Consider the following 72,089-nt stretch of genomic DNA (forward strand, 5'->3'; position numbering starts at 1 on the left):
AATCCCAAATATCTAATTTAGTCACAAGTTCTTAATGAGACATGAAAACCACTCTATGGGATACTCGAGGGACCCAGCATGTTACCAGTACTTTGACAGTTCAAAGACGATGACATTTTAATATGGATTACACCTTGTGCTCTGTGTCTTGCTTACTCCATCATTTATCGTAATAGTAGAAAATCCTCCTTGGCTCTGTTCTTTCCCCGTTTCTGGACCCAATCTATCCCTGGAAAATAAAAAAATACCCCATAATCAATACTTTTCTGTTTGTACAGGCCTTTCTGAATTATTCATGCTCCTCCCTGGTACCATGTGGAGTTTTGGATTGTATGGTAGAGCTGTTACATTTCAGGAAACTTTTAGGGAATGAGAAGAGAGTTAGGTGCTCCAGATTAGAAGAGCTAACAAAAGGACTGTCTGCATCAAAGAGATGGACACCCTTCAAGGAGCAAATGTGTATATTTCAGTGAGGTGTAATGGTGGAGGTAGAAAAAGACCAATGTGGATGAGCGGAGAGGTACACAGTGCAGTTAAGGATAAGCAGAAGGCATTTGTTAAATATAAAATAACAGGACTACAGTCCACTCTCATCATTGTAGGAGTAAACAGACATTATTTAAGAGAATAACTCGGGAAGCCAAAAGAGTGTATTAATTTATAGGATATGGCCAAAAATATTAAACATACCAGGTCTTTTACATTTGATGGAACTCTTCAGCTACATACAGTCACGTGAAAAAGTAAGTACACCCCATGTAAAGTTTTGACTTTTTCAACATACAGCTATTTGATCTTCATTTCAACAATATTGATAGATAAAGGTGATATAATATAACAAATATCATGAAACATTTACATTTTGTAGTCCATTGTATAATTTAAATAAACATAAATGCAAATTTCACATGTGGAAAATGTAAGTACACCCCGACATTTATCACTACTTCAAATACCTAAAATTAGAATCAGGTGCACCAGCTCAGGTGCAAATGATGAGAACATCGTTAGAGAGGATCTTGGAGGAACCTGTCTTATTTAAACCTCAGACATTTAGTTTGGTTTACTCTTTGTTGTTGAAGTGTGCGGCGTCACCATGCCGAGATCAAAAGAGCTCTCTGAGGCCTTCAGAAAGAAGGTTATAGATGCCTACATGTCTGGGAAGGGATTTAAAAAGATCTCCAAACAATTTGAAATCAATCATTCGACTGTCCGGAAGATCATCTACAAGTGGAGAAGATTCCAAACAACTGCCAACTTGTTCAGGCCAGGCCGCCCCAGCAAGTTCAGCCCGAGAGCAGACCGCAAGATGCTGAAAGAAGTCTCTAAGAACCCCAGAATGTCATCACGGGACCGTTGATGACTGTTGATGTCAAAGTGCACGAGTCTACCATTAGAAAGAGACTGCACAAATTTGATCTACATGGGAGGTGTGCCAGGAAGAAACCTTTGCTGTGGAGAAAGAACATCAGGGCAAGACTAAAGTTTGCCAATGAACACCTAGGCAAAGACCAGCACTTCTGGAACAATGTGCTCTGGTCAGATGAGTCAAAGGTAGAGCTATTTGGCCACAGTACCAGAAGACATGTTTGGCGAAAACCAAAGACAGCATTTGACCACAAGAACCTGATACCAACTGTAAAGCATGGTGGTGGAAATATTATGGTTTGGGGCAGCTTTGCTGCATCAGGGCCTGGGCAGCTCACCATCATAGAATCCACTATGAATTCTTCATTGTACCAGAGGGTGCTTGAGGATAATGTGAGGCCATCTGTCGGAAAGTTGAAGCTCAACCGAAGGTGGACCTTGCAACATGACAATGACCCTAAACATACCAGTAAATCCACCAAGGAATGGCTGAAAAGAAAGAAATGGAGGGTTCTGGAATGGCCAAGTCAAAGCCCGGATCTAAATCCCATCGAGATGTTGTGGGGGGATTTGAAACGAGCTGTGCATGCAAGAAACCCCTCAAACATCACACAGCTGAAAGAATTCTGCATGGAGGAGTGGGCAAAAATTTCTCCCAGTCGATGTCAGAGACTGGTAGACAGTTATAAGAAACGCCTACTTGAGGTTGTTTCTGCCAAAGGGGGCAATACCACCTATTAGAGCCAAGGGTGTACTTACTTTTTCCACATGCGAAATTTGCATTTATGTTTATTTAAATTATACAATGGACTACAAAATGTAAATGTTTCATGATATTTGTTATATAATATCACCTTTATCTATCAATATTGTTGAAATGAAGATCAAATAGCTGTATGTTGAAATGTGTTGAAAAAGTCAAAACTTTACATGGGGTGTACTTACTTTTTCACGTGACTGTACATTGAGGTTGTGATATTAAATTAATATGTACACGGTTACTCGGTTAGGAGCATCAGGATGAGCGAGTCTCTAATTCTGTCGTGGCCCTGACTTTGTGAAGCCGGGGGTATACCATCCTGGATGTGCGGGATCTCTGTTATCCCCAAAGTAGCAAGGTATCCCCAAACTTATGTGTAAACACTCTTACTATGCAACTAGAAAATGAAATTTGATGCGAATGCATCGATGGATGTGCCTCCACCAACCTTAGATATCAACCCACTCTTATGGTGGATCTCAAATAAAGGTCACATGAAAATTAAAGGTCACATGAAAAATTAAAGGTCTCATGAAAATTAAAGGTCATTGAGAGAAGCTGCAATTGGAGAGAAAAGTAAAACAGACAAAACATCAGATGCTTCTAACTCAAGTTATGATGTGCAAAATTATTGTGGAAAGGGTGCATCACCTTTGACATGTTGAACCCAAAATTGAATGTTCATCTTGAATCGCCAGGTGGACAACCCGAAAACCATAATGCCTCCGGCATCTGAGGCCGCTGAAATTAAATAATATAAATCGCTGGACAATCGTTTGACAGAGCTACCTTTGATGTAGCGAAGGTACATCGTTACTACGGTGCTTCCCGTGTTTACATGAAGTACAACATTGACGGTGCTGCACGAACACACCCACCTTGATCCGTAAAGGTCTCCTGTTTGAGATTGAGGGCTTCAAATTATTGTTGGGAGAGGAAAAGCAGCACGTCCAAGGTAGAATGACCGGATCTGAAACTGAACTGACGATCTGAGATGAAGTCGTTAGAGAAAGGAAGGTGATGACGGATTCCATGACCCTGCTTGTAATTGGAAACAATAACCTGATAGACCTGTAGTAGTTAAGAAGATCCGTCTTTTTGTAGCATGTTTGTGTGTTGTAGTGATGTTCGCTAACTTGCAGGTAGACACAAACTGACCCAGAGACAATGATCACGTGATAAGAACAGACACAAACTGACCCAGAGACAATGATCACGTGATAGGAACATAACAAGGATGACCAAGATCAACAGAGGTGATTTTAACACAAATGACACTGATGTCGCCTCCGCCTGTTGTAGAATCGGAGTCGGTTTTGAAATAAACCTCTTCACCTCCTCAAGGGGGGAAAAAATGTACATTAAAACGTGTGGCACGTGCGGGACATGGTGCGTTTACATGTAGCAGGTACGTTGTGGGTACATGGTGCATTTACATAGAGCATGTATATTGCATAGTGTGGGTACATGGTGCGTTTATACAGACTTGGCATTTAATATGGAATTTTTTTTTTTTCTTGACTTGGGTTTACTTTCTTAACTCAGGATATCAATCTGGTGAGTTTCTTTTACACTTTGGTGATTTGTTAAAAGAACCATGTCACTGATTGTCTGTCGCAGCAAGAAGTCAACAACAGGATTATATCACAGGTGGCGTGGCAAAATGTACGGACAGGTGCATTTGATGAATGGCTTCACAGTCGGGTTTACAAGGGTTGTTGCGTTCTGTATTAGTGGAAAACAACTGCTGCACGTCTCCAAATGTTATTGCCGCTTCCTCTGGAGATGGTCCGTCAACTCGACAATGCTGTTTGTCATGGAGTGGTGGCTTTACGAAATTACGGCATGAAACAGCGTGCTATTGCTCGGCAGTATGGCATCACTTAAGGTCAGGTGTCAAAGATCCTGAAACGAAATGCTCAGACGGGTGTCCCTACTCCAATACCGAGGCCAGGACGCCCCCGCGGAACCACAAGGAGGGATGATCACCAGCTGCACCGGTTAGTCCACAATGGCCGTACCAAGTCAGCTAATCAGCTTAGGGCTGAGTGGCAGCAACTGACAAATGTGCCTGTATCCAGAAGGCTAGTCAACCAACGACTGGTTCAAGCAGGCTATCGTGCCAGGCGTCCCCTGAGAAAGCCACGCCTGACCAGCCAACACCGCCAGCGCCGATTGCAGTGGGCCAGAAAGCACCGTCAATGGCAGCCAGGACACTGGAATCACGTGAAACAAATATGACGGCCGAACCACGTGACCGATGACGTCATCTTTTTTTTTTTTCTCCACCTTTTTATCCCTACTTGACGCTCAACAAATTTCATCTTGATCAGATGAAGTTTTGTACTTGTCGAATTATGACATCATAATGGAGGAACCTATGACATCATCATTAACATATGTTATTCCACATGGAGCATTTGAGTCCGTTTGATTGTTTGTCTGTCTATTTGTTTGTCCGCACAGAATAAATGATTTTCTCTGCAACCGTCGGTCCGATTGACCGGAAATTTTCACCATAGGTGCATCTCCTCCTGTATAATTTTTTAATAATAATGACGTCATAGGTCACATGGTAGGGCGCCATCTTGGAAAAACCGAAAAGTTTGCACCTCTATATCTCTGAAAGTGCTGCATAGAAAAAATTGAGACATGGCTCATTGTAAAGACCTCTCCATGGGGAATCAAATATGTTAATGATGATGTCATAGGTGCCTCCATTATTACGTCATAATTAGACAATTACAAAACTTCATCCGATCAAGATGAAATTTCTTGACCGTCATCTAGGGATAAATTGGGGGAGAAAAAAACAATTATGATGATATCGGTCACGTGGTTCTGCTACCATCTTGTAAAAACCGAAAAAGATTGCACCTCTATATCTCCGAAAATGCTGCATAGAAAAAATTGAGACATGGCTCATTGTAAAGAACTCTCTATGTGGAATAACATATGTTAATGATGATGCCGTAGGTGCCTCCATTATGACGTTATAATTTTACAAGTACAAAACTTCATCCGATCAAGATGAAATTTCTTGAGCATCAGCTAGGGAAAAATTGGTGGAGAAAAAAAAATATGACGTCATCAGTCACGTGGTTCAGTCGCCATTTTTGTTTTACTACAAAAGCCTTCAAAGCTACTGAAAACACGTCCTAGCGAGGGTCTGCAATCTGATTTCTCTTTCTTGTTTCAATTGAATTATATACTTGGACACTGTAGAACACAAATCGCCCTTTTTGGCACTTTCATTTGCAGTACCAGTAACGTACTTGGACAAAATATTACAACATTTTACATCATCTCGACCAATCAAATTTTCTGCTTACAGACCCCGCCCATGTCCTTTATTCTCAAAAATGTGGGGGGGGGGGGGGGGGGGGAGGTGGGGAGTGAGGAATTATTATTATTCAAGCTACCAAGTTGCAAACCATGATTCATTCCTTTATCGCTCATGAAGGGCAAAGCATTCTGGGTAAAAGGACAGATATTACACTTGGACAGGTCCATGGACAAAGGTTCGAGGAACGGGGCAAAGTTTGTTGCAAAAGTGAAGTATTTAAAACCACTTTAAGTGAACCACTTTTTTTTAACCAAAAGCACTTTAATTTAAAACCGAAGGATGCTCGGTATAAGTATATGATGTTGACGTATGGAGTTCATCTTGTAAATATTTTAAGTGTTTATGCGTTTGTTTTTGCGTTATTCTTTCAAGGCCCAACCGGAGCACCGAGAGGCCCCAAATTTTGGGTGTACGTTCTTCAGAACCAGGACAAGGTGTTAAGCTGCCACATGCTGGCTTTGATGTTCGTTTAGAAGCTATACAAGGCCACTATAAAGTGTGTATTGGAATGTGGGGTCAGGCAGTGCTGCCTCGAGCCCACAGGTAAAAGGTAGCCACCACGAGGTCAATGACCTCCACAACTTTAGGGCAGCGCAAGGTAGCCCCTACTAGTGACATTACAAGCGGTACATCAAGATATGCAAAAGTACGTGGTTGTATTGTCAAATACCTTTTTAATGGTCGTATACAGTACCCTCCTCACAATACTAATACATGAAACTTGTGTTCCTTCATGAACGTTTGTGGTGATTATGACATTTCCGAGATCAAAGCAGGCCCACCAGACTGAAACGGCGTAATGCCAGCAAGGCGCACTGCATCTCAAACAACCATGGTGCTTGAGGTGGAGGAGGAAGAATCACAAGAAGAACGACATGTCAATGAATGTACATTTTATTTTAGAATTCTTCACAACAGTGGGCAAGGCAAAAAAAGACGAGTCAGGACAGAGCTGTTGGTTGGCACGCACACACGGTGCCTCCCGACACAAGAGGAAGAATCGTATGGAGCGCATGACGTCTCTGGAAGCATCAACATCACGGATATGATATCAGTGCCAAAGTTATGAGATCCACAAAATACCTTTTCCCTTTACCTACAACTTCATGACAGAATAGGAATGTTTCATACATGCAAACTATCCACAGATCTTTGGTGTATTTTGCTATAATATTGTTATGTATTAAGGAAGGGTACAAGGTCGAACAAGTATTGTTTGGTGTCTAATTAGGAGAAGAAAAAAAAGAAAAATATATATAGTCATTCATTAATCTACGGTGAAACGGTTCCTGGTCGTCATCTGGGTGTGAGCGGAAGCAGTGGTTGACCTCAATGACCCCTCCCCAGCCCCCCCCCCCCCCCACCACCCCGATGACCTCCAGGATTCCTGGGTATCAGTTGTGGGGCACCGTCCATCCCTTTGATACAATCAAATCGGCCTCCAGTCGGCTCAAATATGCACACAATTTTGAAAACACAGTGCACCAGTACAAAACGAAGCAAATTTCCAAAATGTCTTCGGGGTACAGTTTGTTCAGTGGAATAATTTCATTGGCCAAACCCCTTGAAGTCGAAGCAACATTCTCAGCTTGATTAGATATTTTGAACGATTGTTAAAGGCAACAAAACAGCTTATTTCCCACCAACAACGATTGGACCCCTTGGCTGATTGAAGGAAATAGTCATGGAATAGATTGTGGTTGTAAAGCCTACCTCATTCATCCTTAATATAATCATCGGGTGGGATTCCCAGCTCTTCATCCGTCCACTTGGATGGATCCGGGCACACAAAGTGACCCTGTTCACACAATGCACAGCACGAATGAGTTAGTACAAACACAAGGGGAAAAAAAATGTTTTGTTTCAGGTTATCACCAGCTTAAAAAAAATAAATAATAATAATAATAAAACCCAGAGGGGACAGTGGGTCACCAGCTTAAAAAATAAATAAATAAATAAATAAAAACAGAGGGGACGGCGGGTCACCAGCTTTAAAAAAAAAAAAAAAAAAAAAAATAGGGGGGGCGGCGGGTCACCAGCTTAAAAAAAACAAAATAAAAAACAGAGGGGGTGGGGGGTCACCAGCTTTAAAAAAAAACAAAAAAACGGGACGGCGGGTCACCAGCTTAAAAATATATATATATTTTTAAACCAGAGGGGACGGCGGGTGGTCAGTTCATCGCCGTAAACGTAACAGTGTGTGTGAGCTGTATTGATGGGTATGGGGGTTGGGGGAGCGAGAGTCCCGATATACGAGGAGTAGCGACAACTTGCAATTTGAAGCCATTTTGTTTCCATCAAGTGTGGCGCACCGAACCTGCGCCCATTGTGTGTGAAGCGTAACGTGTCCGTTTTCTAATCAAGCTCTCTTTCTCTGCGCCCAAAAGGAAGATTATATCAATTAATGCTTTCTTTTCGTTCTTCCAACGCGTCGGAATAATCATGCAATCAGACAGGAATGATTTAACCTCAAAGCGTATCGCAGAAACCGTGGCGAAATGAAGTGTAATGGCAGAGCAAAGGTTCACACTCATGAGTGCCTAATTTGAGCGAGTGAGTAGACGAGACACATCGGTAGTGACAGAATGCACAAATTTGAAAGCAGTGGGAGAGGGAAAGTGAAAGAGAGAAATGGAGGAAAACCATGTACGCCAGATGCGCAATCCGTCAAGCGAGTAGAGAATTAGAAAAGATAACAATTGTGAGTGAAAAAAAGAGAGAGCTTGCGAAGATCGACTGCGTGTCCTGTCTGTGGGAGATCCTTGGCTGCTTGACAAGGGTGATACAGGGTGGTTTGTCATTGTTGTTGTTTGTCTGTAAGCAGGATATCAAGAACTTGTCGACGGATTCGGACGAAACTCTGTGTACAGGTTGGGTTTGTGACAAGGACGAACTCATCAGATTCTGGTGAAAATCTGCATCCGGATACTCACATGTTTTCAAGTGATTCTTCACCATTGAGACATAGAGCAAAAAACGACATATAACATCATATTATAATAGAGCAAACGTATATGGTTATGTCGTTATGTTTATATACGACGAAAACGTCTTCTTCTTCTTCTTCTTCAATTAAAATTAACACCCTCTTAATTAACCCTCTTAATTACGCTTAGACTGCTGAGACTCCTCAGACCTTTGATGACCCTTTAATTCCCCGAAGACCCAAGACACCCCGAAGACCCAAGACACCCCGAAGACCCAAGACACCCCGAAGACCCAAAAAACCCCGAAGAGCCAAAACACCCCGAAGACCCAAAACACCCCGAAGACCCAAAAGACCCTTAAATACCCTAAAGAACCAAAAATACCCCAAATACTCTTAAAGACTCAGAAGAAACAAAAGATCCTTAATACTCAAAAGCCCCTGAAGACGCCAAAGATCCAAAAGACCCAAAATACCCTTAAAGGCCCAAAGGATCCAAAAGACCATGAAGACCTAAATGGCCCTGAAGACCCAAAACACAATGAAGACCCAAAACACAATGAAGATCCAAAAGACACCGAAATGGTCAAATAACCCTATCCCTCCGAAACGACGTGTGGTGAGGCGCCACGTCATGCTCGTGATATTTTTAAAAAATTATGGATGACTTGTGAATAAACTTGGTGGATGAGTTGGTCAGGTGACAAGAACAAGCCGATTCGATTTTGGTTCAGGTCCGGATCCAGATCGCGCCCATCAGTGGATGGAAAACCTAAACTGTTCAGCCTGGCGGAGGTATGCTCTCTACCGAGTGCCGTTCTAGTTTATTTTGTATTCTCATCAAATCTCTCATCTTCCATGTTTTCCATTTTCCCACCGTTGATTAATTAATAAGCTATATTTATCTTTTCTCGTTTTCTCCCACTCTTCTGATTCCTCAATGACATTATCTATCTATAATTCCAGTAATCTCTGTTTGTTTGTACGTTTGTACGTTTGTTTGTTTGTCTGTGACCGCTGTTTCTCGACAACTACCGGTCCGATATACTTGAAACTTGCCAGGTATATTGCTGGGGACCCGAGGATGTGCCTTTTCAAGGTTTGAAATTAATCGGACAAGTACTTACCGAGCTATGGCGATTTAGCCGTTCGCCGTTCGCTTTGGCTTTGCGAATGGACCAAACCATTCATGTAAATAGAGGGGGGGGGGGGGTGTTCTGTGGTCGTTCGCTTTGGCTTTGCGAATGGACCAAACCATTCATGTAAATAGAGGGGGGGGTTCTGTGGTCGTTCGCTTTGGCTTTGCGAATGGACCAAACCATTCATGTAAATAGAGGGGGGGGTTCTGTGGTCGTTGCGAATGGACCAAACCATTCATGTAAATAGAGGGAGGGGGGTTCTGTGGTCGTTACTGCCACGTGGTTTCAAAGTTTTTTTTTGTTGTTGTTGTTTGCACGCATGTTTTTTTGCACCCACGTACGGGCACGCCCGAGGATGTTTACACACACACACCCCTACACAAATTTTTTTTTTTTTTTTTTTTTGGCAAGGAACGGGCACCCAAGTACGGGCACGTCCTAGCTTATATATAGTACGGGCATGCCCTAGTTCGGAACAAAGACATCAACAACTTCAATACAATATACTGCTTTACTACAAAATGATGCCGAAAGCAAATGGATCCTGACTTATTACTTGCACAATCGAAGATTTTTCAAGTATATTGGTCGGCTGTGTTTGTGGTTCTGTCTGTCTGTCTGTTTGTCAACGGCCTACAGGTCACAATTTTCAACCGATCTTCACGAAACTTCACAAAGTGGTAGAGTTGGTCAAAAGCAAGAAGCCTATTGTTTGTGGGGGCAATAGGTCAAAAGGTCAACATAGGCCAAAGGTCACCAAATTGCTAAATTTCTAAAATCCTCAATTTTCATCCGATTGACTTGAAATTTGAAGACCACTTGCATATCTGGTCACTGAATTCAACCACCAAGCATTTTTGAGGTCAACATAGGCCAAATGGTCAACATAGACCAAATTTCTAAAATCCTCAATTTTCATCCAATCGACTTGAAATTTGAAGAGGACTTGCATATCTGGTCATTGAATTCAACCACAAATTATATTTTAGGTGAACATAGGCCAAAAGGTCAACATAGGCCAAAAGGTCAACATAGGCCAAATTTCTAAAATCCTCAATTTTCATCCAATTGACTTGAAATTTGAAGATAACTTGCATATTCCTCACTCACCACATTCAAAACATCACTCAAGACCCACCTGTTCAGCACTGCATTCAACATTCAACCCACAGCATTTAACCCCTGACTATCACTTCTCCTTCTCCCTGGTGTTGGGCTAGCGGCTAGGGTGCCGGCTTAGGATCCTAGGATCCTGGGTTCGAATCCCGGTCAATCGCTGAATTAACGCCAGGGGGGTTGACTCAGCCTGTCATCCTTCCGAGGTCGGCAAATTGAGTACCAGTTCACTGGTAATTCCCTGCTTGTCGTTAAAGGCGGCAAAAAGGGTTGGCGTCAGGAAGGGCATCCGGCCGTAAAACATTGCTTCAAAAAGGGGACCGAAAAACAACAACAACCACAGTTCCCGAAAAAGGCCAACCCCCGCTTGCGGGGAAAAATGGCCTCTAAAGGTGTTTTTTTTTTTGTTTTTTTATCACTTCTCCTTCTCCCTCCTTTTGCTTTAAATATTTCCCTATTGATTCTTGTCTTTTTGCAATTGTTGTTTTCATGTTTTGTTATGCATTATGTTTTGCACTCTGTCAAAGCGCCTTTGGGCTTCATGAAAAGCGCTATACAAAATAAATGAATTATTATTATTATTATTATTATTATATCTGGTCACTGAATTCAACCACCAAGAATTCTTGAGGTCAACATAGGTGAAAAGGTCAACATAGGCCAAATTTCTAAAATCCTCAATTTTCATCCAATTGACTTGAAATTTGAAGAGGACTTGCATATCTGGTCACTGAATTCAACCACCAAGTATATTTAAGGTCAACACAGGCCAAAAGGTCAACATAGGCCAAATTTCTAAAATCACCAATTTTCATTTGATTGACTTGAACTTCTGAGGATTTATATATATGGTCACTGAATTCAACCACCATCTATTTTTGAGGTCAACAGAGGCCAAAAGGTCAACATACGCCAAATTTTTAACATCCTCAATTTTCATCCGATTGACTTGAAAATTGAACAACATTTGCACATTGAGTCACTAAATAGGGAAACTAATTATTTTTGAGGTCAAAAGATCAAAGGTCAACTCAAGGTCAACCTTCCAAAATCATCATTTTTCATCTGAAAAATCGTCACTTTTCATCCTGTTGACCCGAGCTTTGATCAAGATTGTAAATTTTTATCTTCATGAAATGGACAATTTGCTGTATCGTTGGAAAGCCTGGTGTTGGCTTAGCGGTTAGGTTGCCGGCTGGGGATCTTGGGATCCTGAGTTCGAATCCCGGTCGATCGCTGAATTAACGCCAGGGGGGTTGACTCAGCCTGTCATCCTTCCGAGGTCGGCAAATTGAGTACCAGCTTGCTGGGATGAATGATCCCGGTGTGTACCCCGATTTAGAATAGGTACACCGTATCCCTGTGCATCGTAAGAGGCGACTCAGGGTTGGCGTCAGGAAGGGCATCCGGCCATAAAAACATTGCCTCAAACAGGGAACCATGATTGTCATGGGGCCCGCAAGGCTAACCCCCGCTTTAGCGGGGAAAAATGGCCTTAAAACGATCATTCATTGTTGGAAAACTTTTTTTGGGTGGGGGGTGGGGGGGGGGCGGTGGATTTTGCAAGTATCGTGCTACGCATGACGTCTTCTTGTTGTGCTATTAACCATGTCATGGACCATGACATGTTATTATCTGATGGTAACAACAACACTTGGACTAATTCTAATAAATAAATAAATAAATAAATAAATAAATAAAACTTGCGTTGCACACACTCATGACTTATTTACTAATAAGCTACTTTTCCAGGATGTTCTTGACATGTCAAATTGTTTCGAGATGTTTCCATGATGATTTATATCTGTTTACGAGTTAAACCCAACTACCAATTACAATATGATTACAACACCACACAAATGTACACACACAGAACCACAACTTACCTGGCACAGAAACCACCCCAACGTCAGTTTCCATTTCAGAGGAATAACTTTTTTTCCCAATTTTGTTTCCTTCCGGCATCTGCAGAGAATCTATACATTTAGAAAGTCTTCTCTGATCGATTGGGGCATCCATGGCACAACGTTCTGCCATTTGAAATATAATGATGACCTCTCAACTATTGTGTGCTCATTCAATGAAAAGAAAATGTTGACCATTACCCACAGGACCAGAAATTTCCAAGACGTGCCATGTCGCTACTCCTAGTATGTAGAGAATCTAAGGGGAGGTCTCCCCCCCCCCCCCCCCCCCGACCATCTTTATCTTGCCTGCCCTCGAGTTCTTCTAACAAAGCATAACTGAATAAAGCCCAAGGTAACGATCTGTACATGTTTCCCATCAGGTGGCTAACCAATACGTCCGTTTACATTTAGCCGAGCTGCAAGGACGGCACAGTGCACACTGACATGTAAGCATCATTTCCACTTACATATAGTTCCTCTGGAGTGTGCCACAAATGCCAGAATATCCAGAACCACATGAAGCTCGACAGGAACATGCCGAGCCTGTTTGCCTTGTGATCCGGGTCAGGTGCTTGCCGATAACGGAGAACCATTTGCCCGGCACTGCATTAAAAAAACAAAAACAAACAAAAAACACAAAGTCCATGAGTCAGAAGCAAAACAAGACTGATAAACTGTGTGTGTGTGTGTGTGTGAATAAGAGAGAATTGTGAGGCGCGCGCACACACACACACACACACACACACACACACACACACACACACACACACACACACACACACACACACACACACACACACACACACACACACACACACACACACACACACACACACACACACACACACGTTGAATCAGAGTGAAAACGTGACACAGATGAGTTCACCAATACCAGATGTATTATATAATTATATGCGAGTGTCAAGTTTGTGATCTGGCCCTTTTGTGTAAATTATGTGATCCCGCCCCTTTGTGTAAAGTATGTGATCCCGCCCCTTTGTGTAAAGTATGTGATCCCGCCCCTTTGTGTAAAGTATGTGATCCCGCCCCTTTGTGTAAAGTATGTGATCCGGCCCCTTTGTGTAAAGTATGTGATCCCGCCCCTTTGTGTAAAGTATGTGATCCTGCCCCTTTGTGTAAAGTATGTGATCCCGCCAATTTGTGTAAAGTTTGTGATCCAGTAACTTTGCGTAACGGTTGTGAGCCATTCACTTTGTGTAAAGTTTATGATCCCACCCCTGTGTAAAGTTTATGATCCCACCCCTGTGTAAAGTTTATGATCCCACCCCTGTGTAAAGTTTATGATCCCACCCCTGTGTAAAGTTTATGAGCCCACCCCTGTGTAAAGTTTATGATCCCATCCCTGTGTAAGGTTTATCATCCCACCCCTGTGTAAAGTTTATGATCCCACCCCTGTGTAAAGTTTATGATGCTACCCCTGCGTAAAGTAAAATATGCTCCCACCCCTGTGTAACGTTTATGATCCCACCCCTGTGTAAAGTTTACGATCCCACCCCTGTGTAAAGTTTATGATCCCACCCCTGTGTAAAGTTTACGATCCCACCCCTGTGTAAAGTTTATGATCCCACCCCTGTGTAAAGTTTACGATCCCACCCCTGTGTAAAGTTTACGATCCCACCCCTGTGTAAAGTTTATGATCCCACCCCTGTGTAAAGTTTATCCCACCCATGTGTAAAGTTTACGATCCGACCCATGTGTAAAGTTTACGATCCGACCCCTGTGTAAAGTTTACGATCCGACCCATGTGTAAAGTTTACGATCCGACCCCTGTGTAAAGTTTACGATCCGACCCCTGTGTAAAGTTTACGATCCGACCCATGTGTAAAGTTTACGATCCGACCCCTGTGTAAAGTTTACGATCCGACCCATGTGTAAAGTTTACGATCCGACCCCTGTGTAAAGTTTATCCCACCCATGTGTAAAGTTTACGATCCGACCCATGTGTAAAGTTTACGATCCGACCCATGTGTAAAGTTTACGATCCGACCCCTGTGTAAAGTTTACGATCCGACCCATGTGTAAAGTTTACGATCCCACCAATGTGTAAAGTTCGTGAACCCACCGGATAACGCAAAGGAAAACGTCACTTGGCCCATCACGGAGCTGCACTGCACATTATCCTCCCCCTTTCCCCCGCCCCTATCCCCATACCGAGCGACAATATAATGATGGGAATGAAACGAGACTGCACACTTCATTGGCATTTGGCAAGCACGACACCAACTGAGCACCCGGTCTACGAAGAACCTACGACCTGCATAAATCGCGCAAACCACAACAATATAAACTAAAAGAGCAGATTGAAGGTCAAACTTGGCAATCTCGCTAACCAGACGTAACAGCAATTTATCTCGTTTGCTACAGAAATGCAAACGAAACGTCACTTATTAAATAAAAATACAAAATATTAAAGCAACAAAACGCCAACGGGAGGCTTCAGGAAGCCGACGACACTCTCGAGCTGCTGCCGTTGCAAATCCAGGCAAAAGCGCCTCGCCCGGGCCTACCTCGACGGAGCAAAATAATGAAGTTAATTCCGAAAAAAACCTCCTGCGTGTCACCAACACGTACTTTCGTGCGGGGACTCGCTGCGAGGTGGTGGTGGCCAGTACCCGCGATAGGTAAATGTGACGGGCACACAAGCCAAGGACGCCTGAAATCACCATGACGGCCTGAAAGGATCCTCGACTTGTTGTTATGGTTATGGATAAGGAGGGGAAGCCAAAGGCAAGCAACGATATTGAAACTATACACCGCTTAATATTTCAATGTGACATCACGACGACCACTTTTTATATCAAACGAGAAGAGACCGCGGCACAAAATTCCGTAGAAAACCCTCCCTTTTGAAGCGCTGCTCGCATGCTTCCGGAAGTTTAAATATTAGTAATATTGTAAATCTAAGACATGGGGATTGTGAATATGACAGGTTCGTGTTTAGCTTCAACTACATGAACTTCAAAATGCCGGTGAGTGGTCAGTGTGTGTGTGTGTGTGTGTGTTTGTCCGCTCACATACTTGCCTACAGGTTACAATTTTAAACCGAGCTTCACCAAATGTTAATAGGCCATGGGGCATACCATTAAAATCCACTTTTTCGTGCAACAGGAATGGGGATTACTTGATTTATTCATGAAAATCAGCAAAATATTCGTTCCATTCGATATAATAATGTCCCCAATAAATATACCTGCACATTAAAATACAGTACAAATACAGAAAGAATTTCGATTAAAAAAATCAGGTTTAAAATTCGCGGACAAGGTTGTTCACGTGATAAATTCAGCGAATGAGCGCTCCAGATACGTCAGGTGCCGCGTGCCGTAATTGGCCAATCACGCAGCTCATACTAAGCTCCGTTCGGTAGCTGACAAACCAAGATGGCGACGCCCATTGCTTCGGCAGTGACAGGAAAACCTGTTCAATTTTCGTCCAAATTTTGCGTGATGCATGTTGTCCATAAAACTAAAAGCCATTTCATTCAATTCAATGATAAAAACTGGGCCCGCTTTGTTGAATTTGCGAGTAAATGGTTGCTCTATGACTGTAAAGAACGCGATTTACTGGCCGACTGTGCGGTAAAGCTGGGGCTTGATTTTGCCGATACACAATCCTGCATTGAAGCCAAACCAGAAAATCCCAACATTGGCTACCATTATGATTGTTCACGTCGCTTTTGTGACATCAGTAAAGTGAACAGGCTGAAGGAGAAAAAGACCGAAACATCTACATCTCATGGTAAGTTAATATGATTATGTAGTAATTTTTTTAGTAAGCTTTAAGTTTAGCCAAAAGTTTCAATTGTTCTGCAAACATAGACATGATCATGATGATAGAATCTGATCGTGATGATAGAATTCACATTACATTGCCATATATCATGATCAAATAAATCATCATGCTTGATTCAAGCAAGTTAGTAACAAGTTCCGGAAGATTTGGAGTTGGCCTTAGAAGAGTAGTATCTTCAAATTCAATTGACAAATGTACAGCAGACTCAGCAAGTCATGCATGATGAAATGTACATTTTATGATTTTGTTTATCTATTTCAAGACTACAATTTATAATACAAATCGTACTATTGCAAGCATGCTCTTTTACTTTAGTAATAGTATCATGATATGTGGGGATATTGTGGTTTATGTCATCAGGCTCATGTCACACCTCATTACAGTTTTTAGGATCCACAAAGAATTAAGAAATAATTTTGTACATGTAGACTACACATTTTTACTAAATTGTACGGTAGGTACTTCTTACTGTCCTGTAAATGATGGTAATAAAAAGTATGTTTACCTTGTCGGAGAAGTTGTTAAAAAAACCATGATTTGATATTTGTTACTAAAAAAGACAGATGTTTGCAAAATTTTAAACTCTATAATTATAAACAATAAACACATGTTGAGTTTATTTTTATTTTGTATTTTTGTTTTGTTGTTTTTTTGCGCGGTGGTCATGGTCATTAATATTTTTACTAGCAAAGCGTGTACAAATGTATAACAAGGGATGCACCAATAGATTCTTGGGGGGGGGGGGGGACATGGAAGTTTTTTGAAGAAAAAAAACGTCACCTACTATTGAGGCAAAAAAGAAAATTTACTCACTGATCTGAGTAGAAAAACAACAACTGAATATCAATGAAATACATTAGATATGAAAAAACACTTTGCCGTCTTGGTGGCGGAAAAAAAACCCCACTGTTTTTAACAGTTCCCGAGAAATCCTTGAAGACGTCGGAGCTATCGACAATTAAAAAAAATAACATGTGGACTTTGTTCTAAACAGTTTCTCAAAAAATCCTGGAAGACGGCGGAGCTATCGACAATTTTTTGTGCACAGTGTGCATGTATACTTTTAAGGTGCAAATGTTTACTTGCACAGTTACTTTGAGTGTGACCGCTATTTTGTCAATGCATGGATGATGCTGCCGGCTTTATTTGGGGCAAATACCAACGTGAGATGGCACAAGTTTTTATTGTTGCATCAAATTGCACGTTCCATCCCATGATATCCTAAAGGCCAAACAAAAATATAATTGTTGTATTATTATTTTTTTAAAATATATTGTCAGAAAAAATTGGGTATACAAGTAACTGGAAGAAAAAAAATGAAAACAATTGTGTATATTTATGTTTAGACAATAATTCAATGGTTGGTAGGTAGGAAGAAAATAAATACATGTTTCATATTTGTTGAAAAAAAGTTAAATTCTAATCACTCAAAATATGTTTCTTCCTTCTGTTTAATGCAGATGCCGGGACAGACATGAACGAACTTGACGATGGTCCAGTTGTAGTTAGTGAAAGCAGTGGAGAGCCCAGCAGAAAGAGAATGTTGCGTTCCTCAGATGCAAACAGCAGCCAAAGAGATTGGAGCAGGCGACATATGTTTCCTGAAGAGTGCATTTTCTGCCATAGCAACCAATACAAGCGCAGTCACATCTCAGGAAAGAGGTCAATGGTAAGGCTAGTAAAATGTGAACTCATCAGTGGAGGTCAACTTCTAAAGGCTGCAAAAGCAAAAGAGGATGTACAAATGCTGCATCAAATAGAAGGGGAGGACTTGGTTGCCAGGGAGCTTCAGTACCATCATGGCTGCTACAAGAACTACACAAGATTTTTGAGTAAACCTGGCAAGCCATTGACCCCAGTTCAAAATGGCTATATTGATGCTTTTGACAAATTCAGCCAAAACACCATCAGAAAACGTCTAATTATAGGCAAAGAAATTCTTACATTGAGTAAACTCAATAAGATATTTATCCGCGCCATTAAAGATGTCAGCGGCATCGATGCACCATATCGAACATGGCATCTGAAGACGCGACTACAGAAAAGCTTTCCACAGTTAGTCTTCATCAAAGCCAAAAGTAGAAACATGAGTGACATTGTGTTTAGTGAGTGTCTATCAGCAGAAGATTTGGCCGAGGACTTGGTAGACGATACAGCAGGGAGTTTAACAGATGACAGCACAGATAATGAAGAGGAGAGTATACCAACTGTTTCAGAATCCAAAGTACCACCCACAAATGACGACTTACGCATGCTGTATAGCGCTGCACTTATCATAAAGGCTGCTGTCTCCAATAAGCCATCTTCACCACCACCATGGCCACCTACTTCTGACGACCTAACAGAAGATAAAGTAAAGGCAGAGGTTCCTTTTCAACTGTTCAACTTCCTTGCTTGGCTGATAGGTGTATCCAGTGAGCCGGATGGTGCAGACTTTGTAGAAGTTCCAGATGACAAACAAAGAAGGCTGCTATCAATTTCGCAAGATATAATTTTCTTGGCCTCAAAAGGAAAACGACCCATGCCAAAGCATTATGCAGTAGCATAAAAGGAGGTCTAGAAACAATATCACAATCAATTTTTTTAATTTTACTCCTCAAACTATCCAGAAATAAAAGAAAATGCAGTAACGTATAGTTGATGAATATATATTTACTTGCATTTTCATCAAGTGCGCGTTAAAAATTAATGAGCACCCCTGGTGTCTGGGGACATGGTGTTTCTTGTTCAGGAGCACATCCCCAACCCATCTATAGCAATTTTAAGTAATCCCCTGCGTTGTTGCACGAAATTGTCAAATTGAGCACATTTTAGCCCTATGCCCCATGGCCTATAAGAGTTCGTGGTCCGACAAAATCCTATATATTTTTGAGGCAAAAAGGTCAAAAGGTCAACTTAGAACAAAGGTCAACCACTTTTTCCAAATTTCTAAAATCCTAAATTTTTATCCGATTGACTTGAAATTTGAATCAGATTAACATATCAGCCAACTGAATTCAACCACCAACTATTTTTGAGATCAACAGGCCAAAAGGTCTACATAGGCCAAAAGGTCAGCAACTGTTTCAAATTTCTAACATCCTCAATTTTCACCCGATTGACTTGAAATTTGAATCAGATTAACATATCGGCTATTGACTGAATTCAACCACCAACTATTTTTGAGATCAACATAGGCCAAAAGGTCAACAACCTTTTTTCATATCTCTAAAATCCTCAATTTTCATCCGATTGACCTGAAATTTGAATAAGATTTTCATATCAGCCAACTGAATTCAACCACCAACTATTTTTGAGATCAACAGACCAAAAGGTCGACATAGGCCAAAAGGTCAACAACCTTTTCAAATTTCTAAAATCCTCAATTTTCACCCGATTGACTTGAAATTTGAATATAATTTTCAGATCGGTTAACTGAATTCAACCAACAACTATTTTTGAGGTCAACATAGGCCAAAGGTCAACCACTTTTTTCGAATTTCTAAAATCCTCAATTTTCATCCGATTGATTTGAAATTTGAATCAGATTAACATATCAGCTAACTGAATTCACCCACCAACTAGTTTTGAGGTCAACATAGGCCAAAAGGTCAACATAGGCCAAATTTCTAAAATTGACAATTTTCATCCGATTAACTTAATTTGAAGAATATTTGCATATTGGGTCACATAATTCAACCACCAATTATTTGTGAGGTCAAAAGGATTCTCTATTGAGTGCCATTCTACTTTGTTATTTTTTTGCCAAATATCGCTCTATGAGTGATTTTTCATTTGTATGTTTGTCTGTTTGCACACAATAAATGATTTTCTTTGCAACCGTTGGTCCGATTGACAGGAAACTTTCACCATAGGTGCACCGCCTCCTGCAGAACCTTTACTGATAATTATGTCATAGGCCACGTGATACGGGCCCCATCTTGGAAAAACCGAAAAACTTTGCACATCCATATCCCCGAAAGTGCTGAATAGAAAAAATCGAGACATGGCTCATTGTAAAGAACTCGACATCGGGAATAACATGTGTTAATGATGTCATAGGTGCCTCAAGTATGACATCATAATTCGACAAGTACAAAACTTCATCCCATCAAGATGAAACTTCTTGAGCATTATCGAGGGATAAATTGGTGGAGAAAAAAAATGACGTCATCGGTCACGTGGTTCCAACAACCTTATTTGTTTCAACACAAAAGCTCGAAAAACCACTAAAAACACATCCTGGCCCACTGCCTTTTCCTCTTGGATCAGTTTGTTAAATGTCCTGGTGTAGTGACTGTGGAGAGCATCGTTGTTTTAGCCAGAAATTTGGAATTCCATCTGGGCCTGGCCTTTTGAAGTTTGGCATTTTAATGCCTCCTCCCCCGGAGGCATTATGCCCGTCCGTATGGGCTAAACCTCGTTTTTCTCAGCAACCGATGTCCGATTGAGACTAAACTTTCAGGGTAGAAATGACACCCACGTATAACTTTTTTTAATGATAGCTGTGACGTCATAAGTCATGTGGTATGGCAGCCATCTTGGATTAAACGCAAATAATTTTAAAAAAAATTCTCAGAAACCACTGAATGAAAAATTTGAAACTTGGCACATTGTCAAGTATGCCCAAAGGGGAACAAAAGCATGATCACGATGACATCGGTGAAGTGGTATACCAGCCATGTTTAAATTGAATGCCTTATCCTAAAAATCTGAAATTGCATGCCCACAATCGACGATCCATTTGTATTGAAATATTAATTTTATGACATCATAGGTTACAGAGTTTGGCAGCCATATTGGACTTAATCTAAAACCTTAAAAAAGTATCTTCTCCCAAACCACCAAAGCGGTCGACTCGAAACTTTACCTGTCGACTAGGGATGGCGATTAAAAGCAGATCACAAAAATGTCATCGGTCACATGGTGTTGCAGCCATATTGGATTGAAGGAAATATTAAATAATTATATCACAGAAACCGCTTTCCCTATTGATGCGAAACTTTACAAATGTCATCTAACACTATTGCTGCATATAGTTTTTAAATTATGACGTTGTTGGTCACGTGGTTTGGCAGCCATCTTGGATGGAAAAAACACACCATATCCGATTAACACAAAACTTCACAAACATGATCCCCAACCCATACATATGCATAGTGTACATTTTTGATGTCCATATGTCATGTAGTTTTGCAGCCATATTAGCCTGAAAGCCGATATTAATAAAAAGAAGACCTTCACTGGAACCGCTTCATCAAACCCGAATTCCAATGTTCCAGAGGAGCATTTCCGCAGTAGACCGGCGACGACATGAACTCAAACTCTTTAAAGTACAGCAAAGAGATAAGGAAAACACCTTCAGCCAGAGAACAGTCACACCTTGGGACAGACTCTCAAGAGAAGTAGTCGTGAGCACCACCATCCTCGGAACAGTCTCCTAGGAAAAGTAGTAGTCGTCATGCGCACTACCATAAACCGATTTAAATCCAACTCGGAAAGGTGCTGTAAGAATGGGGCTTTGAGGTATCCAATTTAGGGTATGGATAGGAAAGCAGTTTGCAGACTAAAGTTTCCTGAATCAACTTTGCAATTGGAACCTCAACGAGTTAGGCCATTAGGTTCGTCAAGTGTGCACAACCTTGCCAATATCCATGTATCCCCCTCGATCTGCAATGTCTCTACGACTACGATTCTAGGTACAGTACAAGGAAACCATCTAATTCAAGTTTAAACATCTCTACTGTTTTGGCTACCTCACAGCCCCTCCTCATCTAATGGCGATGTCTAAAGAAGGACATAGCTGCAGGAGAGCTCCAAAGTTTCAAGATGCTTTTGGCAGCTGGGAGTTAGGTGGAAGCTGAGGCAGACACTCTCTCATCTCTCATCCCTCATATTGACTGAGTGAACGACTGAGTGGGCCAGTGAAAGCGGGCCCACATCCCAATCTACGACATCCCCAAGTCTGTGAAACGGACGTGCCTCGATGAAGAGCGATGGCACCCTTGAACCGCTCTGGTCTCTTGGGCCAATCCTTCCTCCTTCACTCAGAGACCTTCAAATACTCTCCTGAGTGTGAAGATGACAAAGAGAATGATGATGGACTCAATAATTATGACTTGCTGGGTTACCTGAATGAGTCATTTCCTTTGATTTTAACAAATGTATGAACATTTCCATCAAACTGCCTTTAATCTCAAAAATGTTGCTTACAAACGTTTTCTCATGTCAAAATTGTATAGAAAAGTGGGTTTATTTGCCTACGATGTCGACTTCAAAAGTTATGGAAATCCTTAGCTTTAGCCATTCAAACGACAAAATCCATGATAGCCGCCATACAACCCCCATGGTGCAGTCTGTTTCTATGGAAACATCTGAAATTGGTTAGCAGACATCTTAGGAATATAATTTAAATTGACGATCGGTTTCGAATTGTGACCTGTAGGTGAGTGACAAACAAACAAATAAACAAACGGAGACAGACTATCAAACGCAACCGTCCAATATACTTGAAAAACCTTCGATTTTGCAAGTAATTAAGCTATTGAAAGATAATTTGTTAATCTATAATCAAACCAAAAATAACAAGCGTTACGCCTAGGTCCCCCATCGTTGAAGTGATGCAAGTTGACAAAGTGGAAGACGCAAGGCGGCCATCTTGGATTTTGACGTGGCGACCCAATTTTCAATAGCGTTCTCCCTTATGTGTAGATACACCCACACACCAAATTAGAAGTTGCTACTTCGCTTATTTTTCATGATATTCCACTCACAGGGTTCAGACATACATGGAGGCGGCCATCTTGGATTTTGACGCAGCGACCCAATTTTCAATAGCGTTCTTCCTTATGCGTAGATGCACCCACACACCAGATTAGACGTTAGTAGTTCGTTTATATTTCAAGATATTTTGCTCACAAGGTTCAGACATGTATATGGTGGCGGCCATCTTGGATTTTGACGTGGTGACCTAATTTTCAATAGCGTTCTTCCTTATGCCTAGATACACCCACACACCAGATTAGAAGTTGGTACTTCGCTTATTTTTCAAGATATTCCGCTCACAAGGTTCAGACATACATGGTGGTGGCCATCTTGGATTTTGACGTGGGTTGCACCCACACACCTAATTAGAATTCGGTCCTTCACTTACGCACGCACGCACGGACAGAGGGGAAAACCATAGTCCCCCTTTCACTACGCGGTGCGACGGGGGACAAAAACCAGTCAATGGTGGTTTGTATGAACAAAACTTTTCATTTGTTTTGCAGGGGGAAGGGTGGGAGCAAAAGGGGTGAAAGGTTTCCTCAAGTTGTGCACAACAGTGATAGTTCACACAAGGAGTAGTTTTGTTTGGAAAAAATAATCTTTCTATAATTCACCAAATGTCCGTCCGTTTGAAGGTACCGTAAAAACTCCTGAACCGATCGCAAAGACATTTTGGGTGGATAATCCTGAGATCGCCAGGAGTAAAATAGGCTATTTAGTTTTCCTAATTTCAGCTTTGGTCTCCAGCATTCTCAGATTTGGACTCCCGCATAACATTCGCGTTCGCATAACGTTCATTGTGACGATGTTTTCATTGTGACGATGTTGTTTTCCCGGGTGCCGCACCAATGGCTGCACAGATCGAATTCGGTGACCTCGGACAAAGGCCTTTTATAAGGACACGGGTTCAAATCTTGCTTGGGGGAATTCTAACCCATTTCAACTGAAGGAAACACGTATCGGGAGTACATACGACATAGCGATTGTGAACACGATTATCGATCACGATTCACGATCACAGTGTATCGATCAGTGGGATATTTGGTGAATTATAGTAAGATAGTTTAGATTTTGATGATTTTCGTGTGATATGATTTAATGGATGTTTATATGAATCGTTTAAAATAAAAAAAAGCCTTCAATTTCTGATACTAGAAACGGTACCCACCCTACGGGCGGGGCTTTAATTGGGAGGCCCAAATAAAAAGACGAAATATCAGAAATTGAAGGCTTTTTTTTCTCTTTTAAACGATTTATATAAACATCCGTTAAATCTCGATCGGTGCAGCCGTTTATATCAGCAGGATGTGGCAGTGTGGGAGTCCACGTTTCTGATCCTCCTTCATGCCGAAGTAGCCCACCACTTCTCCAAGCATTCCGCTCTTCAGATCCGCCATGACAGATTTAAGCTTGATACTGAAGACGCGTGCAGTTAGTACTCCCGATGTCGTATGTACTCCCGATGTCGTATGTACTCCCGATATGTGTTTCCTTCATTGTAAAAATTTCCAAATCAACAGTTAAAAGGATTTTGAGCCGATAGCTGTTACGGCCTTGGCAAGATCGATGGAGACAGCGATCTGTTAGCGTATTCACTGCCCAAATAGCTATGTGGAATTCTCTCATGTAGAGATTAAACTCACATTATTTGAACTTTGGCAGGTCATTATTGGCGCTGAGGAAGCGCCTTTAGCGATTGACTTCCAGCCAGTGTAACGCTCATTCCTGTCACAGGAATTCTGAGATCATATAAGTGGGCGTGGCAGTTCCTGATTGGTTCGTGTTGGGGAACGCCTCGCTGCCGACGTGACGTAAATTCGCGCACGCGCACTGGTGATTGGCGCTGAGGAAGCGCCTTTAGCGATTGACTTCCAGCCAGTGTAACGCTAATTCCTGTCACAGGAATTCTGAGATCATATAAGTGGGCGTGGCAGTTCCTGATTGGTTCGTGTTGGGGAACGCCTTCTCGCTGCCGACGTGACGTAAATTCGCGCACGCGCACTGGTGAAGCTTACTCGATCTTACTTGATCCCATATTACATGTACTTTCATTGCATACAAATTATACTTCCTCCTAGAAATTCCATGCCCGAACCTCAGCGCAATCCAAGAGGATTCACTTGTTTACTTTTAGTGATGTTTATATACGAATCAAAAAGAAGATGATTGGTTTTGGGTCGTCCTTTCCACATATCTCGTGGGATTGTAAGTTGGAGAGACGGCCGTGATGGCGGGGAGGGGGGTTTGAATTCTCTCAAGCAGGGATTCAACCCGTGTCCTTATAAAAGGTCTTTGTCCGAGGTTACCGAGTCCGATCGGTGCAGCCGCGCAGCCGTTTGTGTGGCACCCGGGAAAACAACATCGTCACAATGAACGTTATGCGAACGCGAATGTTATACGGGAGTCCAAACCTGAGAATGCTGGAGACGAAAGCTGAAATTGGGAAAACTAAATAGCCTATTTTACTCCTGGAGATCCCAGGATTATCCACCCAAAATATCGTTGCGATCGGTTCAGCAGTTTTTACGGTACCTTCGAACGGACGGCCAGACAGACGGACGGACGTTCATTTGGTGAATTATAGTAATATTTTATCTTTTCATTTGGGCCTCCCAATTGAAGCCCCGCCCGTAGGGCAGGTACCGTTGCTAGTGTAATCAATTCAGGAAAAAATATTTTTCATCAATATGCAAATATCCACAATGCACAACGGCTCAAATGATACAACAGCAGCCAAAATAAAATAAAAACAAGACTTTTCTACAAAAACAAAACTAATAAGGGCGATTCAGATTTTTCCACCCGATACCAAAATTAAAACAATCAAACAAGCAAAAGGAATTGCCAATTTTCCTTCAATTACCACATTATCGGCAACATGAACAAGAACAGAAATCGATGCGAGTACGGAAGAGCAATGCACACACCGCAGTTCCACTTGGTACAAACTTTCTTCACGTTATTCAGAAATTTACAAAACAATGTCGTCATGGATCCAAACCGAGGAAAGGCAAAACAGGATCACCAGGTAGCGCCGTGACCTTTGTGCTGCTCTTTGGGACGGGGGCACGCACCAGATCCTGCAGAGCAAAAGTTTGTCATTGGTTGTTATCTCAACATACGGGTTTCAGAACGGAGCCCTCCCAGGTCTCAAACCGCACGCACCACTACATATACATATACATATATATATATATATACTGTCACCGATCACAACTAGGCCAGGAGGTGGAGGCCCACCGAGGCACGTGTCATGGCCCGTGTTTTCCTTTTCGAGATGGATTAGCACAGAATACGGCACAAACAGCCATGCCTGCGAGCTCATCTCGGCCTCTAAGGTATAGCAAAGATGTTGTCATGTGACTGCTGTACCATTCCACGATGTGGAGCTGGAAGAGGAAGAACCATTTTCTATTGTGTGCTCTTTCAACGTGAATAATCAGATCCTGCAGAGAACACACAGAACAGACGTGTACATGTGTGTTAAACAAAGTTATTAAAGCGTGTTCATGTACTGATCAAAGTCACACAAGCTTTGTTTGCTGAAGAGGCGACGTGCGGAGCACGGGGTCCAGGTCCGCTCACAAATTCTCAGCAATTACTCTCTGAGATCAATAAGCAAACCATGACAACGGTACGTCACAGAATGACTCTAGTCTCAGGTACTCAAAACGTGACGACTCGTGTCTAACGATACATTATGTCACGTTCTGTGTTTAAGTTACTTTCATTATTGACAACAAGTGAGATTGGCAAGACAACCGACGACTCCAAGCCATGGATGAGGCCACATTCACATTCTTCACAAAAACATTTAAATCAGATGAGAAACGACCGGTGGGCAGACAGAATGGCCTAGAGACGTGCACAAACCTTAAAGGTGTCTATACTGGGTTTTAATCTCAACCCAGGTATAAACTGTCATCCCTGGATTTCACAGCACAGCAATTCAAAGTGTGTGCCATCCCTCAGATGGACATTAAACTGGCGTCCCGTCCCGTCTGCCAGCATTCGTTTGTGGAATGTTAACTATCCCATTGTGTGCTTTACGAAGAACAGGCCGAGCTATTTCCGGGATAATGGCCAAATTCAAATTCACACAACCTACAAAGGAGGCCACTGCATCAGTGGGACAGCTGCATTGGTTGAAAGTGGAAAACAGTCATCATTTGCAAACGAAAAATTACTTACTATTTTTCACAATTTCTGATGCCAACTTCACCTTGAACACCTGCAGGAAGCAGAGGGGGGAGAGGTGGGAGGTGGCAATCATACTCGGTACAGTTCCGAAGAACTTGCGAACAAAGACAGCCAATTTCAATCTGTTTCTTGTTCTCCATTTGTATCTGAACAAACAAAAAAAATTACACACATGAGTGATGGAATGACTGCAATGCTCGGACCAATGGGGTAATCAAATCCACCACCGATAAAATTGGCAAATCATAAATCTCATCTGGAAACGAAGCTAGCCCGAGTGCTTTGCGCAAATGTGAGGGAAATACTTCACGTGGAATAAAAGACCAGAGGAAATGTGATCTTCTGCCACTTAGGCCTGCACTGGGAGCAATGTTCACGAAAGATAGCACCCCAAACATTTTGTACAAACAGGTACAGATTCCAACAATCCCATCGCTTGTGCAAAAAAACAAAACCCAATTTGAAATACACCTCAACAGGCATCACCCGAGAGCGTCCTGGATAAATAGCATTATAGTTACGGGATAGGGAAATCCTTCATGGCCACATCCAAAAATTGAAACCGAGCATCACATCTGATCCGTTAGTAATTTGCCATCCCGAGCAGCCAAACCAAAGGAGAGTAGAGAACCATCTTATAACAGAGCTCCACAGTTTCTTTGCACAATGCGAGTGCACAGTTTCCAAAAGTACATTCAACACACACGAGCCTCATCTGTTAAACATCAACAACAAAAAAGAAAAAGCAGCTCAAACAAATGCTGTCTTTTATGGCCGTTTAAGCCATATATACTGTCACAGATCACAACTAGGCCAGGAGGTGGAAGCCAACCAAGCCCCGTGTTGTGGGCCCGCGTTTCACTCTTCGAGATGGATTAGCACAGAATACGGCACAAACAGCCATGTCTGCGAGCTCATCTCGGCCATGGCGGCACAGAAAATACATTGTCATGTGACTACTGTACCATTCCATAATGTGTAAATGAAGAATCATTTTCTATCGTGTGACTTTTCAACTTGAAAAATCAGATCCTGCAGAGAACACACAGAACAGACATGTACATGTGTGTTAAACAAAGTTATTAAAGCGTGTTTATGTACAGATCAAAGTCACACAAGCTTTGTTTGCTGAAGAGGCGACGAGCAGAGCACGGGGTCCAGGTCCGCTCACAAATTCTCAGCAATTACTTTCCGAGATCAATAAGCAAACCATGACAACGGTACGTCACAGAATGACTCTAGTCTCGGGTATTCAAAACGTGACGATTCATTTCTGTAACAATACATTTTGTGTCAAGTATTACTTTCCTTGTTGAAAAGACATGGGATGATCACGACAGATGCAAGTACCAATAACCCAAAGGAGGCCGCATTCAAATTATTCAAAAAGTCGTTAAAATCAGAAATAAACCGCTGGTTTTATTTATTAAAATTTGACACCTCTCACCTTGTACACCTTCAGTAAAAGCAAGGGGTGAGTTGGAGAAATCAATGCAGCACAAACCATGCCGAGTCTCAAAATGTCCTTCCACAGATTGGATCAAACAGGCTTTATGCCTTCTTCCTTTTCTTCCTACATAAACAGAAGGAAAAGGAAGGTTACATCCAGTACAGCAATTTATCATCCTGATCACCCAAACCAAGAAAGTGAAGAGAATCATTTTACAACAGAACCCAACACTTGATATACAACATCGAAGTGCAAGTTTCCAAATTTAACACCCACAACACGACCCATACCCACAACACCAACACCAAGAGCCGCAACACCAGCACCAACACCCGCACCAACACCAACACCCACAACACACACCGAGCTTTCTCAAATCAAAAACTTATCATAATATTGAAGACCTGTATCCATATTCCTTAATTCATTAATGTTATTATTTATTGAAACTTTGTTTTAACAGAATACAGTCATGTGAAAAAGTAAGTACACCCCATGTAAAGTTTTGACTTTTTCAACATATTTCAACATACAGCTATTTGATCTTCATTTCAACAATATTGATAGATAAAGGTGATATAATATAACAAATATCATGAAACATTTACATTTTGTAGTCCATTGTATAATTTAAATAAACAAATGCAAATTCCGCATGTGGAAAAAGTAAGTACACCCATACATTTATCACGACTTCAAATACCTAAAATTAGAATCAGGTGCACCAGCTCAGGTGCAAATGATTAAAACATCGTTAGAGAAGATCTTGGAGGAACCTGTCTTATTTAAACCTCAGACATTTCGTTTGGTTTGCTCTTTGTTGTTGAAGTGTGCGGCGTCACCATGCCTAGATCAAAAGAGCTCTCTGAGGCCTTCAGAAAGAAGGTTATAGATGCCTACGAGACTGGGAAGGGATTTAAAAAGATCTCCAAACAATTTGAAATCAATCATTCGACTGTCCGGAAGATCATCTACAAGTGGAGAAGATTCCAAACAACTGTCAACTTGTTCAGGCCAGGCCGCCCCAGCAAGTTCAGCCCGAGAGCAGACCGCAAGATGCTGAAAGAAGTCTCTAAGAACCCCAGAATGTCATCATGGGACCTACAGGTAGCTCTTGCCACTGTTGATGTCAAAGTGCACGAATCTACCATTAGAAAGAGGCTGCACAAATTTGATCGACATGGGAGGTGTTCCAGGAGGAAACCTTTGCTGTCCAGAAAGCACATCAGGGCAAGACTAAAGTTTGCCAATGAACACCTCGGCAAAGACCAGCACTTCTGGAACAATGTGCTCTGGACAGATGAGTCAAAGGTAGAGCTATTTGGCCACAGCACCAGAAGACATGTTTGGCGAAAACCAAAGACAGCATTTGACCACAAGAACCTGATACCAACTGTAAAGCATGGTGGTGGAAATATTATGGTTTGGGGCAGCTTTGCTGCATCAGGGCCTGGGCAGTTCACCATCATAGAATCCACTATGAATTCTTCATTGTACCAGAGGGTGCTTGAGGATAATGTGAGGCCATCTGTCGGAAAGTTGAAGCTCAACCGAAGGTGGACCTTGCAACATGACAATGACCCTAAACATACCAGTAAATCCACCAAGGAATGTCTGAAAAGAAAGAAATGGTGGGTTCTGGAATGGCCAAGTCAAAGCCCGGATCTAAATCCCATCGAGATGTTGTGGGGGGATTTGAAACGAGCTGTGCATGCAAGAAACCCCTCAAACATCGCACAGCTGAAAGAAATCTGCATGGAGGAGTGGGCAAAAATTTATCCCAGTCGATGTCAGAGACTGGTAGACAGTTATAAGAAACGCCCACTTGAGGTTGTTTCTGCCAAAGGGGGCAATACCACCTGTTGGAGACAAGGGTGTACTTACTTTTTCCAAATGCGAAATTTGCATTTATGTTTATTTAAATTTTAAATTATACAATGGACTACAAAATGTAAATGTTTCATGATATTTGTTATATTATATCACCTTTATCTCTCAATATTGTTGAAATGAAGATCAAATAGCTGTATGTTGAAATATGTTGAAAAAGTCTAAACTTTACATGGGGTGTACTTACTTTTTCACGTGACTGTAAATGAATTATGAATACATTTGAGAGAAAGATCAAGTTTCTGTGAGCATTCTGACTAAGCTCTGGAGTTCATCACAATACTGTTGTGATGAACAATACAAATACTGTTGGGAGAAGATCAACTCGAACATAATCCATAAACTAATTAAATCAATCCCAAATGGAGTCGAGACCATTCAAGGCAAAAGGGGGTCACAATGATCATAATTATTGATAATAATAATAATAATGCATTTATTTTATATAGCGCTTTTCAGGAAGCCCAAAGACGCTTGCATGAAGACGCTTGATGATACTTGATGATACATGAAGACGCTTGATGACGCTTGATGATGATAAAGACGCTTGATGATACATGAAGCCATAATTGATATTCCCAATCATAAGTGTTGTAAAATCCTTCAGAGTTCATGGAAATCCTTTTAAAGTGCTTCTGGTTTCATATTACAATTATTTATTTTATCATCAGGTCTGAAGTAATAAATTTCCTCCGAGTGGACTCGAATTTTGCACGCGTGCGCAAACACACCTCAAAACCAGAGACACAAATGCAAACTCAATGACAGAGAAAAACAACCAAAACAAATGCCATTTTATGGCCATTTAAGCCATATATACTGTCACAGATCACAACTAGGCCAGAAGGCTTAGGCCAACCGAGGCACGTGTCGTGGGCCCGTGTTTCGCTCTCCGAGATGTATTAGCACAGAATACGGCACAAACAACCATGCCTGCGAGCTCATCTCGGCCTCTAAAGTATAGCAAAGATGTTGTCATGTGACTGCCATACCATTCCACGATGTGGAGCTGGAAGAGGAAGAACCATGTTCTATTGTGTGCTCTTTCAACTTGAATAATCAGATCCTGCATAGAACACACAGAACAGACGTGTACATGTGTTAAACAAAGTTATTAAAGCGTGTTCATGTACTGATCAAAGTCACACAAGCTTTGTTTGCTGAAGAGGCGACGAGCGGAGCACGGGGTCCAGGTCCGTTCACAAATTCTCAGCAATTGCTCTCCGAGATCAATAAGCAAACCATGACAACGGTACGTCACAGAATGACTAGTCTCAGGTACTCAAAACGTGATGACTCATTTCTGTAATTACACATTCTGTATGAAGTGTTACCGTATTTTTCAGTGTGCAAGGCCATATTTTTATTTTCCTAGGAAGTCCAGGCCTCGACATGGAATCAGAATCGATTAAATGCAAACATGAAAACGATTTACAAAGTGCAATATTTTCTGAAATAAATTGTATAATTGTTTATTTTAAAAGTTCATTGATGAAGCTCTTTCATGGATTAAAATGTGCTTGTCCTACAATGTGTCTGGTGTTCATGTTCATTCATGAGTAGTGAACTACCTCACACCTAGCTCGTCTTCACGCTGTTGAAACCAAAGCGTTCAGAATCATTGGAATCTCCCGTGATGAAGCTAACTCCAAGGGCCTTCCACTCACTCACCGCAGGCGCAGGCAGGTTGGTGGTCTTTCCGTCTTCTACCGACTCCTCTCCAGCCTTGCCCCCCCCCCCCCCCCCCAGCTCTCTCTGGGCTCTGTCCCCCAAAAATTCCTGCAGGACGCACAAGATCTGCCTGCAAACCTCTTATTATATGGTTAAACTGCCAAAATCAAGACTCTCTGCTCACCTTCACTCCTTCATTCCTCTTTTCTCCCACCTCTGGAACAAACTCCCTCACTCTCTTCAATCCCACTCCACCCTCCAGGTCTTTAAAACAGATTTTCACCACCATCTCTTATCTTCCCACATCCAAAACCTTGATCTTTTCTACCCCTGCTAATTTCACCCCAAATCCACTTTTTTGAAATATCAACTTCTCTCCTGGAAGTCCTTGGTGTCCTTGTGTTTTATACTTCTCCCCCCCCCCCCCCCTTCCCACGCCTCCTCCCCCCAAGCCCTCTCCCTCCCACACATCTCCCGATGTCCCTGCTCTCAAATGTTGTGTTTGTGTGCTTCCCCTTCTCTCCCCATCTTGTCTACCGCTCCATCTTTTAATATATTTTGTTTATCTGTTTGATTTGTTTGTGAAATAAATGTTAGCTCTTCACGAGCCTCGATTCTGTATACAAAAAAAATGAAAAAATAAAAAACTATGACGAAATGTAATGTGCTTTGTACGAGCCAGGGCTGATATGTCAAATGATTTCCATGAACTCTGAAGGATTTCACAACACTCATCACAATTGGGAATATCAATTATGTCTTCATGTATCATCATGAAGACATAATGTCATGATAGCCCGAAACAGAAGGAGGAGCCAGGGCTGACATCGATTCTGCAGCTTGTTTTATATTCTGTACCTCAACATGATAAACATGTTTAAAAACCGTTAACATCCCTAATTTATCCAAAAGGTCGTCCCACAAAGTCATTCAAATAATATGCACAAAACAGCTCAATAATATTCGTGACCCCAGAAGTACCGTAGCAAGTGATGCGTTGAGTGTCAGGAATGAATCAACACTTTGATTGGTATGAACGACAGTTTTGCTGACGACCGTAGTCGATATAGCCCCGTCTTATACTTCCCATCAACTTGTCCATGAAGGGAAAACACGAAAAATGGGGAATTTGGTCGATTTGAATGATGCTCCACATCGATTTGTACACCGAAAAATACGGAACTTTCCTTGTTGACAGGACGTGGGATTAGCACGACAGCTGCAGATATCAATGAGCCTAAGGAAGCGCCGCATTCATATAATTCAAAAACCAGATAAATGACAAACTACTGGTTTGATTTGACATTTGTGATACCCTCTCACCTTTTACACCTGCAGGAAGCAAGTGGTGAGTAGGAGAAATCAATACAGCACAGGCGAAGTCTCAATCCTGCCCATCCACAGATTGGATCAAACAGGCTTTATGGCTTCTTCCTTTTCTTCCTACACAAACAGAAGGAAAAGGAAGGTTACATCCAGAACAGGAATTTATCATCCTGATCACCGAAACCAAGAAAGTGAAGAGATTCATTTTACAACAGAACGCAGCACTTGATATGCAAAATCGAAGTGCGAGTTTCCAAATTTAACCCCCGCAACACCAACACAAACACACAAAGCTTTCTCAAATCACAAACTTATCATAATATTAAAGACGTGTATCCATATCCTTAAATTCATTATTGTTATTACCTCCACCACCAAAGGTAGATAGAGGTTATGTTTTCACCCCTGTCTGTCTGTGAACAAAATATCTCAAAAGGTTGTGGACGGATTCGGACGAAATTTGGCAGAGAGGTAGCAAATGTGACAAGGACGAAATGATCAGATTTTGGTGAAGATTCGGATCCGGCTACTATAATTTTTAAAGTGATTCTTCACCATTGGGAGATAGGGCCAAAACGATATATTGCAGGATATCTCAAAAAATTGTGGACGGATTTGGATGAAACTTGGTGGACCCCTTCGGGTGTCTGACAAGAATCGATTCGATTTTGGTGAAGATCCGAATATGGATTCGGATATGAGAATTATTGAATTTTTTAAGTGATTCTTCACCATTGTGAGATAGGGCCAAAAACTATACATTGCGGGATATCTCAAAAAGTTATGGATGGATTTGTAAGAAACTTGTTGGACAGCTTGGGTGTCTGACAAGGAAGAATTGATTCGATTTTGGTGAAGATCTGAATATGGATTCGGATATGAGAATTATTTAATCTTTAAGTGATTCTTCACCATCGAGTGATATGGCCAACCAAGCGGCGGTATGCTCTCTTTCCTGAGTGCCATTCTAGTTATTTATTGAAACTCTGTTTTAACAAAATTAATGAATTATGAATACATTTGGATAAAGATTAAGTTTCTGTGAGCATTCTGACGACGCTCTGAAGTTCATTACAACACTGTTGGGAGAAGATCGACTCGAACATAATCCATAAAATAATTAAATCAATCCCAAATGGAGTCGAGACCATTCGAGGCAAAAGGGGGTCACAATGATCATAATTATTGATACATGAAGCCATAATTGATATTCCCAATCATAAGTGTTGTAAAATCCTTCAGAGTTCATGGAAATCCTTTTAAAGTGCTTCTGGTTTCATATTACAATTATTTATTTTATCATCAGGTCTGAATTAATAAATTTCCTCCGAGTAGACTCGAATTTTGCACGCGTGCGCACACACACCTCAAAACCCGAGACACAAATGCAAACTCAATGACAGAGAAAAACAAACAAAACAAATGCCATGTTTTATGGCCATTTAAGCCATATATACTGTCACAGATCACAACTAGGCCAGAAGGCTTAGGCCAACCGAGGCACGTGTCGTGGGCCCGTGTTTCGCTCTCTGGGATGTATTAGCACAGAATACGGCACAAACAGCCATGTCTGCGAGCTCATCTCGGCCTCGAAGGTATAGCAAAGATGTTGTCATGTGACTGCCGTACCATTCCACGATGTGGAGCTGGAAGAGGAAGAACCATGTTCTATTGTGTGCTCTTTCAACTTGAATAATCAGATCCTGGATAGAACACACAGAACAGACGTGTACATGTGTGTTAAACAAAGTTATTAAAGCGTGTTTATGTACTGATCAAAGTCACACAAGCTTTGTTTGCTGAAGAGGCGACGAGCGGAGCACGGGGTCCAGGTCCGCTCACAAATTCTCAGCAATTACTTTCCGAGATCAATAAGCAAACCATGACAACGGTACGTCACAGAATGACTCTAGTCTCGGGTATTCAAAACGTGACGATTCATTTCTGTAACAATACATTTTGTGTCAAGTATTACTTTCCTTGTTGAAAAGACATGGGATGATCACGACAGATGCAAGTACCAATAACCCAAAGGAGGCCGCATTCAAATTATTCAAAAAGTCGTTAAAATCAGAAATAAACCGCTGGTTTTATTTATTAAAATTTGACACCTCTCACCTTGTACACCTTCAGTAAAAGCAAGGGGTGAGTTGGAGAAATCAATGCAGCACAAACCATGCCGAGTCTCAAAATGTCCTTCCACAGATTGGATCAAACAGGCTTTATGCCTTCTTCCTTTTCTTCCTACATAAACAGAAGGAAAAGGAAGGTTACATCCAGTACAGCAATTTATCATCCTGATCACCCAAACCAAGAAAGTGAAGAGAATCATTTTACAACAGAACCCAACACTTGATATACAACATCGAAGTGCAAGTTTCCAAATTTAACACCCACAACACGACCCATACCCACAACACCAATACCAAGAGCCGCAACACCAGCACCAACACCAACACCCGCACCAACACCAACACCCACAACACACACCACACACCGAGCTTTCTCAAATCAAAAACTTATCATAATATTGAAGACCTGTATCCATATTCCTTAATTCATTAATGTTATTATTTATTGAAACTTTGTTTTAACAGAATACAGTCACGTGAAAAAGTAAGTACACCCCATGTAAAGTTTTGACTTTTTCAACATATTTCAACATACAGCTATTTGATCTTCATTTCAACAATATTGATAGATAAAGGTGACATAATGTAACAAATATCATGAAACATTTACATTTTGTAGTCCATTGTATAATTTAAATAAACAAATGCAAATTCCGCATGTGGAAAAAGTAAGTACACCCCTACATTTATCACGACTTCAAATACCTAAAATTAGAATCAGGTGCACCAGCTCAGGTGCAAATGATTAAAACATCGTTAGAGAAGATCTTGGAGGAACCTGTCTTATTTAAACCTCAGACATTTCGTTTGGTTTGCTCTTTGTTGTTGAAGTGTGCGGCGTCACCATGCCTAGATCAAAAGAGCTCTCTGAGGCCTTCAGAAAGAAGGTTATAGATGCCTACGAGACTGGGAAGGGATTTAAAAAGATCTCCAAACAATTTGAAATCAATCATTCGACTGTCCGGAAGATCATCTACAAGTGGAGAAGATTCCAAACAACTGCCAACTTGTTCAGGCCAGGCCGCCCCAGCAAGTTCAGCCCGAGAGCAGACCGCAAGATGCTGAAAGAAGTCTCTAAGAACCCCAGAATGTCATCACGGGACCTACAGGTAGCTCTTGCCACTGTTGATGTCAAAGTGCACGAATCTACCATTAGAAAGAGGCTGCACAAATTTGATCTACATGGGAGGTGTGCCAGGAGGAAACCTTTGCTGTCCAGAAAGCACATCAGGGCAAGACTAAAGTTTGCCAATGAACACCTCAGCAAAGACCAGCACTTCTGGAACAATGTGCTCTGGACAGATGAGTCAAAGGTAGAGCTATTTGGCCACAGCACCAGAAGACATGTTTGGCGAAAACCAAAGACAGCATTTGACAACAAGAACCTGATACCAACTGTAAAGCATGGTGGTGGAAATATTATGGTTTGGGGCAGCTTTGCTGCGTCAGGGCCTGGGCAGCTCACCATCATAGAATCCACTATGAATTCTTCATTGTACCAGAGGGTGCTTGAGGATAATGTGAGGCCATCTGTCGGAAAGTTGAAGCTCAACCGAAGGTGGACCTTGCAACATGACAATGACCCTAAACATACCAGTAAATCCACCAAGGAATGTCTGAAAAGAAAGAAATGGTGGGTTCTGGAATGGCCAAGTCAAAGCCCGGATCTAAATCCCATTGAGATGTTGTGGGGGGATTTGAAACGAGCTGTGCATGCAAGAAACCCCTCAAACATCGCACAGCTGAAAGAATTCTGCATGGAGGAGTGGGCAAAAATTTATCCCAGTCGATGTCAGAGACTGGTAGACAGTTATAAGAAACGCCCACTTGAGGTTGTTTCTGCCAAAGGGGGCAATACCACCTGTTGGAGACAAGGGTGTACTTACTTTTTCCAAATGCGAAATTTGCATTTATGTTTATTTAAATTTTAAATTATACAATGGACTACAAAATGTAAATGTTTCATGATATTTGCTATATTATATCACCTTTATCTCTCAATATTGTTGAAATGAAGATCAAATAGCTGTATGTTGAAATATGTTGAAAAAGTCTAAACTTTACATGGGGTGTACTTACTTTTTCACGTGACTGTAAATGAATTATGAATACATTTGAGAGAAAGATCAAGTTTCTGTGAGCATTCTGACTAAGCTCTGGAGTTCATCACAATACTGTTGTGATGAACAATACAAATACTGTTGGGAGAAGATCAACTCGAACATAATCCATAAACTAATTAAATCAATCCCAAATGGAGTCGAGACCATTCAAGGCAAAAGGGGGTCACAATGATCATAATTATTGATGATACATGAAGCCATAATTGATATTCCCAATCATAAGTGTTGTAAAATCCTTCAGAGTTCATGGAAATCCTTTTAAAGTGCTTCTGGTTTCATATTACAATTATTTATTTTATCATCAGGTCTGAACTAATAAATTTCCTCCGAGTGGACTCGAATTTTGCACGCGTGCGCAAACACACCTCAAAACCAGAGACACAAATGCAAACTCAATGACAGAGAAAAACAACCAAAACAAATGCCATTTTATGGCCATTTAAGCCATATATACTGTCACAGATCACAACTAGGCCAGAAGGCTTAGGCCAACCGAGGCACGTGTCGTGGGCCCGTGTTTCGCTCTCCGAGATGTATTAGCACAGAATACGGCACAAACAGCCATGCCTGCGAGCTCATCTCGGCCTCTAATGTATAGCAAAGATGTTGTCATGTGACTGCCGTACCATTCCACGATGTGGAGCTGGAAGAGGAAGAACCATGTTCTATTGTGTGCTCTTTCAACTTGAATAATCAGATCCTGCAGAGAACACACAGAACAGACGTGTACATGTGTGTTAAACAAAGTTATTAAAGCGTGTTTATGTACTGATCAAAGTCACACAAGCTTTGTTTGCTGAAGAGGCGACGAGCGGCGCACGGGGTCCAGGTCCGCTCACAAATTCTCAGCAATTACTCTCCGAGATCAATAAGCAAACCATGACAACGGTACGTCACAGAATGACTCTAGTCTCGGGTACTCAAAACCTGACGACTCATTTCTGTATCAATACATTTTGTGTCAAGTGTTACTTTTTTGGGGTCCTTGGTCGATTCCAAGCATTACGCCTCGCCGACCTGGCTTCCGCTGGGCTTGGAGGAACTTCAAATTGTCCTCGTTCTTGATAATGGTTTCGGCGTTGGCATGTGCGATGTCAAAGACATTGGGGAGCGTCTCTAAAAATGACTTTCTCTCATCTTCTTCTTTCGTAGAAGATCTGGTAGCCCGCTTTTGCAGATCCTTCCACCGAGCATACAGATCCTCAACCTTTTTGATGATGTGGTATTTCTCATGGACAGGGATTCGTGCCTTTTCCCAGAAACCTAAAACTCCATCACACGTCTCGCTCGCCGCCTTTCTTATCGTTGCACGTTGTCGATGAATGAAGTAAAATCGGCGAATCACATCTCGTTTGGAAGGAAGTTTTCCTCCCTTGATTGGATCTGGGAGGTCATCACAAAGGAGAAAGATCGATTTATTGGAGCGCGTACCCATCATTGCAAACCTGCAAACAAATTAGAAGAGTACTTCGAAATTTACTGCATTGCACAGAGTAAAAACAGCGCTACTGGGAAAACGGGAATTCCCATTTTGCAGGGGGTGAAAATTTGGTGTTGTTGTGGCACCTTTTAATAAAGTTCAATGGTCACAAAACTTTACATGGATAATTTTTAGCCAAAAAGGAACACAACGAAGGGGTGAGGCAAAAGAAATTCAGAAATAAATTTTCTACCCCCTTATCAGTGGACCAACCTCGTGCGAATGGACAGGAACATTTGAAAAACATGAAACATGATTCTAAAGTATTATGTTCGTATGAACAGATGTTCGTAAACTGGAGACTTCCTGTACTGTATTACATTGTACAATACAGAATATATCTTCTATCTTCTATATATATAAAAGAAAGTTTTTGTTTGTTTGTTTGTTTGTTTGTCTGCACACGCTAATCTCCTGAAAAGTGAAAGATAGGAGGAAACCACTGAAACAAAAAATGTCGGGACGGGCCCCGGGAAGGGTATAGGCTAGGTGGCGAGGCCGCCGGTCGAGGCCGCTTTGGCCGGGCTGGGCCCATTTCGCAATTAAAAGCTGAGCTGAATGGGTATGGGTAGTCAACGTGTGGCCCTGAATGGGTTTCTCTCATCTCTTCCTGTTCAGGCTGGAATTCCCCAAGGCAGTGTTCTGGGCCCTGTGCTTTTTCTGGTCTTCATCAATGATCGCTCTGACTCTCTTAAAAATCCTCTCTATCTCTTTGCTGATGACTCCACTGTCTGCCGCTCCATTCCTCATCCCTCAGATCGGCAGTCTGCAGCCTCCTCCTCTCTGCAGACCTGGACAAAATCACAGACTGGGCAAACAAGTGGACCATGTCTTTCAATCCTGACAAATCTCACACTCTTACGATGTCTCTCCGAAAAGACCGACTGGACAACCCTCCCATCTACTTTCTGAATAATCCTCTCCAAGAAGTTCTGTCACTCAAGCTTTTGGATCTCACTATCTGCCATGATCTTTCCTGGGAAAACCACATTTCCAAGCTGGCCTCCAAAGCCAGTCACCGACTGGGCATCCTCCGTCGTGCGAAGTCCTTCCTTGGCACACCTGAGCTCCTCACCACATACAAGGCTTTCATCCGCAGCTCAATGGAATACTGCTCTCCCCTCTGGGCTGGTGCTCCTGCCTCACACCTAGCTCGTCTTCACACTGTTGAAACCAAAGCGTTCAGAATCATTGGAACCTCCCGCGATGACGCTATCTCCGAGGGCCTTTCACTTACTCACCGCAGGCAGGTTGGTGGTCTTTCCATCTTCTACCGACTCCTCTCCGGCCTTGCTCCCCCAGCTCTCTCTGGGCTCTGTCCCCCAAATATTCCTGCAGGTCGCACAAGATCTGCCTGCAACCCTCTTATAGTTAAACTGCCAAAATCAAGACTCTGCTCACCTTCACTCCTTCATTCCTCTTTTCTCCCGCCTCTGGAACAAACTCCCTCACTCTCTTCAATCCCACTTGTCCCTCCAGGTCTTTAAAACGGCTGTTCACCACCATCTCTTATCTTCCCCAATCCAAAACCTTGATCTTTTTTACCCCCGCTAATTTCACCCCAAATCCACTTTTTTGAGGTGACTTTTGTCTTCTTTCCTGGAAGTCCTTGGTGTCCTTGCGTTTTATACCTATCCTGCCTCCCCCCAGGCCCTCTCCCTCCTAAACATCTCTGGATGTCCCTGCTCTCAAATGTTGTGTTTGTGTGCTTCCTCCCCTTCTCTCCCCATCTTGTCGACCGCTCCCCTTTTTATATACTTTGTTTGCTTGTTTGTTTGATTTGTTTCTTTGATAAATGTTAGCTCTTTCACGAGCCTCGACTCTGTATACACAAAAAAAAAAAAAAAAAAAAAAAAAAAAAAGCTGAATTACAGTAGTCAATCTTCTAAGGCCGTGGGTAAAAGGTGAATTATCGTAGTCAATTCATTCAAAAAGAACTAAAAATGTCGGGACGGGCCCTGGGAAGGTTATAGGCTAGGTGGCGAGGCCGGTCGGAGCTGCTTCGGTCGGGCTGGGCCCATTTCGCAATTAAAAGCTGAGCTGAATTACAGTAGTCAATCTTCTAAGGCCACGGGTAAAAGGTGAATTATAGTAGTAAATTCATTCAAAAAGAACTAAAAATGTCGGGACGGGCCCTGGGAAAGTTATCGGCTAGGTGGCGAGGCCGGTCGGGGCCCATTTTGCAATTAAAAGCTGAGCTGAATTATAGTTATCAATCTTCTACGGCCGCGAATAAAAGCTGAATTATAGTAGTAAATTCATTCAAAAAGAACCATAAATGTCGGGTCGGGACGGGCCCCGGGAAGGTTATAGGCTAGGTGGTGAGGCCGGTTGAGGCCGCCTTGGCCGGGCTGGGCCCATTTTGCAATTAAAAGCTGAGCTGAATTATAGTTATCAATCTTCTACGGCCGCGAATAAAAGCTGAATTATAGTAGTAAATTCATTCAAAAAGAACCAAAAATGTCGGGACGGGCCCCGGGAAGGTTATAGGCTAGGTGGTGAGGCCGGTCGGGGCCGTTTCGGCCGGGCTGGGCCCATTTTGCAATTAAAAGCTGAGCTGAATTATAGTTATCAATCTTCTACGGCCGCGAATAAAAGCTGAATTATAGTAGTAAATTCATTCAAAAAGAACCAAAAATGTCGGGACGGGCCCCGGGAAGGTTATAGGCTAGGTGGTGAGGCCGGTTGAGGCCGCCTCGGCCGGGCTGGGCCCATTTCGCAATTAAAAGCTGAGCCGAATCATTGTAGTCAATCTTCTAAGGCCGCGGGTAAAAGGTGAATTATCGTAGTAAATTCATTCAAAAAGAACTAAAAATGTCGGGACGGGCCCTGGGAAGGTTATAGGCTAGGTGGCGAGGCCGGTCGAGGCTGCTTCGCCCGGGCTGGGCCCATTTCGCAATTAAAAGCTGAGCTGAATTACAGTTGTCAATCTTCTAAGGCCGCGGGTAAAAGGTGAATTATAGTAGTAAATTCATTAAAAAAGAACTTAAAATGTCGGGACGGGCCCTGGGAAAGTTATCGGCTAGGTGGCGAGGCCGGTCGGGGCCCATTTTGCAATTAAAAGCTGAGCTGAATTATAGTTATCAATCTTCTACGGCCGCGAATAAAAGCTGAATTATAGTAGTAAAGTGATTCAAAAAGAACCAAAAATGTCAGGTCGGGACGGGCCCCGGGAAGGTTATAGGCTAGGTGGCGAGGCCGGTCGGGGCCGTTTCGGCTGGGCTGGGCCCATTTTGCAATTAAAAGCTGAGCTGAATTATAGTCATCAATCTTCTACGGCCGTGAATAAAAGCTGAATTATAGTAGTAAATTCATTCAAAAAGAACCAAAAATGTCGGGACGGGCCCCGGGAAGGTTATAGGCTAGGTGGTGAGGCCGGTTGAGGCCGCCTTGGCCGGGCTGGGCCCATTTCGCAATTTAAAGCTGAGCCGAATCATTGTAGTCAATCTTCTAAGGCCGCGGGTAAAAGGTGAATTATCGTAGTAAATTCATTCAAAAAGAACTAAAAATGTCGGGACGGGCCCTGGGAAGGTTATAGGCTAGGTGGCGAGGCCGGTCGGGGCTGCTTCGCCCGGGCTGGGCCCATTTCGCAATTAAAAGCTGAGCTGAATTACAGTAGTCAATCTTCTAAGGCCGCAGGTAAAAGGTGAATTATAGTAGTAAATTCATTCAAAAAGAACCCAGGCAACGCCGGATGCTTTCGGCTAGTAATATATAAACAATGAACATCTCGGCCTTGACAGCACAGCAAAGATATCGTCATCATGTGACTGCTGTACCATTCCATCATGGTGAGTTTGAAGAGGAAGAATCATTTTCTATCGTCGGCCTTTTAAAATGAAAATAATCGGATTAAGATATCGGATCGGATCAGATCAAGACAGACCAGGTGTGGACACGTGTAACAAACAACGTTTCCACAATGAGCTTATAATTCCCGATAAAAGTGCAGCTCAGCGAGTGAAACATCAGCAAATAATCTCCAAGTAAAAGCAAACTATGATAACGGTACAACATGTACGACTCATCTCAGGTTCTCGAAACCTCAATCTAATTTTAAGGTCATGACCTAATTATAGAAATTTTTACCTTTTTCACCATAACAAATTTTTGTCCAATCGGAACAAAATTATCCTCTGGATAGCCTAGAGTAGTTGGCATTTACGTACATCATACCCCTCCGGGGAAAATGCTTCCAAAATGGGTTTGTTGATCTGGAGAAAGCATTCGATCGGGTTCCACGCAAAGTATTGACATGGGCATTGAGGAAGTTAGGAGTGGAGGAATGGTTGATCAGAGTAGTGATGGCAATGTACAAAAGAGCGCGCACAGCTGCAAGGACGAAGGACGGGAACAGTGGTGAGTTTGAGGTGAAGGTTGGAGTGCATCAGGGGTCGGTACTAAGTCCACTACTATTTGTAGCTGTGATGGAGGTGCTGGCTCAGAACGTAAAGGAGGGTTTACCGTGGGAGTTGTTGTATGCAGATGATCTGGTGTTGATTGCGGAAAGTATGGATGGACTGAGGGAAAAGATGAACACGTGGAAGGAATGTATGGAGACAAAAGGTCTGAAGGTGAATATCAGAAAGACGAAGGTGATGGCAAGTGGTAAAGCATGTGGTGAGGTGGAAAGAACTGGGAAGTGGCCCTGTGCTGTGTGTAGGAAGGGTGTCGGAGTGAACTCCATTCAGTGTACAATGTGCGCTGAGTGGGTTCATCAAAAATGTAGTGGTTTGAGAGGGTCATTAACCAGTGTGGCAGCTACATTCAAATGTAAGGTGTGCACAGAGGGAGCTGCAGATGGAGGAAATGTTGAGTTGGATCTTGGAGACGGCGTGAAGCTGGAAGGTGTGAAAACATTTTGCTACCTCGGAGACATGCTGAATGGAGAAGGTGGATCAGACTCGGCAACGGTTGCTCGAGTGAGATGTGCATGGAAGAAGTTTCGGGAATTGAGTGGCGTGCTGATGATGAGGGGAGTGTCGTTGAAGCTGAAGGGAAAGGTGTATGCTGCATGTGTGAGAAGTGTTATGATTTATGGGAGCGAGAAATGGGTAATGAACGTAGAGCAGCAACGAAGGTTGGAAAGGGTGGAAATGCGAATGGTTCGACGGATGTGCGGAGTATCGTTGAGAGAGAGGAAGACAAATGATGAATTGCGAAAGATGATGGGAATAGAGCCTGTGATTGATGCTGTGAAGAGGAACAGGTTGAGATGGTTTGGTCATGTGTTGAGGAAGGATGAAAGTGACTGGTTGAGAAGAGTGATGGAAATGAATGTAGAAGGAAGTAGATGACGGGGAAGACCGAGAAAGACTTGGCTAAAGATGGTGGAAGAAGAAATGCGGGCAAGGGGGTTAACAAGGAGAGATGCAGAAAATAGGGCAAAATGGAGAAGATTGTCATGGGGACCGCAAGGCTAACCCCCGCTCTAGCAGGGAAAATGGCCTTTAAAATGCATGTTGTGTTGTTGTATACCCCTCCGGGCTAAAGGTTAAATGGCGGTCTGAAAAAATTTACGTGTTTTTGTCATTGTTCTCTTTTGCCAATGCCGGATCTCAAAGGATGCTTGGCCTTCCAAGATGTTCTTACATGATAATGTACCTGCGCTGAAGTGCTGCACCTGATATTTGATTAGCATCCTTGACCTACTTTTTCGGATTGTGACATAATTAACAAAAAACCTTTTTGATCACAACTCGATTAATTTTCCTCCGATTTTCATGATGTTACGTTTTATGGATAGATTGTAGTTGGGGGACACATTTTCTTAATTCACACTCTCCCTAAATGTAGAAGGTCGAGGTCATATGGCGGACCTACCCTTGGCGATCGCAGATATCTTCTTTTATTTTGCCTTTTCTCCGACATCATGTACATATACACCTGCAGGAAACAAAGAAGATTGGGAGAGTGGAGACAGGGTGAGATAAATAAATAAAAAAACACAGCACACATTCTAACAGTAGCCTGGTGTTGGCTTAGCGGTTAGGGTGCCGGCTTGGGATCCGAGGATCTTGGCTTTGAATCCCGGTCAATCGCTGAATTATCGCCAGGGGGGTTAACTCAGCCTGTCATCCTTCCGAGGTCCGCAAATTGAGTACCAGTTCACTGGTAATTCCCTGTGTGTCGCAAGAGGCGACTAACAGGGTTGGTGGCAGGAAGGGGATCCGGCCATAAAACATTGCTTCAAAAAGAGGACCACGGTGCCCGAAAAAGACCAACCCCGGCTCTGCGGGGAAAAATGGCCTCTAAAGGTGGTTCGTTTTGTTTAGGTTTTGTTTTATTTGTTTTGTTTTTTCACACATTCTAACAGTCTCCCATAAACTTTGGCCTCCACACACGTAAGAATCTGTGATAAAACAATTATAGTAAAACAAGGAAACATGAAAGAACAATTTCCAAATGTGGTGGTGTTCTAAAACGGAATACTGGGGCACGTATCGTGGCCGACATAGCTCTCGATTCTCGATTAGCAGAGAACACAGCAAAACAGCCATGGCTGGTCTGCACAGAAAGGAAAGCATGTCAATCATGTACCATTCCATGATGGTTGGACTGAAGGCTGAATCATTTTCTACCAGGTGCTCGTTCAACACGAAAAGATCCACATCCTGCAGAATGCACTCGGTCTCATCACCTCCTCCAATCTAGCTAGTTCCTTCAGACTCTGCCCCTCTGATACTCTTTTAATCACCTCCTCCAATCTAGCGAGTTCCCTCAGATCTCTGCCCCACCAATACTCTTTTAATCACCTCCTCCAATCTAGCTAGTTCCCTCAGATCTCTGCCCCTCCGATACTCTTTTAATCACCTCCTCCAATCGATCTAGTTCCCTCTGATACTCTTTTAATCACCTCCTCCAATCGATCTAGTTCCCTCTGATACTCTTTTAATCACCTCCTCCAATCTAGCTAGTTCCCTCTGATACTCTTTTAATCACCTCCTCCAATCCAGCTAGTTCCCTCTGATACTCTTTTAATCACCTCCTCCAATCTAGCTAGTTCCCTCTGATACTCTTTTAATCACCTCCTCCAATCGAGCTAGTTCCCTCTGATACTCTTTTAATCACCTCCTCCAATCGAGCTAGTTCCCTCAGATCTCTGCTCCTCTGATACTCTTTTAATCACCTCCTCCAATCTAGCTAGTTCCCTCAGATCTCTGCCCCTCTGATACTCTTTTAATCACCTCCTCCAATCTAGCTAGTTCCCTCTGATACTCTTTTAATCACCTCCTCCAATCCAGCTAGTTCCCTCTGATACTCTTTTAATCACCTCCTCCAATCTAGCTAGTTCCCTCTGATACTCTTTTAATCACCTCCTCCAATCGAGCTAGTTCCCTCTGATACTCTTTTAATCACCTCCTCCAATCTAGCTAGTTCCCTCTGATACTCTTTTAATCACCTCCTCCAATCGAGCTAGTTCCCTCTGATACTCTTTTAATCACCTCCTCCAATCGAGCTAGTTCCCTCTGATACTCTTTTAATCACCTCCTCCAATCTAGCTAGTTCCCTCTGATACTCTTTTAATCACCTCCTCCAATCGAGCTAGTTCCCTCTGATACTCTTTTAATCACCTCCTCCAATCGAGCTAGTTCCTTCAGGTCTCTGCCCCTCTGATACTCTTTTAATCACCTCCTCCAATCGAGTTAGTTCCCTCTGATACTCTTTTAATCACCTCCTCCAATCGAGCTAGTTCCTTCAGGTCTCTGCCCCTCTGATACTCTTTTAATCACCTCCTTCAATCTAGCTAGTTCCCTCTGATACTCTTTTAATCACCTCCTCCAATCGAGCTAGTTCCTTCAGGTCTCTGCCCCTCTGATACTCTTTTAATCACCTCCTCCAATCGAGCTAGTTCCTTCAGGTCTCTGCCCCTCTGATACTCTTTTAATCACCTCCTTCAATCTAGCTAGTTCCCTCTGATACTCTTTTAATCACCTCCTCCAATCGAGCTAGTTCCTTCAGGTCTCTGCCCCTCTGATACTCTTTTAATCACCTCCTTCAATCTAGCTAGTTCCCTCTGATACTCTTTTAATCACCTCCTCCAATCGAGCTAGTTCCTTCAGGTCTCTGCCCCTCTGATACTCTTTTAATCACCTCCTTCAATCTAGCTAGTTCCCTCTGATACTCTTTTAATCACCTCCTCCAATCGAGCTAGTTCCTTCAGGTCTCTGCCCCTCTGATACTCTTTTAATCACCTCCTCCAATCGAGCTAGTTCCTTCAGGTCTCTGCCCCTCTGATACTCTTTTAATCACCTCCTCCAATCTAGCTAGTTCCCTCTGATACTCTTTTAATCACCTCCTCCAATCTAGCTTGTTCCCTCTGATACTCTTTTAATCACCTCCTCCAATCTAGCTAGTTCCCTCTACTCTTTTATTCACCTCCTCCAATCTAGCTAGTTCCCTCTGATACTCTTTTAATCACCTCCTCCAATCTAGCTAGTTCCCTCTGATACTCTTTTAATCACCTCCTCCAATCGAGCTAGTTCCCTATGATACTCTTTTAATCACCTCCTCCAATCTAGCTAGTTCCCTCAGATCTCTGCCCCTCTGATACTCTTTTAATCACCTCCTCCAATATAGCGAGTTCCCTCAGATACTCTTTTAATCACCTCCTCCAATCTAGCTAGTTCCCTCTGATACTCTTTTAATCACCTCCTCCAATCGAGCTAGTTCCCTCTGATACTCTTTTAATCACCTCCTCCAATCTAGCTAGTTCCCTCTGATACTCTTTTAATCACCTCCTCCAATCGAGCTAGCTCCCTCTGATACTCTTTTAATCACCTCCTCCAATCTAGCTAGTTCCCTCTGATACTCTTTTAATCACCTCCTCCAATCGAGCTAGTTCCCTCTGAAACTCTTTTAATCACCTCCTCCAATCTAGCTAGTTCCCTCTGAAACTCTTTTAATCACCTCCTCCAATCGAGCTAGCTCCCTCTGAAACTCTTTTAATCACGTCCTCCAATCGAGCTAGTTCCCTCTGAAACTCTTTTAATCACCTCCTCCAATCGAGCTAGTTCCCTCTGAAACTCTTTTAATCACCTCCTCCAATCTAGCTAGTTCCCTCTGATACTCTTTTAATCACCTCCTCCAATCTAGCTGGTTCCCTCTGATACTCTTTTAATCACGTCCTCCAATCGAGCTAGTTCCCTCCGATACTCTTTTAATCACGTCCTCCAATCGAGCTAGTTTCCTCTGATACTCTTTTAATCACCTCCTCCAATCGAGCTAGTTCCCTCTGATACTCTTTTAATCACGTCCTCCAATCGAGCTAGTTTCCTCTGATACTCTTTTAATCACCTCCTCCAATCGAGCTAGTTCCCTCAGATCTCTGCTCCTCTGATACTCTTTTAATCACCTCCTCCAATCGAGCTAGTTCCCTCTGATACTCTTTTAATCACCTCCTCCAATCTAGCTAGTTCCCTCTGATACTCTTTTGATCACCTCCTCCAATCTAGCTAGTTCCCTCTGATACTCTTTTAATCACCTCCTCCAATCTAGCTAGTTCCCTCTGATACTCTTTTAATCACCTCCTCCAATCTAGCTAGTTCCCTCTGATACTCCTTTGATCACCTCCTCCAATCTAGCTAGTTCCCTCAGATCTCTGCTCCTCTGATACTCTTTTAATCACCTCCTCCAATCTAGCTAGTTCCCTCTGATACTCTTTTAATCACCTCCTCCAATCGAGCTAGTTCCCTCTGATACTCTTTTAATCACCTCCTCCAATCTAGCTAGTTCCCTCTGATACTCTTTTAATCACCTCCTCCAATCTAGCTAGTTCCCTCAGATCTCTGCCCCTCCGATACTCTTTTAATCACCTCCTCCAATCGATCTAGTTCCCTCTGATACTCTTTTAATCACCTCCTCCAATCTAGCTAGTTCCCTCTGATACTCTTTTAATCACCTCCTCCAATCTAGCTAGTTCCCTCTGATACTCTTTTAATCACCTCCTCCAATCTAGCTAGTTCCCTCTGATACTCTTTTAATCACCTCCTCCAATCTAGCTAGTTCCCTCTGATACTCTTTTGATCACCTCCTCCAATCTAGCTAGTTCCTTCAGATCTCTGCCCCTCTGATACTCTTTTAATCACCTCCTCCAATCGAGCTAGTTCCCTCAGATCTCTGCCCCTCTGATACTCTTTTAATCACCTCCTCCAATCGAGCTAGTTCCCTCTGATACTCTTCTAATCACCTCCTCCAATCGAGCGAGTTCCCTCTGATACTCTTTTAATCACGTCCTCCAATCGAGCTAGTTCCCTCTGATACTCTTTTAATCACCTCCTCCAATCGAGCTAGTTCCCTCAGATCTCTGCCCCTCTGATACTCTTTTAATCACCTCCTCCAATCGAGCTAGTTCCCTCAGATCTCTGCCCCTCTGATACTCTTTTAATCACCTCCTCCAATCTAGCTAGTTCCTTCAGATCTCTGCCCCTCTGATACTCTTTTAATCACCTCCTCCAATCGAACTAGTTCCCTCTGATACTCTTTTAATCACCTCCTCCAATCGAGCTAGTTCCCTCAGATCTCTGCCCCTCTGATACTCTTTTAATCACCTCCTCCAATCGAGCTAGTTCCCTCAGATCTCTGCCCCTCTGATACTCTTTTAATCACCTCCTCCAATCGAGCTAGTTCCCTCAGATCTCTGCCCCTCCGATACTCTTTTAATCACCTCCTCCAATCGAGCTAGTTCCCTCTGATACTCTTTTAATCACGTCCTCCAATCGAGCTAGTTCCCTCTGATACTCTTTTAATCACCTCCTCCAATCGAGCTAGTTCCCTCAGATCTCTGCCCCTCTGATACTCTTTTAATCACCTCCTCCAATCTAGCTAGTTCCCTCTGATACTCTTCTAATCACCTCCTCCAATCGAGCTAGTTCCTTCAGATCTCTGCCCCTCTGATACTCCCAGCAACTCAATTAATTCTTTCAGCAACCTCCTTATGGGGGAACTACATAAATCCAGGCTCACTACTCACCTCCACTCATTCGTTCCTCCTTTTAAACTTCCACATCCTCTTCAATCTCATCAATTCTTCCCTCCTCTTCAACACAGCTATTCATCATCTCACATCATCCCCAATCCAAAACAGATATTTTCCACCCTGGTTAACCCCACCTCCTAATATCCAGTTTTTCCAAATCCTAAGACTTTGGTGCTGTATCCATCATGTACACCTCGTGCATCCTCCCCTAGGTCGTTGCCTTTACACCTGTCTACTGTGTCATCCATGAGCCTCCATTTTGTTATACATTAAAAACCTCCTCGAATTATGCCCTTTTATGGATGGAATAACGAAACCTCATTCACAAAGCCAACACTATGCATGTAAATTTACATCATGCGAACCATTCCATCAGTAATCGATTAAAAAGTGCAATGTGGACAGGATCGGGTCCACGTGTATGTAACATGCTGGAGCCAGGACGGCAGTTTACAGCAACCTGCCCGTGGGCTCAGCATATAAATCACTGTTCGAGACCAATTCGCAGGAAAAGCACAGATCACAGCAGAACCTGCGAGCTAAGGTCTCAAAACACTCGGACTTATCAAATTACAAACACTACATAATTTTAATACAAACCCAAACACCCCAAATAAAATATATAAAGATCTTAAAACAAAATACCATACTCAAATATTTACATCACATTCTAATTTAGATTGGAGAAACAAATTAACCGCAGACAGGAGAAAGCCCAGAGCCACGTGGACGTTCTGAACACGTGGTCACCAGAACAAGTCGTAATACGTTAACATCGATAAAAAATACAACCATCAAAATACCACACAACAACAATAACAACAAAAAACTGTTATTGAAAACTTCGCAGATGGATAAGGATTTTAAAATAATAATTAATTCACTGTCATCTCCCCCGCAATTCACCATTCAGCCATCTTCCAAGCTCACAAGCGGAAATAGAAAGGTGGAGCTCACAAGCGGAAACGGAAATAAACGCGGAGGCCACGAGATCTTTGCTTGCGAGTCGAAATAGTTTTAATACATCAGCACAAGGCCAGGTGCGAGGGTCTTTTTTGAAGCTGAGCTGGGATGCAGGCAGTTCAACGATTAACCCGGCCAAGAATGGCGATGTCTGCGACGAACTACATTGCCATGACTGATAAAGAGCAGCAAAATGCCACCAAAGCGAAAATCGATTGTCTTCTTTTTTTCATGCGACCAAAGGCAGAAAATAAACACAAAAAAGAACGGGAAATAGAAGCAAAGCCATTCAAGGAACGTTGATGCAGGAGATACTGGGTTTACAATGGCACTTCAGTGCTGGGCCTACACCCAGAATGGGGAAAAAAACGACCAAAAATTTAAAACTGAAATTTGAAAACAAATTGAAATTCATTTCAATAAATAAATACACTGTATAAACGAATGGGGCACACCGATCCTAGATATGGCATGACACCGACGTCATCTATCTACTATAAATGGATGAATGTGTGTGTGTGTGTGTGTGTGTGTGTGTGTGTGTGTGTGTGTGTGTGTGTGTGTGTGTGTGTGTGTGTGTGTGTGTGTGTGTGTGTGTGTGTGTGTGTGTGTGTGTGTGTGTGTGTGTGTGTGTGTGGCATACTTTTTGTGTCTATTAATTACGTATGTCTATTAATTAATTACGTATTACGTACTATTGAAATTAATCTTTCAACTCTTTGGACTGCTGAGACCCCTTCGACCATTGACGACCCTTTAAGAGCCCCTAAGATCCTTAAGGCCCAAAATACCACAAAGACCCAAAATACCCCGAGGACCCAAAAGACCTCAAAGACCCAAAAGTCCCCAAGGACCCAGAAGACCCAAAATTCCCTGAGGACGAAGAATTCCCAAAGTCTCTAAGGATCCAAAATACCCAGAATACCCAAAATACCCAGAATACCCAAAATTCCACAAGGACACAAAAGGCCCAGATAAGCCAAAACATCCAGAAGTCCCAAAAGTCCCTGAGGACCCAAAAGACCGAAGAGAACCAAAGTCCCCAATGACCTAAAAGACACAACGGACCAAAAGACCCAGAGGACCCAACAGACTCCAAAGACACAAAAGTCCCCGAGGACCCAGAAGACTCAAAATGCCCTGAGGACCAAGAATTCCCAAAGTCTCTAAGGACCCAAAATACACAGAATACCCAAAATACCCAGAACACCCAAAATTCCACGAGGACACAAAAGGCCCAGATAAGCCAAAACATCCAGAAGACCCAAAAGTCCGTGAGGACCCAAAAGACCGAAGAGAACCAAAGTCCCCAATGACCAAAAAAGACACAACGGACCAAAAGACCCAGAGGACCCAACAGACTCCAAAGACACAAAAGTCCCCGAGGACCCAGAAGACTCAAAATGCCCTGAGGACCCAGAATACCCAAAAGTCCCCAAGGACCCAAAAGTCCACGAGGACACAAAAGACCCAGATAACCCAAAACATCCAGAAGACCCAAAGTCCCCAAGGACCCAGAAGACCAAACATGCCCTGAGGACCAAGAATTCCCAAAGTCTCTAAGGACCCAAAATACCCAGAATACCCAAATTCCACGAGGACACAAAAGGCCCAGATAAGCCAAAACATCCAGAAGACCCAAAATTCCCTGAGGACCCAAAAGACCGAAGAGAACCAAAGTCCCCAATGACCAAAAAAGACACAACGGACCAAAAGACCCAGAGGACCCAACAGACTCCAAAGACACAAAAGTCCCCGAGGACCCAGAAGACTCAAAATGCCCTGAGGACCCAGAATACCCAAAAGTCCCCAAGGACCCAAAAGTCCACGAGGACACAAAATACCCAGATAACCCAAAACATCCAGAAGACCCAAAGTCCCCAAGGACCCAGAAGACCAAACATGCCCTGAGGACCAAGAATTCCCAAAGTCTCTAAGGACCCAATATACCCAAAATACCCAAAATACCCAGAATACCCAAAATTCCACGAGGACACAAAAGGCCCAGATAAGCCAAAACATCCAGAAAACCCAAAAGTCCCTGAGGACCCAAAAGACCGAAGAGAACCAAAGTCGCCAATGACCTAAAAGACACAACGGACCAAAAGACCCAGAGGACCCAACAGACTCCAAAGACACAAAAGTCCCCGAGGACCCAGAAGACTCAAAATGCCCTGAGGACCCAGAATACCCAAAAGTCCCCAAGGACCCAAAAGTCCACGAGGACACAAAAGACCCAGATAACCCAAAACATCCAGAAGACCCAAAGTCCCCAAGGACCCAAAACACCCCAAAGACCCAGAAGACACAAAAGACACAGTAGACTCAAAGGTCCCCGAGGATCTAAAAGATTCAGTGGACCAAAAGACCCAGAGGATCCAAAATACTCCGAAGACCCAAAAGACCCAAAAGTCCCCGAGGACCCAAAATACCTCGAAGACGCAAAAGTCCGCAAGGACCCAGAAGACCCAAAATGCCCTGAGGACCCAGAATACCCAAAGTCTCTAAGGACCCAAAAGACCCAGAATACCCAAAACATCCAGAAGACCCAAAAGTCCCTGAGGACCCAAAAGACCCAGAAGACCCAAAGTCCCCAAGGACCAAAAACACCCCGAAGACCCAGAAGATTGGAGATCTCGCGAGATCTTGGAGACGGCGGCAGGGATTTTCGAAGCTCCACACGGTCTCCACGTTTTTCGAAGTTAAGTCTGTTCACAATTGTATTTTGTCGAAACTGTATTTATCTTTCGGGGTGTGAAGTTATTGTGTGCAACTTTGGTTGTTTCTCGGTGTTTATCTTTCATAAATTGATCGTCTGTTTGCCGTGTCGCGAGCAAGGCCTTGTACAGTGTGCACTGTACAACCTTGAGGCTTTGTTTTTCTCTCAGTGGTCCGTCGTTTGTGATCCAATAACTTTCGTTCTCTGTATTCCCAGTCTTTTCACCCATGGCCTACTTCCTTGTGTAAATCTCAACTCAAAAAAAAAAAAAAAAAAAACATTTCCTTCTCTGTTCTCATTCGTTTATTCATTCTTATTCGTTCGTTCGTTCTTCGACCACGTGTTTCTCCCCCATTTCCCCAGATAGTTTTCACTCATTAACCTTCAATGTTTACACTTTCCCCTCAAGTTATGTATTCCGTCATATTTTATAACACCTTTTTCTTCTTCTTCTTTAAAAGGCTGCTTTCGACTTGCTCACCAAATCAATTCATCCCAAAAAAAATATCCATCTCCTATAGTGCCTTTGTTCTACATTCCCTAAACTCTCCTGCACTCCATCCTCCATCCAGCGTCCTTAAACGTATTTTTAACTCGAAGGTCACAAGAAACTCATTTTGCAATAAATGTTCGTTTCCCATAAATCGTACACTTTCAAAAATCCAATCTCACCCCTCCCCTCCAAATCTTCCCCATAACCCCTCCCCTCCAAATCTTCCCCATCACCCCTCCCCTCCAAATCTTCCCCATCACCCATCCCTTTCAAATCTCCCCCCTTGCCCCCTCCCTCCTAAACTACCCCCTCACCCCTCCCCGCCAAGACGCCCCCTCGCCCCTCCCCTCCTAGAATCCTGCCTCACCCCTCCCCTCCAAATCTCCCCCATATCCCATCCCTTTCAAATCCCTCCCCTTGTCCCTTCCCTCCCAAACTCCCCCCTCACCCCTCCCCTTCAAATCTCCCCACCCTCATTGCTTCTCAATTTCCCCCCGCTCACTCCCCCTCCTCAAAGCGTCCTCCCCGCTTCTTCCCCCTTCAAACTCTCACCTCCATCTCCCCCAACCTTCTGCCTCGCTCTTCCCCCTCCTCAAATAACACCTCATTGTGGCTCACCCAATCACCATCAAACCTTTTGTCCGCCCCATCCTTCCCTTTCTCCGAGCTATTCTGAAATCTCTGACACACCTTCAACAGCTCTCCCTACCTCTTCCACCTCTTCCACATCTTACCCTACCCCTCCTCCCCCCTGTTCTGTATCTGATGCTCCCCCTTCCTCTTCATTAACGGTATGGACCTCAAACATCCGGGGCCTTCGTTCAAACTTAACCGATCTCTCCATACAGGTTGCCTCTGTCAAACCAGACGTGATCTGCTTAACAGAAACTTTCCTCCTTTATGATGTCTCTGATTCCATAGTATCTCTCCCGGGCTACTCCCTCCTCCGGTATGATAGACCTGAGCCTCGTCCTGGAGGCGGGGTTGCTATCTTTATCAAAAACTATCTTCCTCACTCGCCCTGCACTGCACTCTCTCCACCTCACCCCCAGGAATACCTCTGGCTACGGCTTCCCCTTCGCTCCCACCTCTTGTTCATATGTGTGTTGTACCGTCCACCAAACAGTGATGACTCCATCTACATCTCGCTGTCTGATGATATGGACCAACTTCTATCTACTCATCCCAACTCTCTCTTCCTCATATGTGGTGATTTCAACTGTCATCATGCCAGTTGGCTGGGTGTGGGTACCTCTCTCACCAGCCATGGCTCCTCAGCAAAGGACTTCTGCGACTCACTGGGACTGACACAATCTGTCAATTTCCCGACCCGGATCTCAGTCAACGGAACATCTTCTCTTCTGGACTTGGTTATGACTAACTTCCCTGAAAATGTCTGCTGCTCTTCTTCTGCTCCGATCGGAACATCTGATCATGTCCTTGTTAAAGTGGACATCTCTCTGACCATCCTCAGGGAGCCTGCTCAGCGTCGACGAGTCTGGCATTTCACTCAGGCCAACTGGCATGGTCTTCAAGCAGCCATCAATCATCTGGACTGGTCTCCCATCTCTACCACCTCTGACATCAACTCATCCTGGGAATTCTTCCAAAGTAAATTGCTCTCTCTCATGCACAGATTTATCCCATCTCGTCTTCAGTTGTCATACCCTTCCTCCCGTCCATGGTACACGGAATCTTGTGGTGAGGCTGTTGCCCAGAAACAACTTGCCTTCGTCTCCTGGAAAGCAAATCCAACGGAAGGAAATCTCATTTCCTTTCACAAAGCCCGAAACAAGTGTGTGTCCACCCTCAGGAGAGCCAGGAAACAATATCTCTCCGTTCTCAAGACCGAACTCTCTTATCTGTCTCCCTCTTCCAAATCCTGGTGGCGTCTGGTCAAATCCGTTTCTGGTGTTTGTTCCCCCTCCATCCCCTCCCTTACCTCAAACGGCTACACAGCTGACTCCGCACGTGAAAAAGCTGAATGCCTCAACTCTGTGTTTGCCTCTAAATCTTGTGTCCCAAACCCATCCCTCTCTGTACCCACCATACCCAGTCGTACCCTGCTGCTCCTGGACTCCGTGTCCTTTCCTCCTGACAAGGTGGAAAAGTTTCTGTCAACCCTCGACTCTGATTCTGCAACTGGACCCGACGGCATCAGCCCACGGGTCCTAAAATCCTGCTCTGCTGCTCTATCTCACCCTCTCTCTGTTCTCTTCACCCTCTCTTTTGCTCAAGGTCAACTGCCATCTGCTTGGAAATCAGCCAACATCACCGCTTTGCACAAAAAAGGTGCAAAAACAGATCCTAGCAACTACAGACCAATCAGCCTTCTCCCAATTATCAGCAAAGTCATGGAATCCATCATTGCTTCTGATATGAAATCTTTCCTCTTCTCCAATGGCTTGATCTCTGATCATCAATTTGGTTTCAGACCAGGTCACTCTACTCTGGACATGCTGCTTCTGCTGTCTCAACAATGGATGGAGGTCCTCAATGCCAAACAGGAAATTAGAGCTGTCTCCCTCGACATATCACGTGCCTTCGACACGGTCTGGCACCCCGCTCTGCTCACCAAACTCTCCTCTTTTGGTATCCATGGAAATCTCCACGCATGGCTGGCGGACTTCCTCTCTAGTCGTCGTCAACGTGTGGCCCTGAATGGGTTTCTCTCATCTCCTCTTCCTGTTCAGGCTGGAGTTCCCCAAGGCAGTGTTCTGGGCCCCGTGCTTTTTCTGGTCTTCATCAATGATCTCTCTGACTCTCTCGAAAATCCTCTCTATCTCTTTGCTGATGACTCCACTCTCTGCCGCTCCATTCCTCTTCCCTCAGATCGGCAGTCTGCTGCCTCCTCACTCTCTGAAGACCTGGACAAAATCACAGACTGGTCAAACAAGTGGAACATGTCTTTCAATCCTGACAAATCTCACACTCTTACTATGTCTCTCCGAAAAGATCGACTGGACAACCCTCCCATCTACTTTCTCAACAATCCTCTCCAAGAAGTTCTGTCGCTCAAGATTTTGGGTCTCACTATCTGCCATGATCTTTCTTGGGAAAACCACATTTCCAAGCTGGCCTCCAAAGCCAGTCGCCGACTGGGCATCCTCCGTCATGCGAAGTCCTTCCTCGGCACACCTGAGCTCCTCACCACATACAAGGCTTTCATCCGCAGCTCAATGGAATACTGTTCTCCCCTATGGGCCGGTGCTCCTGCCTCACACCTAGCTCGGCTTCACGCTGTTGAAACCAAAGCTTTCAGAATTATTGGAATCTCCCGCGATGAAGCTATCTCTGAGGGCCTTTCACTCACTCACCGCAGGCAGGTAGGTGGTCTTTCTGTCTTCTACCGACTCCTCTCCGGCCTTGCACCCCCAGCTCTCTCTGTGCTCTGTCCCCCAAATATTCCTACAGGTCGCACAAGATCTGCCAGCAACCCTCTGATGGTTAAACTGCCGAAATCTCGGCTCTCCGCTCACCTTCACTCTTTCATTCCTCTTTTCTCCCGCCTCTGGAACAAACTCCCTCACTCCCTTCAATCCCACTCCTCCCTCCAGGTCTTTAAAACAGCTGTTCACCACCATCTCTTATCTTCCCCCATCCAAAACCTTGATCTTTTCTACCCCCGCTAATTCACCCCAGATCCACCTTGTTTGAAATTCCAACTTCTTTCCTGGAAGTCCTGGCAGTGTCCATATGTTTTATACCTCTCCCACTGCCCCCTTCCCACGCCCCCCCCCCCCAAAGCCCTCGCCCTCTCTCAGATCTCTCGATGTCTCCATGTCTCTCGGTCCCTGCTCTCAAATGTTGTGTTTGTGTCCTTCCCCCTCTCTCCCCATCTTGTCTACCGCTCCCTATGTTATATGTTTTATGTGTCGGTTTGTCTTTCTGTGTGATTAATGTTCGCTCTTTCACGAGCCTCGATATTGTATACAAAAAAAAAAAAAAAAAAAAAAAAAAAAAAGATACAAAAGACCCAGGAGACTCAAAGGTCCCCGGGGACCCAAAAGTCCACGAGGAGACAAAAGACCCAGATAACCCAAAACATCCAGAAGACCCAAAGTCCCTAAGGACCCAAAACATCCCAAAGACCCAGAAGACACAAAAGACCCAGTAGACTCAAAGGTCCCCAAGGATCTAAAATATCCAGAGGACCAAAAGACCCAGAAGATCCAAAAGACTCCAAAGACCCAAAAGTCCCCGAGCACCCAAATGACTGACGAGCCAAAAGACCCTCCCCCCCCCCCCTCCCCTAAGTCCAGCAAGCAGGTATGCTACAGGTGAATGAAGACCAATGGAAATGGAAATTTGGTACAACCCACCAACGGGTGCACAAAAACTAGTGCACATAATAGTGTGCACTAGTTTATGTGTGCACTAGTGCCCACTGGTGCACATACATTATGCCGACACATCAACTCCAAACTGAAATGGCGTCAGCGTTGCACTCAGGTCTTTTCAGACTTTTCAGACGAGGTCTATGCAAATTATGCCTTCATGGACACGAATAAATGAAAGCCGAGCTGCTGATCCAGATTTCGCCCTTGTGATGGACTCATCAGGATGGACGTTGTCACAACTAATCGCCCTTCCCTGATCAAACAATGCGTCGGCATGCCTTGGTGACCATGATGTTGTGTTCTTGGAGATGAGTGCCCTTGCGTACAAGAAGAAACCACCTCGCCGTAAAATCCTTCTTTGGAAACAAGTCAACCATTGAGGGAGGGAAATATTCTTCACTGCGATCCCAAGCATAAAGCGGACATCTTGAACAGGCTCTTCACTATTTACTGATGACAATGATTCATCACTACCTGATCTAGGCCTCAGCCTCCATCAAACCATGGATGGCATCACTGTTGGCTGCTTAGGAGTAACCAAGCTTCTCAAAAATCTTAAACCTCAAAAAGCAGCTGGGTCTGAAGGCCAGACTGGCCTTCTGTATGGGTAAATCTGCCGAAGGAAAGGGCTGAAGAAATCTCACCTACAGTCACCTTACTCTTCCAGGCATCCCTGAATCAGGGCAGTGCATCATCTTCTTGGAAAAAAGCAATAATCGTCCCCATCTTCAAGAAGGGCTGCCAATCCTCTGCCTCAAATGATCGGCCTATCTCACTTACATCAGTCCTTTTCAGGCTGTGTGAGCATATCGTGCATTGTGCCAACAAACATCATCTCATCAACCATCAGATACTAACAGATGCACAGCATCGCTGTAGGAAACAGATCTTGCAACACGCAATTGATGCTCACTATAGATGACCTTGCCAGAGGATTAGAAGAGAAGGGACAAATTGACCTCATCTTGCAGGACTTCGCTAAAGCCTTCGACAAGGTGTCCCACTGAAGACTTCTGTTGAAGGCATAACTCTATGGACTTTGTGGCTGCACCCTGGAGTGGATAAAAAGCTTCCTCCATGACTGCACCCAGAAAGTCTTGATTGACGGCCAACTTAACTCTGATGATGTTGAGTCTCCTCGGGCAAAGATGGCATTGCCTTTCTATGGCTGGTACACATGGGTAAGTGTGTGGTATAGAGAGGGGGGGGGTTGGAGGGGGTCGCCACTACTCTCCATCTCTCTACTAGCCGTTGGGGAATTCATCCTCTTCCGCCGGTGATGTTGGAGTCGACTGGACTCTCATCCACCAGATGTGCAGAGCCATCTGCCATTTAAACCGCATGGCTGCGGACCGTTACCCTGGTAAGGGGGGTTGACAGGTACTTGACAGGCATCCATCTCCCCGAGGTATCAGAAGACACCCACATACCCTTAGCCCATAGCTCTGAAGCCCAAGTAACATCTGGAGTTCCTCAGGGTGGTGTGCTCGGCTCACTTCTTTTCCTGATCTTTATTAACAATCTACCAGATAATATCTCAAGCTCCATACTACGTCTCTTCACAGACGACTGCGTCCTCTACCGACGTATTACATCTGCCCAGGACGGTACTCGTCTCCAGATGGACCTTGACATGTTACGTGAGTGGGAGAGGAAGTGGTTGATGGAGTTTCACCCATCTAAATGCCAGGTCATCCACATCACCAACAAGAGGAAGTCCATCCTCCAATCTTATAACATTCATGGCCACACCCTTGAAGAAGTTACTGTATCTCAGCCAAATACCTTGTTGTCCACATCAATCCAAAGCTGAATTTCAACACCAGCCCAGACCAGAGATGGTCCAGCGTAGCTGTGCTCGGTATGCTACTAGTAATTATGATCGTACCAGCAGTGTCACAGCCATGCGTGAAGAACTTCAATGGTCTACCTTGGAAAGTAGACGACTCCAAAGTTGTCTTTACGTGGATGTACAGCATTCGCTACGACCTTGTGGACATCAGGTGGAGTGCGTACATCACTGAAGCATCCTCACGCACCAGAGAACATGGATCCCACTTCATGACACCGAGCTGCAGTGTTAAGGTATATGCCTCATCCTTCTTCCCCCGCATGGTTTGTAACCACCTGGAGAAGGACCGTGCCACTTCAACCTCCCTTGTTCAAAATTGTGTTGTGGGGGCTATCCAGATAAGATCACATCTGGCCTATATTAGCCCCCATTGGACTTAGTCCGAGATTGGGGCTTTATGGATTGGGTCTTGTCCATCCATTCGTTCGTCCCTCCATCCATCTGCAACCATATATCGGAGATGTATGGACCGATTTTATTCACAAAGACAGTACACAAAGACTGATACTTGGCAAAAAGACAATACACGATGGTAAACATATGCATATCATTTCGTTTCACGATGAGATCAAACTTGGCCGACGAGCGTCCATTTCAGTTGTAAAAAACCTGACGTTGAAAACGTCCTCAACCATTTCTCGGACATGCATTTACTGATCTCGTTGAAAATTGGCAGACAGATAAGGCGATTTGAACAAAATCGGACCATGTATGTTCAATAAATGGTTGGGGACACGTATTAGTAACAGAATGGCCGCCAGTCAGCCATCTTGGATCTGTCAGATCCAAGATGGCTGACTGGCGGCCATTCTGTTACGAATACGTGTCCCCAGCCATTTATTGAACATACATGGTCCGATTTTGTTCAAACTTGGCACAAGCACAGAATATGACGACATACACATGCACCTCACCTTATTTTGCGATCTGATCAAATATGTCCGACTGGTAGATTGGCGGCCATTTTAATCATAAAAAATCCGATATTGAACATGTCAACCATTTCTCAGAGATGCATTTACCGATCTTGTTCAAACGTTGCACACATATAATGAATGATGGGTGACTTATGTATGTCATTTATTTTCGAGAGCAGATTCAAGATGGCCGACTGGTGGCCATTTTGTTCCTTAAACATGTCCCCAACCATTTATTGACATACATGGACCGATTTTCTTCAAACTTGGCACAAAGACAATACTTGAGAGTATACCTAAACAGAAGATTTTGTTTTGTAATCCGACTAAAGGTGACCGACTGGCGGCCTTCAACTCCATACAGCAAAATTATTGAACCACGGGGGGCTATGACATTTTATGTCCTTCCCTCCCCCCAAACTTAACAAGGCAGCAGGACACAGATCAAGTCCCATCACAGCACTTGCTGCATGACTTGTTAGCAACAAGTGTCGTCTGCCACACTAACACATCGTCTCTGCCCTGCTGGGCACCAGGTAGGAGGTTTGCAGTCAGGAATAATAATTAATTTATAAGCATACATATTGTTACGTTTGTGGGGGGTAGACAGTGATTACCTTAGAGCCAGGTGGAAGTGTATAGATTACCATGCTCCGTAAGTCGCGATGAAGAACAAAGAAACCCAATGTATCACAAGTAGGGAATCCATTAGACCGTATGTCGTGTAAGTGTATAATTGTTTCCATCACGAGGGGTGGGGTTATGTTAATTAGTTAGGGAGTATGGGTAATTAATCCCCTGTATCTAATTGCCTTGTTATTTCCCCTCTGTTCTTTATGACAATGCAGCACACACACACAAAGCCAGCAATCGTGCATTAATAACACGAAATAAAGAGCAACCGGAACAAGACGTTGAACAATACCGCTGGCACTGCCAGCCACCACATCCCCACATCAAGCAGGCAGGGCCGTAAGGCCACGCCCCGAAGAACAGTGATTGGTCCGGGATTGATTCGAGCATGGACTGCTAAGATGGGACGATTGGATTGGTGGGCACGCATGGGGATCGTCGGATGACGTCAGAGCCTTGAGTGCAAAAGAGTTGGGTTCCCGACATTTTCTCTCTTGCGGTGGGACAGTCTCTATGAACGGTCGAAGTTTACGAGCTCTTGCGGTGGGACACTGGGACAGTCTCTATGAACGGTCGAAGTTTACGAGCTCTTGCATGGGACAGTCTCTACGAACGGTCGAAGTTTACGAGCTCTTGCGTGGGACAGTCTCTACGAACGGTCGAAGTTTACAAGCTCTTGCGTGGGACACTGGGACAGTCTCTATGAACGGTCGAAGTTTACGAGCTCTTGCATGGGACATTGGGACAGTCTCTACGAACGGTCGAAGTTTACGAGCTCTTGCAGTGGGACAGTCTCTACGAACGGTCGAAGTTTACGAGCTCTTGCAGTGGGACAGTCTCTACGAACGGTCGAAGTTTACAAGCTCTTGCAGTGGGACAGTCTCTACGAACGGTCGAAGGTTACGAGCTCTTGTGGTGGGACAGTCTCTACGAACGGTCGAAGTTTACGAGCTCTTGCAGTGGGACAGTCTCTACGAACGGTCGAAGTTTACAAGCTCTTGCAGTGGGACAGTCTCTACGAACGGTCGAAGTTTACGAGCTCTTGCAGTGGGACAGTCTCTATGAACAGTTGAAGTTTATGAGCTCTTGCTTGGGACATCGATAGCGTGCATCCTCTTGTATCCTCTTGTCTCTTTCGTCCGGGTGTTTGTGGAAGGCGGATAGCTCTCTCGCTGGACTTTCAATACGAACTGTCGAAGTTTACGAGCTCTTGCAGTGGGACAGTCTCTACGAACGGTCGAAGTTTACAAGCTCTTGCAGTGGGACAGTCTCTACGAACGGTCGAAGTTTACAAGCTCTTGCAGTGGGACAGTCTCTACGAACGGTCGAAGTTTACAAGCTCTTGCAGTGGGACAGTCTCTACGAACGGTCGAAGGTTACGAGCTCTTGTGGTGGGACAGTCTCTACGAACGGTCGAAGTTTACGAGCTCTTGCAGTGGGACAGTCTCGTCGAAGTTTACAAGCTCTTGCAATGGGACAGTCTCTACGAACGGTCGAAGTTTACGAGCTCTTGCAGTGGGACAGTCTCTACGAACAGTTGAAGTTTATGAGCTCTTGCTTGGGACATCGATAGCGTGCATCCTCTTGTATCCTCTTGTCTCTTTAGTCCGGGTGTTTGTGGAAGGCGGATAGCTCTCTCGCTGGACTTTCAATACGAACTGTCGACATCTGTCTTGAGTTGGGACTTTGATAGCGAACAGTCACGGTTGTCACCAGGGGTGTGCCGAGTTCCTGCATATGGTCGCGGCTCGTGCATTCTTTCTTCTCGGTCCGGACGATCGGCTGAGCGGCAGTATTGTCCTTTCACTGGCTCGTTTGTGTTGGCTGAGCATGGTCTGGGTGCCTGAGAGACGTGGGTGTTGGTGAAGAGGACGACAAAGACAAGCGCGGCTGAGTGAATGAGGGCGCACTGAGGCCTACTTCCCGCCAGGGCCTGTACCACACCCGGATTGCGCGCTCGTGGCCTGGACAATTCCCGACGGGGTTCAGAAGCCGATCGCAGCTGAGTACAGAAGCATTACACATTATTTTCACCAGTTATTTTCCTCCTTGTGTGTATACGAGTCTGTGTGGGGATTCTCTATTTAGAAATTTTAGTTTTGTCGTGCATTATTTGGTTACCGGCATTTCTTCAATAAAGCTGGTATTTTTGTACATTGAATTCTGTGTCGGCTTGAATTGCTAATTATCCCAGGTTCGAGGACGTCCGGTGGGACCAGTGAAGGTAAGTTCGTCATTCTCCTTTCCCTTGCGTGTAAAGAACATCGTCATTTTTGACTGAACACCTCAGAGTGTAAGCTCGATCGGCAATCTGTCCGAGACCAATCTTTATCGGTACGGACAGGACAATATATGTAGTGGCCATGGTGGCGAGGCAACAGGCAACCTACGCTTCCTTACTGGTTTCTTCCCAGGGTGTATCCCATTACCAATAAGCTTGCTATTGTCAAGCCAGCTGTTCCTTAAAAACCGTTTCGTTTTACCCCTTGAAACTTTGGATCCTTATTGGTCCCTCATTTACCAACCAATTGCGTTGAACCCTGATACTGAGCTTCTACTCGATGGTACGCAGGATTGCTGCCTCTTACATTTTCCGATTTTGTATCAGGGGGTTTCCCAGAGCTCAGGTGGCCTCCCCAGGGGTGGGTCCCCAAAATCAGCAGAGGTCTAAATTACAACCTCAAGAGATGACCATCAGCTGACTTGGGGCTAAACTGCAAGCAACCAAACCCGCTGGTCTCAGTTCCGGTTGTACCCGGTACCAGAAAACCCTCAATCAAACCGAGCTCAAGCATATTTACGTATTATAACATTAAAGGCAAAATTATTCCGTGACAGTACTCCTCCTAGTACGTTAATCGAACGGAAGAATGTACAAACAAAACACATATTGTTGAAGAATAAATGTTGACTGTACATGTAAAAATAAAAGTCATAGCGAAGAGAAATGGTCAATAGGAAAATGTAATTGAGGCCGCTACATTTCAGGTAAACTGGCCATCGTCTGTCTAACAGAATCCTTCCTCCAACAGGACGTCCCCGACTCCTCAGTGTGGTCGTCATTGGTATTCGTGCTGCGTCGTGACGTCTGGGGGCGTGGCTTTGGTGGTCGGTTGCGGCAAGTCATGATGGCGTCTGTTCTGTGAGAGCTTCGTATCGTCTTTAATAAACAACTTGATTGAAGCAGTGCCCTGAACTTACTACAAGTGTCTCTCCTCCGGTTTAAATCGACCTGAACCCCGCCCTAGCGGTGGAGTCGCATTGTACATCAACAACTCCATTTATCATTTGACGTGCACTGCTCTTACACCTCCCAAGTCCCAAACCACAGTATTAAACTTGACGAAAACGACAGTTTAAAAAATTGTAAATTTTATTTATTATTCTCCTCCATACTTTCATAATAAAGGTTTGTTGAAAATTTGATGACAAAAGGTCAAATGCTAAAAACGTTATAGCTTGCACAGACACATTGAAGCTCAATGGTAAATAAGTAAATAAAGAAATAAACACGGAAGTGATGTTTTTTTTAACGGTTTTTTAACGGTCATTTGGCGCGCGGCGGCGACGGTGGCAACAACAGGGCTTTTGAGGCCTTTTAATGTAATCGGTAATTAATTGTTGATTATTCTCTCCATATTCTCATGTATTAATATTTAATTTGTCAATGACTTAAACTGATAATAATGTCCCCTGTTTGCCAACGACACGAGACGATGTAAACTGATCATGAAGCTTCTTGTAGTTACAGTAATAACTCGAACGGCACTGAGGTAGAACTAGAACGCATACCGTCAGGCCGGATCATAGTGATTGGTCGGATCATCGTAATTGGCCGGATCATATTGATAGGCCGGATCATAGTGATTGGTCGGATCATAATGATTGGTCGGATCATAGTGATTGGCCGGATCATATTGATAGGCCGGATCATAGTGATTGACCGGATCATATTGATAGGCCGGATCATAGTGATTGGTCGGATCATATTGATAGGCCGGATCATAGTGATTGACCGGATCATAGTGATAGGCCGGATCATAGTGATTGGCCAGATCATACTGATTGGTTAGATCATTGCGATTGTTCGGTTCATAGTGATTGGCAGGATCATAGTGATTGGCCAGATCATAGTGATTGACCGGATCATAGTGATAGGCCGGATCATAGTGATTGGCCAGATCATACTGATTGGTTAGATCATTGCGATTGTTCGGTTCATAGTGATTGGCAGGATCATAGTGATTGGCCAGATCATAGTGATTGGCCGGATCATAGTGATTGGCCGGATCATAGTGATTGGCCGGATCATAGTGATAGGCCGGATCATAGTGATTGGGCAGATCATACTGATTGGTTAGATCATTGCGATTGTTCGGTTCATAGTGATTGGCAGGATCATAGTGATTGGCCAGATCATAGTGATTGGCCGGATCATATTGATAGGCCGGATCATAGTGATTGGTCGGATCATATTGATAGGCCGGATCATAGTGATTGGCCAGATCATAGTGATAGGCCGGATCATAGTGATTGGCCAGATCATACTGATTGGTTAGATCATTGCGATTGTTCGGTTCATAGTGATTGGCAGGATCATAGTGATTGGCCAGATCATAGTGATTGACCGGATCATAGTGATAGGCCGGATCATAGTGATTGGCCGGATCATACTGATTGGTTAGATCATTGCGATTGTTCGGTTCATAGTGATTGGCAGGATCATAGTGATTGGCCAGATCATAGTGATTGGCCGGATCTGCATTCGTACCTGAACCAAAATCGAATCGATTCTTCCTTGTCACACCCCCAACCTGTCCACCAAATTTCGTCAGAATCCGTCTATAACTTTTTGAAATATCCTGTTCACAAACAGAGGGACATCCTGTGTCTTGGACTTTTCTTGTTACTCCCGCCAGGGAGTAATGCATTCGATCGTGTCCGTCCGTGTGTGTGTGTGTGTGTGTGTGTGTGTGTGTGTGTGTGTGTGTGTGTGTGTGTGTGTGTGTGTGTGTGTGTGTGTGTGTGTGTGTTCGTGTGTTCGTGAACAAGATATCTGGAAAAGTTCTGAACGGATTTGGATGAAAGTTGGTGGGATGATTGCCCTTGGGATAAGGAAGAATTGATTCGTTTTTGGTGAAGCTCAGGATATTATTCCGGATCCAGGAATTTTTTGAAGGATTCTTTCCCACTGGAAGACAGGGCTCCGCAGCGGCCACCCACGGCGGGAGTGTGCGCTCTACTGAGTGGCGTTCTAGTTATTTATTTATTTCTTTATTTGCTAACAAAATTACCCGGCGTTGCCAAGCAACGCAGAGTCGCTCTGTGCCGGGAATATGAAGAGAGGAGCAGTGAGGGGAGGTGTGGGAGAGGGGAAGGGATTGTGAAGGTAAGGGGCAGTGCATGAGAGGAGAGGAAGGGATGGGGGAATGGGAGGGGTGGGGCAAGGTTGGGGAGGAGAAGGGAGTGGGTGTAAGTTTGGGGGGAAGGCGAAAGTTGTTCCCTCTTCTCCTCTGCATTGTGTTCTTCATACGAGGGTTGCCTGACCGATGCAATCCTTGCTCTGACAATTTACCCATACACGTGTGTGTGTGTGTGTGTGTGTGTGTGTGTGTGTGTGTGTGTGTGTGTGTGTGTGTGTGTGTGTGTGTGTGTGTGTGTGTGTGTGGTTTTTTTTCTGATTCACCATCCACACCATCTGTCCCGCGGGGCTCTCAATTGGCATCAAGTGTGACCATTCCTCCAGCATGGTTTTGCACGTTGACTTTCCCCCACCCCAAAACCCTCACACTCCTCACAACCCCACCTCTTCTAAACCTCATCCCCAAACTCAGGTATGACCAGGTATCTCCCCCACTCCACTTTCCACTCCCACTGTCATTTGCCTTCCCCTCACCAACCCCCTCTAGATTCCCCCCCGATCCCACCAACTCCCCCACACCCCCCACCCCACTCCATCACATTCCCCCTCTCCCCACATACTCGGAATTCCCCGGTCATACAATGGGTATCTCATCTAGTTAATATATCAAAATGGCCAAACATGTGCTATCATTGAGATAATTACTTCTACCAATGAGGCCTCAAAATGATACAATTCTTCGAAATTCTATGGCAGCATCAAGGTGTGTAATCCCTCAAAAACTTCCGCATTTGTCCCAAAGCCATTTTAGCGCGAGCGTAACAGCCTCAGGTGCATCTATTAGTACAATCACCTGTAACAGATAAACCACGCAGGAAATGCGTCATCTTGGCTGCAAAACGCACACAACGATGTGGTTTCAATTTTAAACATCCCTTTTCCCACCAGATTTTGTTTTTATTTTGTGTGGAGCACCTTAAGGAACCCCTGTAAAGGTAAATACAGGTTGAGTAGACCCCATGAATAAATCAGCAGGCCCCAAAGAGAGGACAGTCAAATGGTTCACAAATTTCACAATACAACTCGGAACAAAAACGGCAACCACAAGTATTTACCTTTAAATAGAATCTATAAAAGTGAAAGTGAAGCAGGTGAAATGTGGAAACCGGAGGGAGCGAACAAAATTTCAGACTTTCACTTGCAAAGCTCCAGTTCAACATGGCGGAGCTCCAAACACGATGTTTGATTAGATGTTGTTTTTTAAACAAGTATATTTTATAGGGCTTGGAGATCGGGCTAGGAGTTAGGACTTGGAGTTAGGACTTAGAGTTAGGGCTAGGAGTTAGGGCTTGGAGTTATGGCTAGGAGTTAGGACTTGGAGTTATGGCTAGGAGTTAGGACTTGGAGTTATGGCTAGGAGTTAGGACTTGGAGTTAGGGCTAGGAGTTAAGGGGAAGGAGCTAGGGCTAGGAGTTAGGACTTGGAGTTAGGGCTAGGAGTTAAGGGGAAGGAGTTAGGGCTAGGAGTTAAGGGGAAGGAGCTAGGGCTAGGAGTTAGGACTTGGAGTTAGGGCTAGGAGTTAAGGGGAAGGAGCTAGGAGTTAGGGCTAGGAGTTAGGACTTGGAGTTAGGGCTAGGAGTTAAGGGGAAGGAGCTAGGGCTAGGAGTTAGGACTTGGAGTTAGGGCTAGAAGTTAAGGGGAAGGAGGGAGTTAGGACTTGGAGTTAGGGCTAGGAGTTAAGGGGAAGGAGCTAGGGCTAGGAGTTAGGGCTAGGAGTTAGGGCTAGGAGCTAGGGCTAGGAGTTAGGGCTAGGAGTTAAGGGGAAGGAGCTAGGGCTAGGAGTTAGGGCTAGGAGTTAAGGGGAAGGAGTTAGGGCTAGGAGTTAGGGCTAGGAGTTAAGGGGAAGGAGCTAGGGCTAGGAGTTAGGGCTAGGAGTTAGGGATCTTTGTTCCTTTCACATTTCTTTCTACTTTTTCATATTTCTCTTTATTCATTCTAATTCTTGCTTCTTCTTGATTTCTCTCTTTCTTTATCTATTTGTCTTTGGAGAAGTGAATTCTTGAAGAATTTTTCTGTATAATTTTTTTCCCCACAGGTGATTAGCAGGTAATAGGCACGAGAATGACCGGTGGAGGGTTGTGACGGTCATGGTGACCCCGAGACCATGAGTGAGATTGAGCCTTTGGGCCTTTGCTGGAATCGACGTGTGAAGAAAGTCTGCCATTGTGGCTTCACGTTGGTCGCTGTTACTTTCCTGCTTTTCGCAGCTTCAGCTGAAGAAGCCACTGCAGGTGTGAAGAACTGCCAGCAGGTTTCTCTTTCTCGGAGCTTTTTCTGATCATAAATCTCCAGCTAACAACTCAGTAATAACAATGATACCTTCCAATATGGAGACAACAACAACAACAACAGGCATTTTAAGGCCATGTTCCCTGCTAGAGCGGAGGTTATCCTTGCGGTCCCCATGACAATCTTCTCCATTTTGCCCTATTTTCTGCATCTCTCCTTGTTAACCCCCTTGCCCGCATTTCTTCTTCGACCATCTTTAGCCAAGTCTTTCTCGGTCTTCCCCGTCCTCTACTTCCTTCTACATTCATTTCCATCACTCTTCTCAACCAGTCACTTTCATCCTTCCTCAACACATGACCAAACCATCTCAACCTGTTCCTCTTCACAGCATCAATCATAGGCTCCATTCCCATCATCTTTCGCAATTCATCATTTGTCTTCCTCTCTCTCAACGATACTCCGCACATCCACCGAACCATTCGCATTTCCACCCTTTCCAGCCTTCGTTGCTGCTCTACGTTCATTACCCATGTCTCGCTCCCATAAATCATAACACTTCTCACACATGCAGCATACACCTTTCCCTTCAGCTTCAGCGACACTCTCCTCCTCATCAGCACACCACTCAGTTCCCGAAACTTCTTCCATGCACATCTCACTCCAGCAACCATTGCCGAGTCTGATCCACCTTCTCCATTCAGCATGTCTCCGAGGTAACAAAATGTTTTCGCACCTTCCAGCTTCACACCGTCTCCAAGATCCAACTCAACATTTCCTCCATCTGCAGCTCCCTCTATGCACACCTTACACTTGAATGTAGCTGCCACACTGGTTAATACCTTCAAATATGGAGAAAAGTATCTATTTTATGATATATATATATATATATATATATGTGATCAATTTTATTACCAAAGACCAGCAAAGAACCCGTCTTTACGGACGGATGAATTCCCCCACTTTATGACATTTACAGTTTTTGATGATCTACCATAAGAAACACAATGTCAGTTTGTGTGTCCGTGTGTTTGTACAGGTCTGTCCCCCTTGCTTAGGTAGGTTTTAAAGGCCAATCTTTTAACACGAAAGTGTGTTCACCACGGTCTATATTTTGAGGATAAAACAAACTCAAAAAACATTTTCCATAAAAGAGTAATTATGTCTTCTATTGGAATTGTAGACGGTGGCTTGAAAACCGAGCCTCAAGGGCGGTGTACAGAACGTTTTTTAAAATAACAATAAACACAAGGTACAGGGCGGTGAAATTCGCTGCGCGTGATGTGCAACGCACGCAGATGTATCATACACATTTATGTAGAGAGAATTGGGGTATTTCTTCCTCTTCTTTCTCTTTCCATCTCTTGTATTCCCCTGAAATCCTATATTTTCTTGAAATTCATTAATGTCGTTTGCTGTAATGATGATGTAATGGATGAAAGGTGTCTCACCGGATGGCATAGGCCTTAGATGTATGCACGCCCACTCGCCTTGAAGCTGTCCAGCCTGGGTTTGAATCCCGACCCAGCTATAAACTGCCATCCTGGAGTTTCACAGGTGGTATGATTCATCAATGTGTGTGCCATCCCTTGGATGGACGTTAACCTGGACGTCCAGCCTGCCGCCATTGTAGTTTGTGGACATTAATGATCCCACGGTGTCCTTCGTGAAGAGTAGACAAGATATCGCCAGCACCCTGAAGTCCTGAACAAATTATATATTCCTGCTCTAACCTACACATGGGGCACTGGTCTAACCTACACATGGGGCACTGGTCTAACCTACACATGGAGCACTGGTCTAACCTACACATGGGGCACTGGTCTAACTGTTACGGATTCGTCACTTCCATTGTGGTGGTTTTCATCCACTGTAAATATTTCTGATTCCATGTACTATTATTGTGTTCAAAAGGTTTATTGTTCATGAACTGTTTTCAAAAGGTAAAAAAGTTAATGTTAAAAGAAACAGGAAACCGGATCGGGAACTGGACGACGAAGAGGAAGAAGAGGGAGAAAGAAGGCGGAGCGAGTGAGTCGGACAAGAAGGAGCCGAGCTATTTGCGGTCTGGAGTGAACGTTGGCGAGCAAGAGTCACGAGTGAACTTTTGGGTTCCCGGGAAAGGGATTCCTGCGACAGAGTTGTCATCGCT

At 43.7% G+C, this 72,089-nt stretch overlaps 3 protein-coding genes and 1 long non-coding RNA gene across 6 annotated transcripts in view; 2 read left to right on the forward strand and 2 right to left on the reverse strand.

Moving 5' to 3' along the window:
- Nucleotides 1-6,352: 6,352 nt before the first annotated feature.
- On the reverse strand, nucleotides 6,353-15,431 carry NDUFB2 (NADH:ubiquinone oxidoreductase subunit B2). The gene is made up of 4 exons (XM_068124107.2): nucleotides 15,155-15,431; nucleotides 13,030-13,165; nucleotides 7,188-7,272; nucleotides 6,353-6,496 (listed from the first exon to the last, which is right to left on the reverse strand). The coding sequence occupies exons 1-3, from the start codon at nucleotides 15,247-15,249 to the stop codon at nucleotides 7,189-7,191; spliced, it is 315 nt and encodes a 104-aa protein (XP_067980208.1). The 5' UTR covers nucleotides 15,250-15,431; the 3' UTR covers nucleotides 6,353-6,496; nucleotide 7,188.
- Nucleotides 15,432-15,952: 521 nt separating this feature from the next.
- Nucleotides 15,953-18,933, forward strand: LOC144893232 (uncharacterized). Its single transcript, XM_078783004.1, has 2 exons — nucleotides 15,953-16,321; nucleotides 17,836-18,933. Exons 1-2 carry the CDS (start codon nucleotides 15,964-15,966, stop codon nucleotides 18,921-18,923), a joined length of 1,446 nt encoding a protein of 481 aa, XP_078639130.1. The 5' UTR covers nucleotides 15,953-15,963; the 3' UTR covers nucleotides 18,924-18,933.
- Nucleotides 18,934-25,694: 6,761 nt separating this feature from the next.
- Nucleotides 25,695-51,318, reverse strand: LOC137414324 (uncharacterized). Its single transcript, XR_010981871.2, has 12 exons — nucleotides 51,279-51,318; nucleotides 45,218-45,280; nucleotides 38,541-38,614; nucleotides 35,778-35,903; nucleotides 35,289-35,362; nucleotides 33,657-33,776; nucleotides 31,655-31,728; nucleotides 28,770-28,895; nucleotides 28,288-28,354; nucleotides 27,314-27,353; nucleotides 26,495-26,568; nucleotides 25,695-26,202 (listed from the first exon to the last, which is right to left on the reverse strand). It is a non-coding gene; the product is annotated as an uncharacterized LOC137414324 (long non-coding RNA).
- A 14,507-nt stretch (nucleotides 51,319-65,825) lies between these two features.
- LOC144893233 (uncharacterized) overlaps nucleotides 65,826-72,089 on the forward strand; it is an 8,813-nt gene continuing 2,549 nt past the window's right edge. Inside the window, exons 1-3 of one of the 3 annotated variants that reach the window (XM_078783007.1) lie at nucleotides 65,862-65,899; nucleotides 68,019-68,123; nucleotides 69,747-69,942. In XM_078783007.1, the coding sequence (XP_078639133.1) occupies nucleotides 69,816-69,942 (127 nt within the window). In that variant the 5' untranslated portion in view covers nucleotides 65,862-65,899; nucleotides 68,019-68,123; nucleotides 69,747-69,815. Of the gene's footprint in view, nucleotides 65,900-68,018; nucleotides 68,124-69,746; nucleotides 69,943-72,089 lie in introns of all 3 variants that reach the window. The other 2 variants (XM_078783005.1, XM_078783006.1) reach the window with 2 other exon arrangements.

Source organism: Myxine glutinosa, chromosome 8 (assembly GCF_964187855.1).
Source record: "Myxine glutinosa chromosome 8, kmMyxGlut1.1, whole genome shotgun sequence".
NCBI classification, from domain to species: Eukaryota; Metazoa; Chordata; class Myxini; order Myxiniformes; family Myxinidae; genus Myxine; species Myxine glutinosa.

Bases quoted from the DNA above. Each gene is read 5' to 3' on its own strand.
- NDUFB2 (XM_068124107.2), bottom strand. From the start codon at position 15,249: ATGGTGATTTCAGGCGTCCTTGGCTTGTGTGCCCGTCACATTTACCTA. The intron at 13,166-15,154 runs GTACGTGTTGGT...TTTTTAATGCAG, and splicing joins CAGCGAGTCCCCGCACGAAA to TGCCGGGCAAATGGTTCTCC. The intron at 7,273-13,029 runs GTAAGTGGAAAT...TTGTGTGAACAG, and splicing joins ACACTCCAGAGGAACTATAT to GGTCACTTTGTGTGCCCGGA.
- LOC144893232 (XM_078783004.1), top strand. From the start codon at position 15,964: ATGGCGACGCCCATTGCTTCGGCAGTGACAGGAAAACCTGTTCAATTT. The intron at 16,322-17,835 runs GTAAGTTAATAT...TGTTTAATGCAG, and splicing joins CGAAACATCTACATCTCATG to ATGCCGGGACAGACATGAAC.